We start from the raw sequence: 71,112 nt of genomic DNA, 5'->3' as shown, positions 1-71,112 counted from the left end.
AGGAGAGCTGTTCCTGCCCCATGCCAGCTGCAACACTAGGGACAGCAGGCCCTGCACCTCCAGTGGGCAGCTCAATAAAGCCAACCTCATTGGCAGAGGTGGGGGTGAGCCAGCCTCAATATTGTGAGCACGGAAGAGCTGTCCCCATCACTTACCTGTCATGTGGTACCACGGGCAGGGAAGAGCTGCACTCCCCCATCAATGCCTGAGGCAGGTGGGAGAGCTGGCCCTCAAGTCCTAAGAACGGGAGAACTAGCCCTGCCCTCACCAGCTGCAGCACTAGGGAGAGCGGCCCCTACACCTCCACTGGGCAACAGAGGAGAGCTGGCCCTGAAGGTGTGAGTGTGGGAGATCCCACCCCAAAGACGTAAAAGCAGCTAAACTTGTCCTGTCCCTTGCACGTAGCTTCAAGGGGTGTTTCACCAGAGCAATGCAGAACTCAAGGGGTGTTTCACCAGGGCAATGCAGAACCCACCCTAGTGGTGAGGACAAGGGGGAGCTGACAGGCTGACCAACCCTGCAACTACCCAGACCCAGGGTTATGTGTAGGCCCACCCCAACAGTGATATACCGGAACATATAAAGGGACCAGTTCTGCAGACCCAAAGCTGCAGGATTTCCACAACACAAGGCAACAGCAGGACAGCAAGGAGTTCCAGTGAGGGTCCAGCTTCAATAGTGTAGAAACCAGAGGCCTGAAACCAGACCAATGACTCTTTGCAGTGAACACTTACAAGTAAAGATAAACGGATAAAAGAGTTTACTGCATGACTCACGGTGTCAACTACAGCTTTCATGACGAGATTGCTTTTCCTTCTCTTTTTAATGATTTTTTCTCTTTAATTTAATTTAATTGGGGCGGTTGCAAGGGCAGAGAGTGGATACGAAGGGACAGGGAAATGAATGGGATGGAGATGCATGACATGAGAAACACAAATAATAAATAAAAGGGAGAAAAATTCTGATTAATGTAACTGTAGCTAAGTGGTTAAGACTATGAACTAGAAATCCGTCCCCCAGCACAAGAATAAACTTGCCAACTATGGATTGGGTATTGTGGCGCAAACATATAATCCCAACACTCAGGAGCTGAAGGCAAGAGGATCAGAAGTTCAAGGTCATCCACAAGTACTACTAAAGCAAGTTCAAGGCCACCCTGAGCTATAAAGAAAGAAAGAGAAGGGGGAAGAGGAAAAAGAAAAGGAGGAGAAGAAAGGGAGAGGGGAGGGCTAAGACTAGTGTTTAATGTACTAAAATCTCAATACATTAAGTTAAAGCACTCACAGGTTCTAAGGGAAAATCTTGCCAGAATTTTGTTTGTTTGGTTTTTGGTTTGTTGTTGTTGTTTTTTTTTTGGGGGGGGGGGGTGACAGGGTTTCTATATGTAGTTCTGGCTGTCCTTGAACTCACAGAGACCCCCACTTCTGCTTCCTAAGTGCTGGGAATTTTACTCATCCATGTCCATTAAATTTCTCACTCTCTATCCTTATGCCCAATCTCAGTCAACCTGAAATGAATCTGGAGGGTTCCAAAGTTAAAGAAGTTACCTGAGAGCGTGGCCAGGATTCGCTCAGCTGTCCCTCGCAGGGTCTCCCCGGGCTGCCACTCTACTTGAGGGAGCATCCAAAACTCCTGATCCCCAAGCTTCTCTCTGACTAGGAGGACAAGGTTTCTGTCCAGTTTACGATTCAACGAGGATCGGTCATTTTTTTTATCAGCTTCTACAAAAGAGATGATCAGAACAGAGAGGGAAAATTAAAAAATAAAAAAGACTGTGATCTAAACTCAGGATTTTTAGTTTTAGAACCTTCCTTTAGGGACAACCTCAAGCACTATCCTCTAAGAACTTATAGCCAAAGTAGAACCCTAACAAAAACTGAAAGGTAAGGACTAGAACCAGAGCTGAACTTCTCTCAAGAGAACAGAAGAGAAGCAATGCCTGTAACAATCGAGGCAGTTCACTTCCCTTACGAGCATGAGGCTCTGGGTTCCATCTTCAGCAACACATACATACAGTTCAAAACATATAAACAAGCAAAAACCTGCGCCACTGGGTTTGACACTGTTACTGAGATCTAACTAACCCCTACTGTCACTGTCCTTTAGTCATTATCCTTGAAACAAGGACAATAGGGCTCAACCCCAGCTTTCAAAGTGACTTCTAATAAAACAGGTATTAGGGAGAAAAGACTTAATTCCTCCCAGTCTCTGATCTAGAGTAGAGGTAAAACTCAAACAATAAATTGTAAGCTTTAACAGAAAGAGAAAGACACTTTAGGCCCCTCCTCCGAAAGCAGCTTAAGTCTTTTTTAAAAATTGTGTTTGGGGGGAGTAAGGAAGAGGGGTAAATGCTATTTTCCTGAAAACTGTTTCTTAAAGCTGCTTGTTATTGAATTGCAAAGCAGGAGTGAGGCAACTGTCCTTCATTTGGAAACCAGAACGCCCCACTTTCCCTTGCTTGGGGTTGGCCTAGGAGGTCACAAACCTGTAACTCGAGCTCCAGGTTTGAACTGCAGGAATGCCTGCTCCCACGCATCCTCTAAGTCTTGTACAAGTGTGATGCCCTGATCATCTTGGTCCTCATCAAAAAGGTCAGCTTTCTTCTTAGCCAGTCGCTTCGCTTCCTCCAGAGCACGAAGCTCGTGGTCTGAATACAGACTTCTCTCTGTCTCCACCTGGGGAATTTAAAAGGAAGAGGAGAGGAAAAAACAAAGCTACCACACTCTAGACAGACAGGCTTAGAAGCACATCACTTAATACACTCCGGAAATATATTCAAAACATTATACAGATGCAAAGAAGAAGAAAAAAGGCCCGCTGGACTGTAAACTTGAGTGAAATTTGCCAAAATGTCAGAATGTGATTAAAAGACCAAGACTGCCAGAGGGAGAAGAGGGTGGCAAGGCACTGCGGACCCTTTCCCACACTCTAGGTCTGCTCACGTCTCTTCAAGCACTCTCCTGCCTTGAAAACACTACAACATCCCTTCACTTACATTAACTCCCCTCACACTATTTCTCCCAGGTTTTTAGTCACCCTTCTGATTTCAACTTAAATACCACTTTCTCAGAAAGCCATCCTGGATACTTCTCATGAAAACTCTTCTAGTATTGTGTTTTCTTTTACAGCACTTAGCAAAGCCTGTACTTAGCCATATGACTGGTTACTGACTGCACCCCTAATTCCAGCGCAGGAAATTCTCTGGGAACCAGAGTTATGTGCCTGTCTTACCCGCGGCTGTATATCTATCACTTTACAAATGATACACAGTATGAGCTACCTGTAAATTGGGGGGGGGGGGGGGAGACAGATTACTAGTGGTCAAGGGGATGAATTAATTGAGCAAAAAGCACCGAAAAGAGTTCACATTAGTATTCCCAAGACAAAAGTCCCTCGGAGTCTAGGGGCAGGTAAGGTCTTTCATCACCATGTTCAGAGACTTAACACCCTGACAGAAACTACACTTGGTTTTTTTCGGTCCGTATTTCCTCATTTGCCCTTGACAGAAATTGCTCCCTGCGGGTTTTTTTTTTTTTTTTAAGTAAGCATTGCCTCGTGCATCTTAAGTATACGCCCACTGCTTCCGAGACTTTCTTCCTAACACTAATCACACCACAAAGATTTTGCTGTAATCTGTCAGCCCCTAAATTACAGGAAGTGAGTGATTACCATTCACCAACCGGTCCCTACCGTGCTGAATGTACAAGAAGGAAACTATCCACACAGAGTGCCCAAGCGAAAAGAAGCCAATTCAACTAAACTCTGGTGAACGCCTGCTACATGCCAACCCAACCCAGTAAGGTAACTTCCATCTTGCAGATGTCACTAAAGATCGAGAGGTGACATGATCTGCTCAAGGTCACACAGAGTCACCACGCAATCAAGGCCCACTTGGCACTGCGGCTTCCCTCTGCCGCACCTCGAAGCCCGCGCCCGCCTTACCTTCTGTAGCAGATCCGCCATCTCTTCCTGCAATGGGGTGAGCGGCTTGGTGATCAGCGGTGGCCGCTGCAGACACAAGGCGCCCCACAAGCGCCATGGAGACTGGCTGCCTGAGGGCGCAGCCTCAAGGGACAGGCCGCGAGAACGCGGGCTAGCTGCCCAGAGACTGCCGAGACGCCGCCAGCCTCGCGTCGCCCCTAACACAGTACGCCTCACGGGCGCCGCCATCTTTCTGCCTTCCCACAAGGTACCGCGGCCCCCGGCGGGGCCCTCAGCCAACCCTACGTTCCCATGAGGCAACGCGGGCCGGCGAGGGGGCGGGGCCACCTATGAGAACGAACCATTGCAATTGGGAGAGGGAGGTGAAATTTTCGTATTAGACCATTAAAAGGGGAGAGAGTCCCATATAGATGATTGTATAGAGCATTTAGACTTGAACAAAAATACTTAAAGAGCCCCTGAAGAGCAATCATGTGATTTCCCTTCTGTGTGCTCCCCCACGGATGCTCATGGTGCTGACTCTGGCCAGCCCGGGCTCCACCGACGGGAGCTGAATTGAGTCAATTTCAGTCATGCAGGTTGTAAGAAACACGGGAGCGTGGCTCCTGCGGTCTGGACCTGGGTTAACCAGGTAAGGGTTGCCCTTGCGAGCCCACGGCCACTCTCGAGCCTGCCCGCGTGCCTTCCAGCCCTATGTGCCACTTGAAGCCCTAAAGGATCGTTAAGTCAGTCCTTCACCGAGCTCTCCTTTGCAGGCTTGTGGCCATTACTCCGGCTCAGACTATCCACACCGGAGCCCCGAAGTTAGAAGACGCGGCTGCCAAGCAGGAAGTTGAAAAGGAAGCGGCTCCGAGCCGCTTCAGGTGAGGGCTAAGTGGGTGCAGTCCTCTGGACACTTGTATCCTGTGGCTTCTCCCCGTCACGCTCCAGAGTCATGGACAAAGTGAATTCCTGATGGCCATTCGCCATCTGTGGGAGTTTATGAAAATCAGTCTTTGAGTTGCCATGCTCTCAAAGTGCCGATAATGCTTAGAGGGGTTGTGGGTGAAGACAGGCGCGAACTGGCATAAAAGTGGCTGTTGAGTTGGCAACTGTTGGCTGAGCGGCAGACATAGAGATGTACCAGTTTTCTTGTGAGGTTGATAGGCTTTAGGTCCGACCAGCAACTTTCTCTTCCACCAACACAAAATGACTTAAGAAACGACACTAACTGCACGTCTTAGAGTTGGCCAAAGGTCCAGCATTAGTTTTGTGCCTAGCCCTGGGAAGTGGGGTCCCACTAGCATAATTACTTCATATGCAGGCTGCATGTGTGTCCACCTAACTTCACAGCTATTTAACAGTTGCTGAAAATCTGCTTACTACCTGTTGCATATCATAGGTACTGGAAATACAAAAGATTTATTTCACCCCTGAAGTAGTGCCCAAGGAAGGCATAGACGCAGATGTTTTAACCATAATCTGATGAGGAAAAATAGTGGTAAGAATGCTGGACATTTAAAAGAGTAAGGCACTCCTAGGGAAGTCAGATAAGACTTAAGGTACCCTGGAGTGCAGAAGTGAAGTGAATAGAAATTCAGCTGGGTAAGATCAGAGAGGCATCATTACAGGCAAAGGCAACAGGCTGGAGAGGCAGGCTGTCAGAGAGAACATGGTATGCGATGCTTCTAGAAGGATATGAGTGGTGAAGGACTTCCCTGTGGCCCAGGAGCTTTTACACTTTACCAGCTGCAGGCAGTGAGGAGCAGCTGATGGAATTTAATCCATGACTGTTATCGTCATTGGCTTGGCAATGCCAGGCACTATTGGGATTGTTAGCCTTACATCCCTGTTCCAATAGTAAAGGCTCTATCCAAGCAGGCAACCTTTGGGAGGAGCTGATGCCATTTGATTTATTCTCTTTAAATGGTCTTGCTGTGCAGCCCGGGTTAGCCTCAGATTCATAATCCTCTTACCTTGGCCTCATGAGTGGATTACAAAAGTATACCCCAGTCCCTGCAATCTTGCTTACTCTTCAGAGAGTCTTTGCCCACTGCACTGATGTTAAGCTACAGGGAGCAAGGATGGAAGCTGAGAGAAGACTTGAAAGCAGTTGCAAAGCAATAAAACTAGTCTAGGTAAAAATGATGGTGTCTGGACCCAGGTGGAATTTGATCCATTTTGCTGGAGTAGCCGTTGGTTTGGGTGTTTTGAGACAGAGTCTTGCTGTGTAACCTAGGCTGGCCTGGAATGTGCAGCAGTTCCCCCTACCTTAGTCTCCGGAGTGCTTGGGATTACAGGCCTTCGTCAACACCCAGCGAAGGGTCTTATATGTAAAATGTGAGAAGAGAGGTATGAAGGCTTAAGTCTGGGCACTAAACAACAAGCAACTGAAAATACGAAGTTGTTATATAGTGAGATGGCAGAGGCTGATGGAGTTTGCATCTGTGTGGTTAAGTTTGAGATGCCTTATACTTGCTTTAAAATGGCTTTGTGCAGCTGTATGTAATAAAAGAAGAAAATGCGAGGCGTCTAGCATCGGAGTAGAAGTGTAATATAGACAGATTTGAGGAAGGAAGAACCAGCGGGGGAAAAAAAAGAGAGCCTCCCCAGGACAGGTGGCAAGAAAGCCAGACAAGATGTTCTTCCTAGTGTGGTACAAAGTAAGGAATTCAGCTGTGTTCAGCACTGCAGAAAAGATGGGTTCACAGAAAGAGAGCATGATTGCTCATTGGGTATAACAGTGTGGAGTGGTTGGTGACCTTGACCACAGCTTTTCTGACGGAGAGGTCGGAAATAACTTCTAATTGGAGTGGGTTGGTTTCAAAGCGGATAAACAAGTATTGTCATTCCTGTAAGGGGGCTTTGCTGGAAGGGAGAATAGAGAAGCTCCTTGGGAGCTTGGGGTATAAAAGGTGGGGGTTATTCTTTGTTGTTGTTCTTCTTGTTTTGATTTATGTTTATGACATGACAGTATGTTTTGCTCCTGGGAACCAGGGGGAAGACCGAATCTGAAGTGGGAACACTGCAGGAACAGTGTCCTTGTGGGGCTAATATACAACTGGAACATTGTGACAGAGTCCTCTAAGGCCATGGGCACAGGTGCTTGATGGTAGAAGCTGGAAGAAAGTCTAATTGATTCTATTTCTCCGTAGCGGTCCTCAGCTGGCCCCGAGGAAACAGGAAGGGGTTGGATGCTTATGGAGACAAAGGGAAAGGTAGAAGAGGCATCCTGGAGAATGGAAGGATAATTGAACTGAGAATGGCTGTCAGGCATCTTGAGAGCCTGCTTGAGGCTGGAAAGTCATTAAAATGAAACAGTGGTCCTTGGTAGAGACTTTTAGCAGTGTCTAAAACCTCTAGTGGTCATAAATTAGGAGATAGAACCTAGTGAATTAAAGCCAGGAATGCTACCAAGCTCCCTGCTGTTCACAGGACAGCCTCCTACAGCAGCATTTTATCCCAAAGGGCAGTCAAAGGTCCTGGTCGGCCATGCAGTGTTCGCACAGCCTCAGATTGTCCAGAGAGGTGGATTTAATAAAGGCCAGGAGAAAGTGATGAAGTAAGAGGGTAATCGACAGTAGGCTTTAGTCCAGGTAAAGTGCCTGAGGTATGTGGAGTGACAGAGATCTGATGGGCTCATCAGAGTGCTCGCCCTGAAGATATCGAGACAAACATGGGGGTGGTAGCCAAGGGATGCTTGAAGTCAAGGTTACAATGCATGTGCTGTCAATGGTAATGGCTGACTGTGACCCCAAGAAGTACAGAGGCAAGGAAGGACAGAGGACAGATGATGATTGAAGGAGACAAGGTTAGAAATTAAAGTGAAGAACTTTTGGAGCTCTTGCTGAAATCAACAGCAGTTATATAGAAGTAGTGCCGGATGGGGGGATGGCTCAGTGGTGAAGAACACTAGCTGGTCTTTCAGAGGTCCTGAGTTCAATTCCCAACAGCCACATGTTGTAATGAGATCTGGTACCCTCCTCTAGCTTGCAGGCAGAATAAATAAATAAATCTTAGAAAAGAAGAAGTAGTAGTAGTGCCAGAGGACACTGAACCCCACCTATGGATTTTGCAGTTTATTTCCATTTTTAAACAACTTTTTTCTAAAGATTTATTTATTTATTATGAATACAACATTCTGATGTATTTCTGCACATCAGAAGAGGACACCAGATCTCATCATAGATGACTGTGAGCCACCATGTGGTTGCTGGGAATTGAACTCAGGACCTCTGGAAAAACAAGCCAGTGCTCTTAACCTCTGAGCCATCTCTCCAGCCCCTAAACAACTTCTTTTTTAATTAAAAACAGTTATATCGTCCCTCCCATTTCCTCCTTCTAACCCCTCCCTTATGTCCCCATTTTTCTCTCTCAAATTTATGGCCTGTTGTTGTTGGGGGAGATATTCCTCGTAAAGATAACCTGATCAATTATGGAATGTGACTTCAGGCCTGACCACTGGGTATTGGATTACCCATCGGATGCTGGTTCTTCCATTCTCAGCATTCTGTAGTTGCTTGTATTTGCATTTTTAAAGATCATGCCATTAAGCCAGGCATGGTGGTGTACACCTTTGATCCCAGTACAGTATAGACAGAGGCAGGCAGATCCCTGTGGTTGAGGACAGCCTGGTCTGCATTATAAATCAGGTCAGCCAGAACTATGTATTGAGACCCAGTTTCAAAAAAAAAAAACACCAATTAGGGAATGAACTGCCACCCCAGACTAGTTCTAGAAAGCTCTGTCTCTGTGTTGTAGGGCCTTCCTCAGATGAGCCATTGCTCATTATACCTTCTACCTGGGACAGTATTGCTTTGTTTTGTTTTGAAACTGACTCTTGCTATGTATCCCAGGATGACCAAGAACTCTGTCATCATAGCTGGTCTTATGGTGACAGACCCTCCTGACTGGGATTATGGGCATGCACTACCATGCCCAACTGAACCGGAGAAGTGTAGAAGCCTGATCTTGGCCATGCCCTAGATTAAATGGCTGGAGCTCCTGGTTTCAGAATCTTGCTATATAAAGGGGATTGTATCAGTTTTACTCAGACTTGTATTTGCTCACTTCCAAGTCAACATAGGGAACAAAAAAAAAAAAGAGTGGGGAAATGGTCATTGAAACAGTAATGTTGTCCACAGGACTAAGACACTTTCCCTGTTAGTACAGAAACTGGTAGGCCAGCCACCTACAGAGGCTGCACGTCATCGCTAAATCAGGCCCACAGGAAAGAATGCACTGTGCTGAGCTTTTGAAAACATCCCTAGAGAAGCAGATGGGGCTGGGGGTGCTTGAATGGTAGCGTATTTTCTAAAAACGATTTCAGCATTGTAGAAATATGGCGTGGGTGTGTGGGTACAAATCTGAGTCTGGTTTAGGTGTGTAGGCATAATGAAACAGCAGGTTTACTCCCATCGGAAATGCTGAATGGCAGTCACGTGTGTGTTCTAATTGTTAAAAAGCAAAGCTCAGGCCCAAGACCAATCTCCTCAGTCTAAAACCTGACCTCCATTGCTGGCCCTGTGTCTAAATGAAGAATATGGTCCCAGGGAAACTCAACAAGCAAATCAGACTAAGACTAAAAGACCCTGAACGCAGCACAGCGACAAGGCTAGTGTTCCCAGCCCTGAAACACTGGGTGTCCAGAAGGGATGGGAAGGAACAGTGCAGAGAGCCCTCTCCAGAGCCCGAGGCTCTTAGTTTTCATTCTGGTTTATCTTAGTTAGGGTTTTTATTGTCGTGAAGAGAGAAGTCCTTTAAGGAACTCTGAGAAGGAAAACATTTAATTGTGGGGACTCACTACTAGTTTCAGAGGCTCAGTCTATTATCGTCATGGTGAGGAGCATGGGGGCATGTAAGCAGATCCGGTGCTGGAGGAATAGCTGAGACTTACATCTTGCAGGCAGCAGGAAGTCCACTAAGACAATGGGCGCTATTCTGAGCATAGGAAGCCTCAAAGTACAACCCCACAGTGACACACTTCCTCCAACAAAACCACACCTAATAGTGCTCCTCCCTGTGAGATTATGGGGACCTTTTACATTCAAACTACCACAGGGTTTGTCTGAGCTATTTGATTTGGTGTGTGGGGTGGGTGTTTGGGAGGTTTGAGACCTTTGGGGCAGGGGGTGTTGCAGGGACTGAGTATTACAGTATATCCTAAGCTGCATGTATGTATCTCTGGTTGGCCCAGGTGGGTTCGGTTTTTCATCCTGTCCTCCCTCCCACTTGAACGCTTCCCCCACAACCACCACGCCATGCTTGGATCACAAACATACATCGCTATACTCAACTTTTTTATTTCATTTTTAAGCATGTATGTATTTCTTTTGATTTAAAGAACAATCGGGAAATTAAACCAAATGTTTCTTCTGATTGCAGCATTTACCCTCCAGCTCCTGGACAGGAAAGCTCTCTGCGGTGGGCAGGGATGAGATTTGAGGAGGTCCCAGTTGCACACATTAAAGCAACCCACAACAAGTAAGAAAGGGGTTGCGTGCATGCGTGCGTGAGTGCCCTGTCAGCTGCTTCTGCCTTAGCCGTTCTTAGAGTAGAAGTCGGGGTGTCAGATGCTAGCTTCATCTTCTTTCTTTATAATGTTTACTTAAGTTTCATAAAAATATCAAATGAATTTAGTACATTGTAATTTTAAGATTTTTCTGCCTTCCTTGGGATTCCTATGCAAGCATTAGAAGGACTGTATTATTAGGAAATGGTCCTGTTGTGAGAGATACATTATTGATTGGTAAACTAACCAGAATATAAACTTTCGACAAACACAGGCCCTTGCCTAAGGTCCTGTGCACTGCCCCTTCCCTTGCAGGGAAGTATAATGGTGAACGATGGCAACTCAACTAGAGCCCTTGTATGCTGTACACACGCGTGTCAAGCAGGCTCCCAGCTACAAAAGCATGGGGGCGTTGGTGACAACAGGCCACACCCCACTTGGAAGTGTGATCTGTGTTTGGTCACAGCCTGCCTGCCACACAGCTGGAGTACAGCACCAGAGGTGCTACAGGGTCCACAGCAGTGTTTCCCTTCTCCTCCTGAGCTAATGCAGACATGAACTCTATGCTTTCTTTTTGTTGTTGTGTCTGTGACCTTTTCAATCCTCACTGCATCAGAATGTTTCTGTCCAGTGTATATAAGAAGCCTTTGGAGCGGATGACAGCCATGACGAAACCACAAGCCGTCAGGGCTAACCCAGCAGGTCTCCTGTACGCATCTCCACTTCCCCCTCCCATGAGCACCCAGAAAGCTCTGCAGAAAGTGGGGTGATGGTAACCAAGGGGAGACAGGAAGCACCCCTTAGGATTTTCTTAAAGTCATTCTTAATTACAATTTAACCCTTACAGAGCAAATTAGAAAAAAACAAAATAGAGTGTCATAAGCATTTAAATTATCCAGTGTAATAATATTGTCATGACAGATGGTTTTGTGGGGTTTTTTTAATGTGTCTTCGTGTTTTAGAGATAGACACTGAAATGATAGATCTTAGATTCTCTTCAAAACAGTCCACTGATGCTGGGTTGGGGACAGGGTTTAGAGGTGACACTGTATTGGATGTGAGTTGGTTATTGTTGGAGCAGAGAGAGGTGACAGGTCTCTGGACATCCATTCATATACTTTTAAGATTTATTTATTATTTATACACTGTTTTGCCTGCATGTGTGCCTGCATGCCAGAAAAGGGCTCCAGATTTCATTACTATGGTTGTGAGTGTGGTTGCTGGGAATTGAACCTCTGGAAGACCAGCTAGTGTTCTGAACTACTGAGCCGTCTCTCCAGCCTTCATATACTTTTTAAAACAACTTTATTATATTTTTACTTATTTGTTGGGGGTAGAGCTCAGAGAACATTTTGCACAAATTAGTTCTCTCCTGTTGCCATGTGGGTACACCTGTAACCATTAAGCCATCCCTCACATACTGTTCTTTTCTTTGTTATAGTGGAAGATACTTGGGACTTTCCAATGCTGTCTTTTTTTTTTTAACAATTGCCTAATGTGAAACATCTAGGTTTTTATAAAACACCAGACAAGGATGTTAACCTCCAACATGACCTCTGCCTTGGGGAAGGCTTAAGGCAGAAGTGTGTTCTTATTTGTTGGTCTCCCTTTAACATAGGGGAGGGAGCTGGTGTCCTCCTTTTCTTTCTCAGTTGGACTCCTAAGGACTGTAGCAAGCTCCCTCCTTTCCCTGAGCAGTAAGTAATAAAGCTATATGCCTCTTTTTCCAAGCACACAGATCCAGGTAGTGTCTGCCACTAACGTGTCCCTGGCCCGGGCCTCCTGTGGCACAGAAGGCTTTCGCAATGCTAAGAAGGGCACCGGCATCGCAGCACAGACAGCAGGCATCGCGGCAGCGGCAGTAAGTACCTGACCACATTGTTGGGTGTTCCCTGTGGCTGATGGTGGAGAGTTATCATTAAACCAGATTCAGAAGTAGGGAGCTCTTTGAAAGAGTTGTGGGTATTTTCCAGGACCCATAATGAATGTGTTTACAATCTGGATGCATACTTAACTCTAAAGATACTAAATCCCACTTTAGAAGAGGGCATTCAGGTTCCGCCTCCTTAAGTCTGCATTTGGAGAAAGATCGGGCAATATCTAGAAGTGTCCATTAGGTGGCAGTGCAGTTCTGCCACCTTAGTTCCTTGGCTCGGTGTTTGCCAGACTTTTCCCATGTCTATCTCCACTACCAGCATCAGTGCTTTGCTTTTTCTGTGTCTTCTGCCTCCGTGTTCACTTCTGTTGTTGCCATCACCCCACGTCTCCCGGAGACCATAACCAGAGATTGGGATGCAGCCCTCCTTTTCAGGGCCACTGACCACTTGTTTCTCTCCAGAAAGCCACAGGAAAGGGAGTGACCCACATCAGAGTTGTAGTGAAAGGCATGGGACCAGGACGCTGGGTAAGTAACTAGGGTTCTCCACAGCGTGTGTGCACGTTCTTTAGAGCCAGAGAGTTTAATGTCCTCTTAGTGAATGTCCCTTAGTTCCTCTCTGTTCCTACAATCAGCCAAGACCCTCAGAGCAAGCCTAGATCGTGTTGTTTATCTCCACTTCTTGAGTGCCTGTGGTCGCTGGGGGACCATCACAGACACCCTCAGCACAGACTAGCGGGGGCAATGGAGAAGAGCAGACCAGGGTGCTGGGGGCCGTCGGGGATCCGGCGACAGTGGGGCTAGGAGGCGACATCTCTCCGACTTTACAAGAATGAGGCATTGGGGTGTGAGTGTGTGTATCCGGGAGAGGAAGATGCTTGTGTAAGGCTGCTGGAGAGCAGGGGTCAAGCCTCTTCTCAGATGGTAAAGCACAACGTGGAGAGCAGGGGCTGGAATTGTAGATTATCAGCCGGTGACCTGCCCTCCCTCTTGGACCCCTATCCGGAGATGCTGGGTCATCATCATTTTGGAGACCGTGCCATTCGCCTGTTCTGATCCTTCCAGTCTGCCATCAAAGGACTGACCATGGGGGGTCTGGAAGTGATCTCAGTCACCGACAACACCCCTGTCCCACACAACGGCTGCCGGCCCCGGAAGGCTCGAAGACTGTGATGGGAAGGAAGCTTGCACTTGAGCCTGACCTAAAGTCCGGACTCCAGATGGATCCTGAGGACGCCCACTGTAGGAGCTGCTGGAGCTGGCAGCGCTCAACCCTCTGCAGGGGACATTGCGTCTGCTTGCACCTGGAGCTGGAAGTGCCCTTGAGGCTCGCCTCTCTTGGACAGGAGGGAGTGGGAGCTGCCAGCACAGCTGCCGCTCTGCTCTGAGAATAAAAGGCTATTCTCTGTGGTGGCTGTCAGTTTTTGTTCCCAGTGTTAGACTTGCGAAAGATTGTGAGTGTGCTTGTAACCCGGGCTGGAAGGGCTACAGTGTAAAAGGGGCTGCAGTCCACTGTGCCCCCTCTTTTCACACTGCCTTTATAGCCTCTTAACCAAGGTGCCCAGATCTTGTCACAGCCAACAACTGAGCGTGTAACCCAGGTGAGTGAGAGGTCTCCCCGCTCTGGAGTCTGTTAGATTTCACAGGTGGTAGGGAAGCTTGAGGTTAGCCCTAGCAGTATGGGGAGCATGGGGGGGGGGCTCTGAAGTTCAGATTTCCTGGGAGTGTCTATCCTTTATACTTCATGGACTTTGGCAGTCCCCAACCCTAGAGGAGGTTATCTCAAAAGCAGGCTGGTATAGAGTGGCATAAAACAGGATTTGCCGGAATGAAGTGTGGATAATGGGGGTCCTGAGAACTGTTCTGGTGTAAAACCTAGATGGTGCAGACAGATTGTCACAGCTCAGAACCCCAGGCTGCCACTCAGCCAGTCATGCACCAGTGCCGGGGATCAGGGCTCTAGAAACAGCAGTATCCCAAGGGAGACACATCTTCCTCAGCCCCTCTGCTGAGAGAGAGGTCACAGAAACTTAAAGGAAGTGCCCACATCCAGTGCCCCTTCTCCCAGAAGAGGCTGCAGCCCAGCTGGTGAGACCCACGGGTGGGCAGGAGACACTGTTGAAGCTGGACGTAGGAAAAGGCTACCATCATAGAGAAAATTAAGGAAAAATGTCTCCCTAGTCCCAACCTTTAGCAGGACCTGTGAGGAGTGTCCTGAGACCAAGCCTGCAGGAGGCTTCTTGTGTTAAAACCACTGTGGGAGGGAGCACCAGCATTTTGATATAAAAGTATCCAAACAATACATTAGAAAAGAGTTTGTTTTTTTATTTAGAGAATCCCACTGTGTAGCTCAGACTGACCTTGAACATTCTGAGTGCTCAATTTACAGTCACCATGCCGTGTGTGTGTGTGTGTGTGTGTGTGTGTGTGTGTGTGTGTGTGTGTGTGTGTGTGTGTTGGGTAAAACATGTGCAAACTGCAGCAGTTTCTTTATTGATGACAATAAAAATAAGATTTCGAATAAAATAGACTTGAAGGAGGCTTTTGAAACTATTCTTTGTGGTTTGCTATGGTTTGGCCTTTATTCAAGTGGGGAAGGGGCCTGAAGCAACCGGCTGTGGCTCAGGCAGAAGCTGCTTAGGAAGGTTCTCCACGGAGGACTGGGCAGGCTCAGGAGAAGAAAAAGGGAAAGCGGGGAGGAGGGGGTGGGGGATGCTAGATACTGACCAGTGCGAACACTAAGCCTGAGGGCAGGAAAGATCTGACCTCACAGGAGTGGCCACACAGACAGGGCCCCTCCCCAGTGAAGAGGAAATTCCCCGACTACTTTGCTCCACACGCTGGCTGGGCTCCTGGTTGAACCCAAGGGTTAGCCAAAGGTAGTAGTGTCATCCTTCGTAACTCAGGATAGATCCAGAAGGGCCCAGGGTGAAAAGCCCAGCTACAAGTGAAATCATCTGCTATACCCCACTGCTTGGGAAAGTGCCTCGCTTGTCTGGGTGAGGCGGCACATGTCTGTAATAGCGCAAGAAGTAGAGGCAGGAAGTATAAGACCTTTGTCAGATACATGGTGAGTTTGAAGCCAGCCAGGGCTACCTGAGACATTCTATCAAAACAACAAAAGTTGTCCTGTAAAAGGGCTTGAAAAAGATCAGGCCCACAGTGCAAAAATGCACCCCTGGCACAGACCTGGCCTCAGGAATCAGCCTTGTGTGCAACATTTTTTTCAAAGCTTCCCTAGGAAATAAATTGGCTTTATTGTGGCAAACTGCCCAGTAGCCACCGCCCTCTTCTTTTTCTGGTTTTATCTCAGCCTTTGGATATGGCTTCTCAAAGGCTGCCGTGTACCCCCTGGCAGAAACCAAGGCCTCCTCCGTGGAGGCTGGCCTGTCCAGGCAACTTCTGCTTCCTCAGATACTGGGCTGTTGCTACAGGCCCTTCTCAGCATCACGGTCTACCCAGAGAAACTGAGATGTGAACTCCCACATGGAGAAGAGGCATAAGCTGTGTTGACCTCCGCCCAGCAGACATTCTGTTACAGCATGTAGAGCACTGATGGCTTTACTCCTAAAGCCAGTGCCACAGGACTGGTGGTGAAAGGATGCCTTTCCTCTCCTGTGCACACAAAAACAATGCAGTCTCTGCTTTCTGCACAGAGCATTTTCATTTCTCAGCCAAGGTACGGTCGCTGCCAAGGGAAGCCTGTTTAACAGTGTGTCCCTGGATGCTAGCAGAATATCCCTCTGGCTTTCCAGAAACCATGTGCACCCAACCTGACTCTGACATGCACACTTGAAAGAAGAAAAGAGAAAAGAAAACAGAAGAGTGTAAGAAAATGTATACCTTTCCCCTCCCCCCTCACTATTCTTTGTTTTGCTTTTTTGAGATAGGATCTCACACACACACACACACACACACACACACACACACACACACACACACACAGAGTCCAGGCTGGCTTTGAACTTGCTGTGCAGCTGAAGACAACACTGAATTCCTGATCCTCCTGTTTTAGAAGCATCCCAAGTACTGGTTACTGATTTGTGCCACCATGCCCTGTCTTTGTTTCCTCTTTTCTTACTATGTGCTATTTAAAATTTGAATACTGTCAGCCCAAAGAGATGAGTGATGTTCTAGTTTGCTTTCTGTTACTGTGATAAACACCATGAGCAAAACAGTCTAGGGGTGGAATGTAAAAAATAAATTAATTAAAACCAGTCTGGGATTTATTCTATCTTACAGGTTAGCCCATCAGTGAGGGAAGTCAGGGAAGGAACTCAAGCAGGGTAGGAACCTGAAGAAATGCTGCTTACTGGCTTTCTCCCAGGTTCTTATACAACCCAGGCCCATCTGCCTAAGAATGCCACTTTCCACAGTGGTCTAGGCCCTCTTATATCAATTAGTAGTCAAGAAAATGCCTTGACAGGCTTGACCACAGGCCAATTTGATGGAAATTTCTCATTAAGGATCCCTCATCCCAAGAGTGTCAAATTGACAACAAATACTAGCTATCACAAGTGAACACCTGTCTTAAGAGTTTTTATTGCTGTGAAGAGATACCATGACGATGGCAACTCTTATAAAGGAAATATTTCATTAGGGTGTCTCACCGTATCAGAGGTTCTGTCCATTATCATCATGACAGGTGTGGGGACAACAGACCTTGGCCAGAGACCCACTTCCCCATCAGCCTGGGACCAGGCAGCTGTAACACAATGTTTACTAAAAACATGTTTACTAAAAACAATATAATGCCCAAGGCAATAAGATCCTGAAAAGGGCTTGCCCACGGGAATCCCCCTGACCTCGACCTTTTCCAAAGACTAACCGCCTCTTCTGACACACCCAACGGCCTTTGGTGTCAGGGTATATAATAGCCAGCCAGAGTAGGAATAAAGGAGAGCCTTCTTGAGAAGCCTTCGGGTCTTTGTATTGTCAATCCCCAATACCCTCCGCACATTCTCGGACTGGGCGCAGCAACAGGGAGCATGGTGACAGGCAGATGTCGTGGCAGATGGAGGAATACCTGAGAGTTCTACATTTGCAGGCAACAGGAAGTTGCCTGACTGTCACAGTGAGGGAAGCTTGAGCAATAGAGACCTCAAAGCCCGCCCTCACAGTGACACACTTCCTCCAGCAAGGCCACACCTCCTACTACTGCCACTCCCTTTGGGGGCCATTTTCTTTCACACCACAACACCCAATTTCCTTTTATCAAAAGCAAAAACTGTCCACTCACCCGATCTGAGCTGTGATGGGCACGGAGGCTAGACATGGGGAGCACAGAGGTCTAGTGTGGACACTGCTCTCCTGGGGATAAGTCTGAGGCTAGACAGGCATGTAACAAAACTATGAAGATGTTCATTACAGGAGGCATAAATGTTAGCAGTGTTTTTGAGAGTGGTGCCTTTAAGAGGACAGAAGGGGAGGGGCTAAGGAAGAAGTGGCACTGGAGACAGGGTCAGATGGATCAGTGCATGTCACTTGAAATTTGATTCACAGCCAGGGCAGGAATGAGAGGTCATCAGTTTACTGTTACAACTTATTTGTCATGGAGGCTCTTGGAATTGAGACTGAGAGGGAGGCATGGAGGTCAAGGCTTACCAAGGGATCAGAAGGAAAGCATGGGGTGAAAAAACCTGATAGTTCCACCAAGGCTAAAGACAGCTCAACTAATGTGATGGAGAAAGGATGTGCATGTAGAAGGCTGTGGCCAGGAAAGAACTTGAGTGTCAGGTCTTACAGAAAACTCTATCAGGATGTAAATGTCATTGCATGGTGTCTTAGTTAATTTTTGATTACTGTGACAAAACGCCATGACCAAGTGTAGTGATAATATTATTTATTATTTATTAAAGCTTGACTGAGGATTCAGAAAAGCAAAATCAGCCTCAAGTTAATAGAGATCAGGCAATGGTGGCACACACCTTTAATCCCAGCAGCCAGAAGCTAGGAGGTGGTAGTACATGCCTTTAATCCTAGGACTCAGGATTAAGAGACAGACGATCTCTGTGAGTTCAAGGCCGCCCAGATCTACACAAGAGTGAATCAATCAAAAAGAGAATTATAGCTCACACCTTTAATCCCAGGAATCATGAGCATTATATAAATCAGTATCAGGAGTCAATATGAGTCATTCATTCTCCACACTGAGGAGAGGTTACAGTCGGAGACTTGGTGAGATAGGATTATCCCTTTCAGTCTGAGGAGAGGTAAGAAGCTAGTGGCCAGCTGCTTTGCTTTTCTGATATTCAGCTTGAAGCCTGAACACCAATATCAGCAATATCAGTCTCTGGATCATTTATTAATTCATGTTATAACCAAGGCAACTTATACATGCAAGTGTTCAGTTAGGTTTACAGTTTCAGAGAGTTAAAAGCCATGATGGGGGAACAAAGTCATAGCTGCAGGGAGAGCTCACATCTTGGTCTGAAAGCAGCAGGCAGAGAGGACAGTGGGAAGCCTCAAAGGCCATCCCCATCACAAACCTCCAACAAGGCCACACCTCCCAATCCTTCCCAAACAGTTCCACCAACTGCAGACCAAGTATTCAGACATATGAACTCTGTCACTGGGGTTTACACAAAGCAGTTATGAGACGTGAACCAAAAAACTATGGCTTTAGATTTAAATGGAACAAGGAGCAAGAGACATAAGCAAGTCTCATCAAGCAGTAGTTCCACCCATTGTTTTCTCAATCGCAGTCTTCATCCATTTGTCAATTCTGAAGACATCCTTGTCCAACACATCCCTCTCAGCTGCCATTTGTTTGAGATCAGCCTGGGTCCTTCAAGATGATTCCTTTGTTCCAGGGCTGTAGGAGCTGTCCCGTGAGCTTTTATTCTTCCTGTGACCCAAGGTGGCTTGTGAGCCCAAGTGGAGAGAGTCAATGCTTTTTAGCGAAAGCACCTTCTGTATGGCTGTTTCCACAGTGGGGATGAGACTGCCCAGGGAAAAGTACAGAAAGAAGATGGCCTGGTCTACCACTGTAGGGGAGTCAGCCAGGGGGTGGGAATAGAGTGGCGAGACACAGGGGAGCATCGCCTCAGGGGCCACCGGGGCCCCGTATATCCTGTGTAGAATGCTGCGGGGGGGGGGGGCACGACTAGCTGCTGTGTGGGGTGAGCTCTAGCAGCCTGGAAGAGCAAAGGAAGGGAGAGCGTGGGAGCCATGGAGGAAGGAGGAAGTGAAGACCTGAGCCAGATGCTGAGTTTGGTAAGAGATGTCTGCTGTCACAGGATCTCTGAGGGTCCAGCACTTTCTCTCTGAAGTAGTGCCCAGAGAGGTCACGATGGTTACAGGTAAGAAGCAGATCTCAGCAAGGTGGCAGAAGACCGGGCTTCTGGGGCAGACAGTCGTGTGAGACACCCCCCCCCCCGGGGGAAGGGGGGAGCAGGTGTGCCCATTGTAAGCCAGGAACAGCCACTCTGATGGGAGCTGCATGGACAAATCAGAGGCAAAATGTCCTTGGAATCAGTACACAGGGACCGTTCCTTGTTCTGTCTAAGATTTCATATGATTGTCCTGAAATAAAAGAGGGCGCCTTCTCCCCAAGCTCTCACCAAGGCAGCGCAAATAGCTCGAGCTGCTTCAGGAGGAGGGAGGACCGGCTGTGTCTGGCGCTGCATCTTAGTGGGGCCTTTGGCTTCATAATTGCTTGTAGGAGCACTCCATCCAGCGGGCAGTTCTAGTCCCTGAACTCTGCCAGATGGCAGCGCTCTGAATCTGCTGGGCCAGCCCAAAAGCAGATGGCCCCACATGGCTCTTACATGTGGCCCGCATGGTTAGAGAACTACATCTTAAATTTCATCAGTCTGAATCAGTTGAAAAGGAGACAGCTACGTGCAGCTGATGCCACTGTGTCGGGACAGTGTGGCCTTGGGTGTCCTCCCTGTGCACCCACTAGGCAAAGACGTCATTAAGGCCTGCGAGTCAGGGCGAAGAGTGGGACTTAAATGGTCATCAGTAGGGAGCTAGTAAAAGGACCTGCAGAACGTCCACGGGGTATGTTAGCCGGGAAACGAGCCAGGATGTGTGGCTAAGTGACAAGTGGAGAGGTGGGCGGCGGCATGAGGTGTGCGGTGCAGTTGCAGGTTTTGGTAGGGAGAGAGCATGTGGTGCATACAGTGTGTGTGCATTGACCTGTGACGGTGACACAGAGGCAAGGAGCATAACACAGACTCACCTTTTTGTCTTCCTCTCATTTAGATCAGGTGCCCTGAAGAGCTACTTACTCAGATTAACTACTGAGCCAATAAAATAATAGGAATAAAGACCTGGTTTTACCCTGTATATTCAATGTGTAGAAAAACATACATACATACATACATACATACATACATACATACATACTGCAGTTAGCTGGGCAGTGTGTAAATTACCTGCTGAAGTGTGTACAGAACATTTTTTAAGTATAATTTGACACACATGGACCCTGTAACACTGCCTGTCCTCCTGGTGGTCCTGTAAAAGATACTGGCTTCAGCTCTGAAGCTTGTTCTGCTAATTAATCTGATTTCTCCCCTCTGCCAAGCAGGTTCAAATCGAATTGTGCCCTTGCTCTCAAATTAGCATAACAGAGAAAAGTCACCTCAGTGTCATTATTGCCTGGCTGGAAGGAGGGGGTAGGTGGAGCAGGTGCTGTTTCCATAGTGCCCTGTGGCAGCTTAGCCACCTAGGATTTGTGTAATCCCCTTGAACGAGAAAGAAATGTCAACTGAGGGGCAGCACTGTGTCACAGGGGACCCTGGCTGGGAAGACACCTGCTGCCTAGACTCAGGTTGAGCCCACACTGCCCTTCCCCATCAGACATCAGTGTCCCCCTCACGACAGTGGAGGAGAGCAAAGGATCAGTGCTGATCCAAAGTCCCTAAAGCCATTTATGGGGGATTGCTTGCAGGAGAACCCTGGGCGTGCCGCAAAGACCAAACTGGAAGTCCTCGGGACCTGGTTAGGGCTCCATCCACTGGGCTCTGGATGCTGCTCCCTGTAGCCTCCTATTCCCTGACATGTTGGGATGGGAAGAGCCTGGGAGTTAGAGTCCATCTGTATTCTTGGAACCTCAGCTACTCTCTTCTAATTAGTCACCAATAACTGCCTTACTCTGCTTGTGCTTAACTGGGATCATCCAGCATGGCTGTCTCCACTCCTTGGGCACCTTAGATGGAGAGACCTTCAGCTCTACTGCCTGGGAACCTTGTAGCAAATGCAGCTGTTAGCCCATCTGGCCCTGGCCATACTGTTGTTGGTACTATTATTATTCCCAAGTATTTACCCTGAGATTGTAAAAAGTGTTGTATAAGAGCCAATTTCCCATTTTCCTTTTTCCTTTAACCTACTCAACTGTGGAATAAGCCAGGTTATTAAAAATATGCAACCAAAAACTAAAATGAAATTTAAAAGCCAAATGATTCAGGACTATCCCTCAGAAGACTTCCTTCCCTCCCTCATTCCTCAGCGTCTCTCAGAAGCCAGATGCAGGATTGCGATGCCATCCCTGGTAACCACCCTGAACAGATAAGAGGCCAGTGCAGGAGAGACATTCCAAAGCCTATGGTGATTTCACAGGACAGGATGTGAGTGTAAGTGTGTGTGTGTGTGTGTGGTGTGGTGTGTGTGGTAGCAGTAGTGCTGATAAGAAGGAAGATCAAAGAGCAGAGAACACTGGTACTCAAATCCTACTGAGAGGCTGTGAAGGCAGGTGACGGGTCCGGTGATTTTCAGAGAGACTACTGGGTGGGGGTTACAATGAGTTACTTACTTTCTTCAATGATGTGACCAAAATACCTGGCAAGAATCCTCTGACAAGTGAGGGAAATCCAGTCTTGGGGAAGGCATGGTGGCAGGAGCGTGAATCGACTGGTCACATGGCAGCCACAGTCAGGAAGCAGAGAGAGATGGACGCTGGTGCTCAGCTCACTTTCCCCTTTTGATTCAGTCTGAGACTCCAGCCCACCAGTGGTCCTACCCACTTAGGGTCTTCTCTCTTCAGTTAAACCCTCCTGGAAACACCCTCATAGACAAACCGAGAGATGCATCTCCATGGAGGTTGTAACTCCGATCTGGTTGACGATGATTAACCATGGTGTGTCAGGTGACAACACAGTGTGAGGGAGAAAACGTGCAGCCCACTCTGAAGGCTTCAGATCCCAGCCAGGAACCTCTGGATGCTGCCTCACAGAAAAGCAGTCTCTGCAGATGCAGTTCAGTTAAGGATTCTGAGGCTGGGTGCAGGAGTGCAGGGATTGTGCAGGGATTGCCTGTGTGGGTCCTACATGCAAACGTAGGGAGGTTTGGTCATAGATAAGAAAAAAGGCATGCAACTCAGAGGGAGCCTGGAGAGAAGCATCCCAGAAAACCACAGATCACAAAGAAGCAGAGATTCTTTCTGGAGCCTCTGAGAGCTCACAGACCCAGGAACAACTCAGCTGGTGTCCGCCGCTGCCTGACTTCAGAGCTTCGAACAACAAAGCTGTTTGCTTGTCCTCCTTCTTTTCACTGTCCTGGAACTCAAACTTACAGCCTCAAATGTGCCAGGCAAGCACTCTACCTCTGAGTCCCAGCTGCAGGTCCAGCACACCCCGACTTTTTATTTTCAGACAGATCTCAATGTCAGCGGGCCTTGAACTTCATCTGTAGCCCAGACAGGCCTTGAACTCGTGTAGCTGGGATTACAGACCTGTGCTACCAGGGTTTGTTGTTCTGTTGCCTTGCAGCCTCCGGTATGTACGCATTTGTTCTTGCAGCCTCAGGCATCATGTGTGCAGAGGGGCAGGAGAGAACGCTGGGGAAGTCTGTGAGGACGGAGAGTCATGTGGGAGGCAGCTATACTGGCTTGGGTAGACTCTGGGTGGTGAAAGGAATGGAAGGTGGAATTTCTATAGGGTTGTTTGTGGTCAGCAAGCAGCAGGTGCCCTTGGCAGTTGCCAGGGTCACAGCATAGGAGGAAAGTATTTGAGGAAGGCCTTTCTGGAGCCCGGTGGAGGTAGGGAGACCTAGGAGCCCTGCTTTAACCAGGCGGAAAGTGAAGATGCTGCTGACAAACATTGGCAAACAGGAGCATGGTGCAGTGCCCATTCCAGACAGGCTTGGGAGGGGCAGAGATGGGAGAAACACTAAGGATGCTGCCAGAGCATCACCGTGGGACCTCTGGTCCTCTCCAGCGCCTCAGCCTCTGCGAGATGGGGTGCTTTTACCACACCTGCATCCTGGGGCCCCCTCAGAAGGGGAAAGTGCTCCTGAGCACAAAGCTTCACAGACAGGACAGGCAGGGATGCTGAGGACAGGCAGGGATGCTGAGGACAAGCAGGGATCCTGAGGACAGGCAGGGATGCTGAGGATAGGCAAGGATCCTGATCACTGCATCCCTGGGAGCAGGCAAAAGCACATTTTTTGTCCTGTTGGGACTGGGATAATTGGGGCATTAAGGAAAATGCATTTCTCACCTATTTTCTGTCTGATTGAATCGTACTTTGCAGTCATTTAGAGCCCTCACACCTCCTGTAATCAGAGTGCAGTTCACTCAGATGGAGGCAGAAAACTGGGACATCACATGACTCTTGAGGCTCCCAGGATTCAACAAGCAAAATGTAACTTCACCCACTTCCCTGTCATCTGAAGACATGTCTGCCTGCCAGGCCACTCCACAAACAAGGTGGAAGTCCAGGGCTCCCAAAAGAGAACTGCATTTCCCTCCCATCACAGCCTCAGGACAACTCTGTGTCTTGTCTTTTCTAGATCCCAAGGGCACCATTTCAGGAAGAGTCCTTGCTTTGCGGTTATTCCTGATTGTAAGACTAAGTCCCATGTGGTGCTGAAACAGGGAGTGCAACTCAGTGATACAGTGCTTGCCTAGCGTATGCAAGGTTCTAGGCTCAATCCTCAGACACACACACACACACACACACACACACACACACACACCAATATACAAACATTCACACACCCACATATACACACATATACTCTCACACACATATATCCACATACACACACATACGTACATATACACACACACTCACACACCCATACGTACACACACCCATACACACACAATCACACACACCAATATACAAACACTCACACACCCATACATACACACCCATACATACACACACACTCACACACCCATACATACACACACCACATGCACACACACACATACACATACAAATATACATACACACACAGAGGAAGTCTGGAGGTCTTTTTCTTAACTAAAAGAAAAAGAGAGAGCGTGTGTATGTGGCTGGGAGAGGATAGGGAAACTTGCTTGGTTTCTGCTTCCGACCCTAGTACTCACTCACACTACCTGTCCTCCTTAGTAGAGCACAGCCACATGAGAGTTAAGAGAAAGAAGTTAGTCTTTCAAAGAATGTTTTTCCCACAGCACTGTATAAAACCGGGTGTGGTGGCTCACACCTGTAATCCCAGCTCACAGGAAGTGAAGGCAAGAAGATCAGACTTTCAAGGTCATCCTCTTGGGATAAGTGAGAGCCTGTTTCGAAAGAAGAGGTCCAATATGAAAGTTCTTTCAGTGATCTGAAAATTTGCCTAAATAGTTAACAAAATGTAAGCCTCACAGACTGCCCAAAGCTTCTCTCTTCCCCTGGCTCCCTGCTCCATTTCCAGGCTGAATAATGGAAGATGGAGCCAAGATGCTATGCTGCCTTGGATCAGTGGGTCACGTGGAAATGTGCCTCTTTCCCTAACAGCTAGCCTGTATGCAGCATGAGCCCAGATATGCCAACTGCCTCCCTCCATCCAAGGGAGAGGGAGCTAGGATTAACATGTGAAACAAGTTTGTTCCTAATTTAAATAATGACTCAAAGAATTCCTGTGTATCTCAAAACAACCTACCTGGTAACTTTTTTCCCAAGAAGAAACCATTCTTGAGAGACTGAAATCCCTTTTCTTTTTAAAGATACAGTTGTTTGGTTCACATCCACACGTGTGCATGCGTGTAAATCCACGTAGAGGTCAGAGGTCAGAGGGCAACCTGTGCAGCGGTTCTCTTCCACCATGTGGGTTCCAGGACTAGAACTCAGGTTGTTGGGCTTGCCCTCACAGTTTTCTTTTAAGCTGCAAAAATCTACATGCTCTGTTACTGTTTAAGAACACACAAATACAGGATTGAAAAAAAAAAACAGACAAGGGCTGGAGTTAAAAGCACTTTCTGCTCTTACAAAAGGACTGGACTTGGTTCCCAGCACCCACATGGTGGCTCACAACTGTCTGTAACTCCAGTTCCAAAGGATCTGAAGCCCTCTTCTGACCTCTATGGACACTGCATGGTACCCATACATACATGCAGGACACTAATACATATAAAATAAAACAAATAAAATATTTAAGAAGGAGAAAGACAGTTGGTTAACCCTACCTAATTGCTGTGATGTAGAATCCAGACATATTTTAGTGCTTCTGGAACTTTCTTGACCCATAGATAATCAGAGTACAATAATTCTCTGTATTTGCTGGTAGTGTGCTGCATGTTGTAATCGTACTGCTTGGGAGTCAGAAACAGGATGAGAATTCAAATCACTCTCAACTAAATATCAAGTTTGAGACCAACATGAGATCCTGTCTTTAAAAAAAAGAGAGAGAGAGCTACCTTTGCCCCCAGCTAGACGGAATGCACTAGAGTCCCACCCTTCTTTCTTGAAAAGAGGAGGTGGGGGCGCTCTGGGGGGGTGCTATGGAAATATGCCATTCTCTTATATCTTCAAACTAGGAGACATTTGCTGGTGAACAGTTTGGCCCTTGAGAAGTAGGAGATTTGAGTGTCTTAGAGATGGCTCTGGCACCTTCTGCTGCCGTGGGGACAGAGATTAGCAAACAGCATGCACCCAGGATTTGGAGTTGTGGGAAGGGCATCCAGAAGGGCCCCAAGTGCATTACTATCCAATAGTCACTGAGGCTCCAGGGTACACCTAATCCCACAAGTCACCCTGCACTTGCCACCAGGGCCTTTTCCTCCAAACAGCAGCTGGTCCCAGCTAGGTTCCATGGCTGCCCATCTGCCACCTACTCTTCTAGGCCAGGGATTCACAGGTGTCTGTCTCTAAGACAGCCCTTGTCCTTAGGGCGCATCATCCTATTCCACCTGCCTTGGATCAGTGGGTCACGTGGAAATTTGCATCTTTCCCTAACGGCTAGCCTTCTACATGCAGCATGAGCCCAGATATGCCAACTGCCTCCCTCCAGCCAAGTCTTTGCTAATGCCCCTCACCAGCTGTCAGGTGTAGCTGAAAGGCATACTCTAATGTTAGAATTCTGGCCCCAGGGACTTACTTAACATCTCTTTGCCTGAGTTCCTCATCCAGAAGATAAAAACCACTCCAAAAAACACCTCAAGAACTGAGCAGATTATGTTAGTATAAACACACACACACACTCATCTACATTCACACACATACACATACTCACACACACACACACACACACACACACACACACACACACACACACACACACACACACACAAAATCTTAGCACTGCCTCTGCCTTAAGTACACAGGAAATGATTATTCTTCTAAGCTCCCCTGTAGTCCCCTGGGGACTTGTAACCACAGCCCTGAGAATGCCCTTGGCCTATACCAGGACTTCTGTCCCATCTGCTTTAAGAAGCCTCTTCAGAAGGTGTCCCAAAACAAGTGGACCCTATGCACCTACCGGAAAGACTGTTAACGCAAAGAAAGGCCTGCGTGCGAGCATGCTCCCCCAGTCCTCCCTGACTCCTTTTTTCTCTTGCTGCTCTCCCACACTGGATGATGAGTCTCAACACCTTTGTATGCTGTTTCCAAACATGAGCTGAAAAATACTACTTTGATACTAAATTATGGTCTTACTCTAAGGGGCCCACTGCCACAGCCGGGGGATCCCGGTACCAGCACACACACACACACCGGCCCCACACACACGCATACAGCTGGTTCCAGAAGTCTGGCATGGGAGGACCTATTGAAAGAGCCTCAGCAGCAATGGTCCTGTTGGGAAATCCGGTCTCTGCTCACACAAAAGAAAGTGGTTCAAATGCTGGGATATCAAACTGACAAGTGACAGTGTCACTCAAAAGTAGAACTGTAAAGGTGAGCTGGCTAAGGTCATGGTGGAACAGAGGCCTTGAACTTGAGGCTGTTGAGAGCTTCTGAATGAGGTAGCCTCTGCCCCGATTTCCAGCTCTGCCTCACTGTCAGAGTGCAGGACAGGACTTCTACTCCATGACACTCGTGGCACCATGGGCAGAGCCCAATCACTCTTCGGTGTTCAGCAGGGCGGGGTGAGGAGGATGAGCAGCCTCCCCTGGTCTTGTGAGCTCCCTCCTCAAGCCAGGCCTCCTATTGTTCCTCGACTCACACGATATAAGATGGTACACACCTACAAGGTGTCTACAGGCTGGGACAGGCCGATCTTGCCTGCACAGTGGGGAATGGCGAGGTGGTGGCTTCCTATTTTCACTTCATCAATAGGAAAGCAGCTGGATGGGAAGGCTGACCAGGGTTGTCATCTCCCACTGTCTCTCCAGAAATGGAAAAGCCCTCGCCTTTTCTTGGGTGGAGTGACACTTGAGCATTCGAGGTTAACCCTTCAAATGCTTACTCCCTTGCTCCCACCTTAGCCTAATAAGAGGCTGCGTGCTCGCTAGATGGGAACACAAAGACCCGTGCTTGGCAAGTATTTTCTATTATCACTGTTATTATTGGGCTTGTATGTGCGTGGATGAGGTGGGGGACAGGCCACCACGGATGTTCGGAGGCAGAGGACAACTTTGTAGAGCCAATTCTTTCCTTTTACCTTTATGTGGGTTCTGGGGATCAAACAGAGTTAGGAGGCAAGGGCCTCTATCCACTGAGCCATCTTGCCATTCCAGCAAGCACTTTCTTCTATGTGTTGAGAACTGTGTGTCGCAGCCAGACAAGATATGCAGTCTCTTAATCTGTACACACACAACCCTGGGCTGTCAGTATTGTCATCTAGTTATAAGTTAAATAAAGACTAAGAGGTGACGTAAGAGAGTGCAGGGAGTTGGGGTTCCAGAGCCCGAACTGTAGTCATTCACGAGACTGCCCTCCCTCAGTGAGTCTGATGCTTTCCCTCTAGTTGTAGTTTGAGATGTTCTCCACCAGCTAGAGTGGAAAGTTTGATCCTCAGCCAGCAGTGTTAAAGAAGCTGGGAAAGCTTTAAAAGGTGGAGCACAGCTGGCAAAAGCAGGCTATGAAAGAGTAAGCAGGATGCTAGTCCTATCCTCTCCTTCCCTCTCTGCTTCCTAACGGCAGCTTTACTCCCCCACATGGCCCCTGCCATGATGCTCTGCCTCACGGCGATCCCCAAAACAAGGGAGGGGTGAACTGGAGCCTCTGAGGCTGTGAGCCAAGATAGATCTAGCTCCCTGTAAGTTGATGTCCTTGGGGGTTTTGTCACAGCAATGGGAAACTGACTAACACAGGTCCCTTCTTTCTTCCCTCCTACTGACGCTTCTATGTGCACTGTCTTAGTCAGAACTACTATTGCTGCAAGAGACACCATGACCAAAAGCAACGTGGAGAGGAAAGGGTTTATTTGGCTTACTGTGCCTCTTTGTTGTCCATCCCTGAAGGGAGTCAGGACAGGAGCTCAAGCAGGGTAGGAAACTGGAGGCAGGAGCTGGTGCAGGGGCCATGCAGGGTGCTGCTTACTGGCTTACACTCCATGGCTTGCTCAACCTGCTTTCTTATAGAACCTATGACTACCAGTCCAGGGATGGCACCACCCACAATGGGCTGACCCCTCCCCCATCAATCACTAATTAAGCAACCTCCTCAGCCAGATTTTATGGAGGCTTTTTCTCAGTTGAGGTTCCCTCCTTTCATTAATTCTAGCTTATGTCAAGTTGACATAAAATTGGCCAGCACATGCGTTGTTTGGCCCTTGAGCTGACCAGTTAGTTCCATGTGAACTTCACCTAAGCTAGAGCCATCTGAGAGGAGGGGGTTGAAATTGCTGCTATAAGATTAAGCTGTAGGCAGACAAACCTGAAGGGTATTTTCTTTTTTGTTGTTTTGTTTTTGTTTTTGCTTTTGCTTTTCAAGAGAGGGTTTCTCTGTGTAGCCCTGTCTGTCCTAGACCTCACTGTGTAGACCAGGGTGTGCTTGAATTTACAGAGATCTACCGCCTCTGCCCCTCCCCCCTTGTGCTGGGATTAAAGGTGTGCAGGAGTCACCACTGCTCAGCTTGAGAACACTTTCTTAATTAGTGATTGATGGGGGAGGGCCCAGCCCATTGTGTGTGTTTGGGGGCGGGGAATACCCCTGGGCAGGTGGTCTGGGTTCTGTAAGAAATCAGGCTGAGCAAGCTATGAGGAGCAAGCCAGTGAGCAGTACTCCTCCATGCTCCCTGCATCAGCTCCTGCCTCCATGTTCCTGCCTAGGTTGAGTTCCTGTCTTGGCTTCCCTCAGTGGACTAAGATTCAGGACATATAAGCTTTTGGTCATGGTGTTTCGTCACAGCAATATGAACCCTAACTAAGAGAGCCTTCTGCTCACCCAACCCTTTGGATTCGGGTCTGCATCAAGTCTTCACAACCATCATGATCTAGTCTGGATGTAAAGACAGCATCTGTGAGCAGCTTGGCATCTGAACCAGGCAGAACTAGATTCAAATCCTGAATTTTTTGTCCAATGTGTGTCACCCAGTACATTGTTCCCACCTGAAAAACAGGAATATCGTCAACTCACTCACAGAGCCCTCATTTTGACTACTACACCTGTCTGATAACCCTTTAGGACAGAAGCTCAGAGATGCAACAATGGAGGCCCGTGACCATGTGATAGGTCTCCATGTAAACTCGGGAGACAGACCACTTGCTTTCAACCCAGACTCTTCTACTCATGACCAAGAAAAGCTGAGGGTCTAGAAACATCTAGTCCCTATTTGGTCATTTTCAAAGTGACAGCTCACAGTTTCTGCCTCCCTGGGTTTACATTAGTTACTTTGTCATAGCTGTGCCAGAAACAGACCCCCAAGGAGGAGATTTATTTGGGCTCATTGTTTCAGGAAGCTCAGGCCATCATGGCGGAGAGGAGATGGAGGAGCAGACCCTTTTGAATCCACAGCAAGCAGAGAAGGGGAATACAAGGCACTTTGCTGGCTTTTGTCTTTGTCTCCTCTTACTCCACCCAGGCCCCCTGTCTACAGAATGGGACCACCCACATTCAAAGATGAGTTTTCATCCTTCAATTAATTCTCTCTGGAAGTATCCTCATAGACATGCCTAGAGGTGTGCTTCAATTTCCCTAGTGATTCTAATATTTTTTATGTGTGTGAATGTTTTATATGCCTGTTTGTGCACCGTGTGTATGCCTGGGGCCCAAAGAGACCAGAAGAGGGCATCAGATCTCTCAGAACTAGATGATTGTGAGCTATCATGTGGGTGTTGGGAATTGAACCGGGGTCTTCTGCAAGAGCAGCCAGTGCTCTTAACTCCCAAGCCATCTCTCCAGCCCTCCTAAGGGATTCCAAATCAGTCATGTTGTTCACCATCACAAGGTGATTGTTGGATTTAGGAATTAATAAAGGCTAATAAACTTAGAAATCACTGTTTTCCTCTCAAACAAAACACTTCCCTAGGTAAGCCCAGTCACTGGCTCATAGAGGTCAACACATGCTTTGCCCCCGACTCCTCCATGACCTCCAGTCAAGAGCTCTGTCCCTCTGGGTTCATGCCACCCTGATGTCTCGAGCATGGCCAGCCTCTTGTATCCGGCATCTTCCCCTCACTCTATCCTTCCCTCATTCTCCACATGCAACTGCTTCCTCCTCTCGAGCCGTCCGTCCGCCAGTCCTCTCCACCTCTCAGCCACTGCCAGCCCATTGGTGCACACGCCCTTCCCATTCAGGCCACAGGACACTGAAGTCTGATAAGGGGTCGGAGGGGCAATGCCCTGGGCCACATGCCCAGAGATGACCGTTGGTGAGAGCTGACGCTGACTGATGCTGACTCCATGAGTCTCCACTGAAATTACAGCCTGACACCTGTTCTGAGCATCAAATCAGGGTGAGGCATGGCGGGAACAAAGTGGGCAGGGCAGTGTGATGGCTACCATTGGTTGTCAACTTGACTACATCTGGAATGAACTACAATGCAGAAATGGAGGGCACACCTGTGACAGTTTTTTGTTTGTTTTTTGTTTGTTTTTGTTTTTTGTTTGTTTGTTTTGTTTTGTTTTTTTCTTGGTTTGGAGTGAATCCACTTCTGTTCTGGATCTTGAGGCAGGAAGACACATGCCTTTGATCTGGATCTGGAAACGTGAAGACACGCCTCTAATCTGGGCCACACCTTCTGCTGCGAATCTCTGTAAGTGCATAGAAGGAAGCTTGTGCTCTTTGCCTGTTTGCCTTTGTCTTGCTAGCAAGTCCATTTCTTCACTGCCATTGGAGCCTACTTCTTCGGGATTCCGGCATACACTTAAGACTAGCTGAGACTCCCAGACTTGAGGAGTGAGCAGCTCCTGGATTCTTGAACTTTCCATTCACAGCCAGCCATTGTTGGACTGCAGTCTGTAAGTCATTCCTATAAATACCATGGATGGATGGATGGGTGGATGGATGGACAGGCGGACGGATGGACAGACAGATGATAGATTCCATAGGTTGTTATTCTAAAGAACCTTAACTAATGCAAGCAGTCACAAAAGTGCAATTGATCCTCTGAAAGCAGATCTGCTCCTCCCTGCTGTGGATCCAGCCTCCTAATAGGAGGGAAGGAGTCAGGAGACCCCATGCCGTGCTTATTCTTTTCTTGAATACTATAACAGCCTCTTTTCTCACCTCCCTGCTCCCTGGCTGTTACTCCCTGAACAAATCTATTTTGTAGACAGTGTTATCTTTCTTTTTATGTTTTACCCTTTCACATCCCCCCCAAAAAACCTATATTTGTCCTTTTAAGATAATGTTAATGCTTACTAACCATGCATTACAGTGGGCTCCATGATACTTCCAATCATTAGTTGAACTAATCATGCAAACACAAATCTGACAATGGCTTCCCAGATTAAACTCCTCAAGGGCTCTGTAAGCACAGAGCTTCAGTAAGACAGCAAGGCTCCTCACATTTGGGTTGGCCCCCACGCTCCCTGCTCTCCCCACCCCACCTGCCTATCTACTTCCGCAGGTGCACTTAGTTTTAGGCTACTGAATGTCTTGTTTGCTGGCCCCCACATATGCCAGCTCTCTCCTGCCTCCATTCCTCTGTACCCCATCCTTCCTGTCTTGTTCCCCTACTTTCCTCCTCTGTCATCAGGTGAATATTCTAATCTTGCAGAATTTTCAGCTCAGGTAACATCATCACTGAATTTTCTATGCCCTCCCGCTCTGTTTGGATCTCTGCACTCCCCTGGGGTACCCTTCTGCCTCCTGACAGTTCATGCCCACTGTTTACTTATCTATCACCCATGCTGCCCTTAAGTTTATAGAATGCAAGGACTGTATCTTATTGGACTTTCCAACCCGGTTCCTGGCTCAAGGTAAGATACTCGAAGACAACTTAGGAAATATCCACAGGATGAGTAAAAGAGGGAACCCAAGGTAACCTCTGCAGAGGCGGCCATGCCATGATGGGGGTTGCCAAGGAACGCAGCAAGGGTCACATACTCACACAGAACTGATTCAGGAGAGCACAAGCCCAGTCTAGATGGCCCCAAATGGTTGGCACGCTGGACTGGAGGCCCCCTGATGGCAGGATGAAAAGGCAGGATATTAAGTTGGAAAAAGACCAAACATGGCAAATGAAGTACAGCAGCGGGCAGCAGCGTCTTAGCTCAAAGCCTCTAGCACTGGGAGGAACCAGCCACAGCTCAGCCGTAGAGTGCATCTCTCAGGCACCCAGGAAAGGCACGGGCAGCCTCAGAGTAATGGCCTCTGCCTCCATACTCCCTCTCTCCAAGCCCTACAAACTCAAAGCAGCTAGCTGGCCATGCAGTGTGAGGCATCCCTGTTAGCGACACACAGATGGTGTGCCTCGGGGACCTAAAACAGCCCTCATTGCCTCCCAAAAGCTATAATGTTCTCTCTTCCCAAGTTCCTCATTTCAGTTGCACTTTGGAATCCCAGTGGCCTTAATTTGTTAACATGTATTTATTGTGTGTGTGCACCCACATATCTATATGTATATACATATACATTCGTATGTGTATATATACATATATATATGTATATATGCATATAAACTCATGCACTGTGACACATGTGTGGAGAGCTGAGGACAACTTGGAGTCACTTCTCTCCTTCTTCCAAGGATGTCTTGTTCTGTAGATCAGTTTCAGGTCAGCAGTCTTGACAGCACATATCCTTACCCTTTGAGCCCCCTTACTGTCTCCCCGTGGACTTTGTGTGGCCGTGGCTGTTTTACAGTTGCAGTGTTCTGTCTGTCTGCTTCAATCATGAACGTGGAAGGAGGGGGCTGGTAAAGCACCCACTGGGAGTAGGTCATTCAAGAGTCAACGGGTTTAGTACCATAGCTGGCAGAAATAACAGGTTCAGCTCACTCACACCTCTGGAAAATTAGCCCGAGGCCCAGGGCTCCCTACCCCCCACCCAGACATGACAGCAGGTGGACGGCCATGGACAGAAAGTGCCTTAGAGCAATCTGCTGTACAGGCTGCATGTTGCTAGGAAGCAACTGGTAACAGCTGGCTGGGAAATAAGTCCTGTCCTTGGCAAAGCATGTTCCCGGCTGCTAATTAAATGCTGCTACAGCCTCTCTTCCTTCAGGGAGCCATAGAAATGTGCTGAATTAATGCAGACGGGAGTAGCTGGGTTCACAAACAGGCTAAGCCTCCTCCTGCCTCTGTACAAAGACTCTGGGGGCTAAAATGAAGTTGCTAACCCCCCCCCAGGAAGCTGGTAAAGAAAATTCTGGCCTCAGAATACTTGGTTCAACTCACTCAGAGTATCTCCCTGATATCTGCACTGCCAACCCAGATGAACTCATGGGTTAACTACTTCTTAGCAATCCCATTAAGCTCTGTATCTGGGTGTGTGTGTGTAAAATAACGGAAAGCAGATTTCCAAGAGATGTACTCCCATAATTCATAGCAGGCAGCACTGTGATTAAGACAAGAGTTCCCAACCCAAGTGTTCATCAGTGAATGAGTAGGTAAATAGATGCATGTTACATTCAATGCTGTTCAGCCTTAAAGGGGAAGGGAATTCTAAAATGTGTTGCAACATGAATGAACCTTATACACATGGTGCTGACACAAGCCAGGACAAACCCCGTAGAATTCTATTCATATGAGATGTCTAGAGTAAGCAAATTCACAGGCAGAGCAAATTCACCAGGGACTTGGGGAGAGGAAAACGGGCAGTTACTATTTAATGAAAACACAGTTTTAAAGGTATTTTCAGGGGCTGGGATCAGTGATTGGGTAGAGGCTTAGCAATCCCAAGCACTAAAAACTAGTTCTAGAGACTGACTGCAAAAGATACGTATAATAATGTGAATAGGGCTTGCAGATACGGCTCAGTTGGTTAGAGTGCTTGTTTAGCATACAGGAAGCCCTGGGCTCCACCCCCAGCCCCACATAAACCAGACATGATGGTGCACACCCCTAAGCTAGGTGAGGACAGGATGCCTAGAAGTGCAAGATCACCCCCAGCTACACAGCGAGTTTTAGGATAGCCTGGGAATACATGAGACCCTGCTCAAAAAAAAAATCAATATACTTAATACTGTTGAACTCTGTGTATACTTAGACATAAGTCAGATGATTTTTGATTTTTTAATTATAATTGTTCTACCAATAACCCATACATTATAATTTTTCACATTTTCTTTATTTTTGAGTTTTATAGATGTATGATCGTATTTTCAACATTTACCCTTACCCACATTCCACCAACCCACCTTTCTTCCAACTTCATCTTCTCAGGGTTTCTTTTTTTTGATAACCCACTAAGTCCAGTTAGTGATGCTCACATGACATGCACTGTCAGGGAGCCATCCAATGGAACATGTGAAACTGACCAGAGGCCACGCCCTCAGTAGAGAATGAAATTCTCTCCCCAGCACCGCCAACCACCAGTAGCTTCTCAGTAAGAGGCGGGCCTGGAGATCACCTATCCCATTTATACTGGGATTTTAGCTGTCTTCATCTTGTACAAATCTTGTGAAGGTAACCACAGCTGGCTGTGTGTTCATTCACAAATGCAAAAGCCACGTCAGACCCAGAAGCCAGCCTTTTTAGCTCTTCTCCTCATCCTCCAGCTCTGACGCTCTTTGCACTTCCTGGATGTTGTAAAAAGGTTTTATTGTTGTTTTTAAGAAATACTAGTTCAGCTGAATGTGGTAGCTTATGAAATTCTAGCACTCAAGAAGCAGAGACAGGAGGATTACTGCCAGTTTGAGGCCAGCCTGGCCTACATAGTGAGTTCCAGATCTTGAGTCAAAAGAAAAAAGAGAAAAGAAAATTTAAATCTTAAGAAGGAAGAAAGGGGCAGAGGGAAGGAGGGAGAGAAGGAGAAAAAGAAATGTTTAGCGCTGGGCATGAATTCTAGTGTTTAGGAGCCTAAGGCAGGAGGATCCCTGCTAGCTCAAGGCCAGCCTTGGCAATACAGTGCGTGAGTTATAGGCCAGCCTTGGCAATACAGTGCGTGAGTTATAGGCCAGCCTTGGCAATACAGTGCGTGAGTTATAGGCCAGCCTTGGCAATACAGTGAGTGAGTTATAGGCCAGCCTTGGCAATACAGTGCGTGAGTTATAGGCCAGCCTTGGCAATACAGTGCGTGAGTTATAGGCCAGCCTTGGCAATACAGTGAGTGAGTTATAGGCCAGCCTTGGCAATACAGTGCGTGAGTTATAGGCCAGCCTTGGCAATACAGTGAGTGAGTTATAGGCCAGCCTTGGCAATACAGTGAGTGAGTTATAGGCCAGCCTTGGCAATACAGTGAGTGAGTTATAGGCCAGCCTTGGCAATACAGTGAGTGAGTTATAGGCCAGCCTTGGCAATATAGTGAGTGAGTTATAGGCCAGCCTGAGGTGCATAATGAACCAAAATCTCAAAATCAAAACCAAACAAAGCAAAAAGAGAGAGAGAGAGAGAGAGAGAAATTTGAGTTCATCATAAAGCAAATCACAAACATAAAAGGAATAAGCAAAATAGTAAATGTCTGCCTCGCCCACACCCAGGCCCACCTTCCAGGCGTTCGCAGTAGCCTGTGTCCTCTCAGAATCCCTCCCTGGTTCAACATGCATGCACCACTGATATCCATATTGACTTCAAATGCAGTAAACAGCTTAGATCTTAGTTATTTGTTTGCTTTTCCTTTTGCCAAAACAAAACAAAGCAAAAAACAAAAAAGCTAGCACCACACTAAACACAGTTCTTTTGTTGGTGTGTCTGGGAGAGCTTTCAATAGACAACATATTTTCCTGCTATCTCTCATAGCTGTATCAGATCTCTTCGGTTTATGGATGTTGCACAATTTAGCCTGTCGGCTTCTAGTTTTTATAATGAAAAAGTTGCAGCGAACATACATCTTGTTAACACACGTAAATATTTTCCCATGATACATGTTAGAGTCAAAATTTACCTGGTTAAAATGTATGTGTATTTATTAAAGTATTCCTTTGTCTTAAAGGAAATTTCAATCAATCTATTCTCTCACCATCACTGTGCAAGAGCAGCCTATGCCCTTGTAAATACAGGTCCAGCAAATATTTTTAATCTTTGCCAATCTACTAGATAGAAATAAATACTACAAGTGTTTTTTGTTGTTGTTGTTGTTTATAATGTAGCTGCTTACTTTGTGCTAATTTTTTTTCCTCTGAACACCCTACTGGTAATAGCTTTTGCTTAGTTTTACTTCTATATTGTTTGTGTTTTCAATTATAGATTTTATAAAATGCTACTAACTGCCCTTTGGTAAAGGTATGTCATTAGACTTTTCTCTGGCATATTTCACCAGATGTTTATTCTCATTTGTAGGGATTCTATTTCATAGCTTCTTTCTCACTGTAAAATTACAAGTGGCATCTTGGTTAGTCAGGTCTAGTCTGCAGACCCAGCTTCCTCTGACCACGACACTGGCTGGTCTTTCCTAATGGTCTCTTCCTGAATCTCAAGGGAAGTTCACAGCCTGTTCCAGCTCTGCCCCTTATCCCACCAGGAAAATTGGTGGTTTTCTTTTTCCTTCGCCTGTTCCTTCATTTTCTTTTCCAATAGGAGACCTGCCCTCAAATGTGTGATCTTCCAGCTTCAGCTGGTGCAAACAAGGGTGCATTGAAACGACCAAACTCGAACTGCTCAGTGGTTGTGAAGAAAGGTTCATTCCGGTGAGTTCAAAACTGCCATGGCTACCTCTCCGGGGCAGAGAGAAGAGCAAAAATGGTGGAAGAATCTTGCCAATTATACAGGGTTATACGGCAGTGGGAGGAGGGTGAGTTAGCAGGAACAGCCTGGGAATGAACTAGCCGGGGGAACTAGCCGGGGTATCTGATTTGTCGAAGGCTTGTATGAGTTAGTGGATAACTAGCTGCCTTTTCCAGAAGCTGGGGAACTGTGAGTGGCAGATAAGAAAGTATTGGGTTTTCGTGGCTAACAGAAACTCACTTTATAATGTTTCTGAGGAATGTTGATTTTTAGTAGCTGTCCTGTTTACCAATCAGAGTCCAGCCTGAGCTGAGCCCAGACTACAACCACGACATGTTGGGGGGCTGGGATGCCAGGCATGTGCCACCATTCAGAAACTACATTTTCCTAATACATCTCTCACTATTTTAAAACTTTTGTGTTGCCCTACCAACTGGATAATTAGGAAAAATCTCATGTCCTCCCAAGCCTTTGAAAGGATGTATTTCAACTACTAATTACTGTGTCCTCTACATGACCTCATTGGGAAATTGCCTTCTCAAACCCTTAAGTTTCTAACATGAAAATTTATCCAGTTTTCATTCCTCCCCAAAGTGATACTGATGGGTCTTTTTCTTTTCTAGCTGCCTTCAAGAGCCTCAAAGGTCCACTACCCCAATCTTACCTGTAACCCACCCTAATTTGAAAATGGTGTATGTGTGTGTGTGTGTGTGTGTGTGTGTGTGTTTTAGCCAAAACAACATCAGAAAAACAAACTGTGACCTCAATAGAACAAGGTAGAGGCAGTAGTTGTGAGTAATACATTCCTCTTGAGGACAGATTCCAAGCCTCAGAGTCTGCAGCAAAGTCTCTCAGGCATGCTCAGCCTTTTGACATAGCGACATGACATCACTGTCTACAGGGAACAACTCATTCAGAGCACCATGAAATAGAAATACAAGGAAACTTTCAGGTTTTAAGTAAAGTTTGCAGTTTTGTGTTGGGTGGTGTTCAAGGCATGTTGAAGAACATCTAATTTCACCAGGGTTCTGTATTCAACTTAGACTTGCTTGGTGTTTTCCTCTATTGGATCACCTATCTCAAGAGCTAATCAGCCCCTGTTCAATCAGCAGGGAGCCTCTGACAGATGTACTCTCACCTTAACAATTAGCCCTGTGCTGGCCACGAAAGCTTTTTCGATCTATTTCAAGGGGTGAGATGGTCTCTCCTTTGTTCACCTGACTTCTTGATGTGACAGGTGATACTACATCAATTCATCAGGTCAGTAAAATGTCACTTTCTGGTGGCGCCTTCTCTATCAGTTATAAAGAGCGCTCGCTGTTCTGCAAAGAGCCATGGCGTGGTGACAAAGCTGCGCTTCACTGGTTTGGTCACTGCCCCCATGGCTCTGCATCTGTGCCAAGTGCAACAGCCTCGCACTAGGAAACCTGCGATCTTTCTGACAATTCCGTACGAAGTGCTTCTGTGGAATACCTATGACACCAACAGTACACGTTACAAAAGTGGCGACAACAGGGACAAACACAGCCAGTTTGCATGTGCACAGGTGAGGACAAGGGCAGCATGCACTGACACTGACAAGGAACCAGTCATAAGGCAACCTCCAATTTTTTTTTTTTTTTTTTTTTTTTGGTTTTTCGAGACAGGGTTTCTCTGTGGCTTTGGAGGCTGCCCTGGAACTCGCTTGGTAGTCCAGGCTGGTCTCGAACTCACAGAGATCCGCCTGCCTCTGCCTCCCGAGTGCTGGGATTAAAGGCGTGTGCCACCAACACCCGGCGCAACCTCCAATCTTTAAGAAAGCACAGCAATATATATTACAGAACTGACGGGATGAATTCTGTTCCTTACTATACAAGGCACTCGGTGTGACTTCTGGCTCTTGACAATGACAATCAACAGCACAACAGAAACAAGCCCTCAGGAAACCAAACTCCCTCTAATCAATGAGCTCCCCTGCTGCAAGGAGCATAGGGATGCTTGGGTCCTCTCAGACACAGGAATGCTAGAAACAGAGACTGTGGCAGCAGAATGACACCCCTTGAGATGCTACCAGTTTTCATTCAGTGACTAAGGGTTGAAACTGGAGAAGGATCAAGTCACCAGGGCTGGGAGCAGTCTCTGAGGTGCTGAAGAAACAAGAAACTCCCCTTCAGACCAAAATATCTAAAGGGAAGACAGAAGGTAACAGACATGTATGGAGTCCTTAGCATCGTAAGAGCTTTAACTGACACCTCCTGTGTCCTTGCATCAGTCCTGTGAAGTAGGAAAGTGGTCCTCAATTTATAGAAGGAAAACGGACACTTGGTAAAGTTCTGATGATCAAGCCCAGGGTTGTCAGCTAGGTGACAGGGCCAAGGCTGGTACTAGCATCCATGCCAGCCAGAGCTGATGCCACAACTGGATAAGGGCACCATGCATGAAGGATGAAGAATCTTGGTCTTAGAATGCATCTCTCAGCTCCCTACAAGCATAATCAAATGTTGTCTGATGCAGAAACCCTTTTAAATGTTTTCTCTGAAACAACAGAGGGCTACTGTGATCAAGAATATGGAGACGGGAAATTAATGTTGTAAACAAAATTGCCCCTTGGAACATCCAAGTCAGTTAATATGCTCAATTGCTTTCAAAGCACGTGTTTCGGGGAACTGTTATGCTGATTAGCAATAATTATAATCTACTCATTAAGAAATGTCCCTAAGAGCTGCTACAACAGAACACTTCATTGCTGAGTTTAAGCTACTCTGTGTGCTTGAAAATAATGAAACTACTGTCCTTTTAAAAATTATCCAATTTAGGCTTTTCACTCACTTATGCTTCTCTGCAAGGGCTGCAAATGAAATAGGCAGTGCTAAATTAAACGGTAGCATTCTCCAAGGTCCAGAGCAGCAGCTCTGAGGCCAACATGCCAGCTTTGCCAAGGGGGATGGGGGAAGGGAGGGGGCTCAGGGGGGATTTGGATCTGAAAGATTCCCTGCAGTCCACTCCCACTCTTCCTAAACATTTGAGTTTCAAAGAACTTGTTTCTCCAAAGAGTCTTGAGACTCCTTGGACATTTACTGAGTGGCAATGCTAGAATTTACTGAGAGCCATCTTAAATCCTTTAGGAACAAAGCCAATATAAACAATACACGAAGACTGAGAACTTAATATCAGCAAGCACTCAACGGGCTGAGTGCTTTAGCTCCTGTTTTAGTTAAATCTTCTTAGTTATCAGAAACACACAGAGAAACCCAAGGATGGCTGCAGGGAAGCCACGGGGACACCAGAAACTGTCACAGAGCCCTGAGAACAGGAACCCCAGCAGCTGGCTTCATGGAAACCATAACTGGATCCATTAAGCTCCAGCCTTCACAAATCCCATGAATCTAAGACTGGCACATGGAGCTGTACACTCTGATAGACTCTGGAGCTGTAAGCTACCCCGGAGGTCAAGGCAAGAAAATCTCCTGAGTCCAGGGACTGAAGGCCAGCCTGAGTATTATAGCAAGACCCTGCCCTGTCCCTGCCCCCCCCAAAAAAAAGAAAAGGAAGAAAGGAAGAGAAAAAAGGAAAGGAAAAAAGAAAGAAGGGATGATGGTTGAACCTTCCCACAAGGACCTTTCTCTTTACATCTATTACTTGGCTCTCAACTGCAAGAAACAGACCACCCAATTCAAAGAACTTTAAGCCATAAGGCCATTGTCTCACAGAACTGGAAATGCAGACACAGGATGGCTTTCAAGGCCAACAAACTAGTCATGTCACCAATAAGTAGAGCTTGTTTCTGCTCTTTGTTTTATACCAGGTCAACTTTATCCTAAGGCTGATTCTTTTGAATTTGGATGTGGAGCCTTGGACTATGGGAAAGCAGCCTTACACATTATCTCACTGCCACTATCAGGGAGATATTACTCAGGAGCCTATACCTCGGCATGCCATTGACCTGAATTAAGTCACACTAGCACGCTTTGATCTAGGCTCCTGTTTTAGTCAGTGGCAATGAATGTAGGGATGCCAAAATTGATTTAGACTGCAAATGGCAACCCCCTAGAATGAAGTCAGGTATCGGGGTAGGGCAGGTCAATGGGTATAGATTTTGAAGCCATATGGGAAATCATTCTGTTTGTTTGGATGGTTGGTTGGTTAGATGGTTTTTTTAAAAAACAGGTTCTCATTTAATCCAGGCTGATCACAAACTCACTATGAGCTGAGGTTGGCCTTGAACTCCTGATCTTCCTGCCTCAGCCTCCCAAGTGCTGGATTACAGGCGTGTGCCACCACACCTGGTTCCATGTGGGGAATCTTGAAGGAAAAATAGATTGGAGGTACGACAAGAATGGTACCAGGCACACACTAGTTTTAAGAAGTCCACTTGATATCTGAATGAAGACTCCATGTAAGTCATGGGCTACATGAATTAGAGGCTCAAGGTGGGGGCAGCTAGAATTACAACTTTGAGGGCCATCGATCTATAAGTAGAATTTAAAACCATAGGAAAAAAGAGAAATCAACTAAAGAAAGGTGAGGGGAAGAGGTAAGAATCCAACATCTAGAGATAGAGCTTAGAGAAGCCAGGAGGAGGGTCAACAAAGAGCAACGGCGAAGGCAAGAAAACTAGAACTTGTTGCTCTAGAAACCAGAACCAAGTGTTTCCCTGTTGATGCACTAGGGGTCCTGCGAGACAGCGTGTAGAAGACACTGCAGTGATGTGGGGAGTAGAAGACTCTGCCAAGACTCTAGAAGATGAAGAGAAGACTTACCGAAATGACTGAGTGGGGACTGTGTCACTGTGTGTGTGTGTGGGGGGGGGGCTTTTGTAGCAGTTAACTCTTCTTATCACACCACAGATGAGATGGTTAGCTCTAATTGTCACCCTGACACAGCCTAGGGAAGAGTCTCAGTGAAGGACTGTCTGGATCAGGTTGGCCTGTGTGAAGGGGATTATGAGCTAAGTGATGCAGGAGGACCTGCCCACTGTGGGTAGCACCATCCCTTGTGCTTGGGGCCCAGGATTGTTTAAGAATAGAGAAAGTGAGTTTAACAATAAGCATGCCTGCATTTGTTCACTCTGTTCTGAACTGTGAATGTTACTAGCGACATCAAGTTCCTGCAAGGAACAAGACCAGACATGTCTCCTGGTTGGCATGATAAAGGAAAGGGAGAGAAATCCCTACCTGATGCTGAGAAATACAGAAGGAACTCTAAAGACAGAAGCAGGCAAAGGTGAAAAATAGCAGCCTCCAGAGCTGGAACATGGGACAAGGAGCACATACAAGACTAACTCTGCAATGCTGAGAGCCCATCTCAGGGCTGTGATTATGAACTCAAGAGCAAACACAGTTTCCAGCCATTCAAACATGGGCACAGAGCTGAGGTTGTTCTAACACATCACTAAGGAAGCAAAACAGCAAAGAAAGAAAGGCAGGCAGGCAGGCAAGAAGGAAGGGTCTATATTACACCAAGCCACCTGAGTTGAGTAAGGAGAGTATTCCAAGGGGAGGTGACAGCTAACAAAGAAGCTCATATCCCAGCGATGGCTATTTGTCTATCAAAACTCAGTTTCCCTCCTTTTGAATACAAGAAAAACCATGACAGTTCTCACTCTCTTGCTTATGGGTGTCCACTTGGCTAGGTCCACTACAAGGGGATGTGTATGGAAGGGATGTCTGCCACTCATAGGCAGGGGCCTATGACCAAGCAGAGCATTCTCCACACTCTTTCACCATTGCCCCAATTCCATGCAGGCTGATGCCACAGGGGACAGCAGGAAACCAGATGCAAGACTTCTGGGCCCTGGACTAACCACGGAGCAGAACCACTCAGCAACTGAACATTGCACGATCAGAGTTTGCAACCAAGGTGAGAGTAAAGTAAGACTCTCCTCCGGCCCCATGAACATCACTATCCCTTCTTCACCAGGCAACTGTGAACTAAGTAAAACCAACCCTTCTTGCCCTAAGTTGCTTCAGTCACGTTATTTGGTCATAGTGACAAAAAAAGAAATGTAGGGGTGTGTAGTTAATCCTGTCAACTAGACAGGAACTAGAATAATCTGGGAGACAAAGCTCTGGGCATGTCAGTGACAGCTCCAAGACTGGGTTACTGAAGTGGGACGACCCATCTAAAGGTGGGTGGCACCGTTCTGGGTCACAGCACACATGGTGATGCAGTCTCAGTAGCTCTTCCCCAGGATTCCTCCCTTGCTTCTCCATCACCTCCCTCCACTGTCCTCAGGGAAACTCTACAAAAGGTTTTCTCTGTTGAATTAACAGCCACATCTTTCTTTCTAGTTCTCCTCATTCTTAGTACACAATCAACCTGATTCACAGTAGGCACTCACATCTTGACAGCAGAGAAGAAGTTTAGCTATTCAATACTGAGGATGATGACATTAACAGAACTGGCTTGGGTGTGGCCCGGGATCTCCTATCACTTTTCTTACGCTTCCCAGAAGTCTGACTAGCAGAAGGAGTATAGGACCCAGCTGCTTGCATCCATGGCTCCTTCTACAGATTGCTTTGGTACAAAATATTTCAAAGGTATCTTCTGAGACAGATGTTTCTAAACAAGCTGACTACATTATTACTGGGGGAAACATTATGCAAATGAAATATAAACAGGCTGACAAGCCCTCTGGAGGAGACTGATTGACAATGTGACAGAAGGGTACAGTCTAGGGCCAGCAGGGGTCTACAGGAGAGCTATGAGAGCTCAGCCACCCAGGGACAACCAGTTTGATCTGTTTAGGGACACCTGGAGCTTTCCAGCTCCTGCTACTCAAAGGACAGAACGTGCTACACATTGTTTGTTTCTGCCAAGACTCCCAGGGCTGCATGCTCTCCCACCAGCATGACACGGGCAGCAGATGTGAGCATGCTTCCACATGAGGATGTGTGATTACCCCCGCTTCTCCGGTGCTGACAATTACCAGCAGAAAGCCCTCGGGAAGGAAACAATGCTGGCAAATGACTGCCTTTCATGCGGGCACTAGCCACTTAGCACACGCAGGGGTGGCTGCTGCATCCAGGGTTGTTCCTTTCTCTCCCAGTTCCCCCTCTCGACCCACGTACCCAAAAAGCACTGGTGTAGAGAATCACCAAGCAAGAGAGAGCTTCGTAAGAAAATACCAAGGCTTTATTTTCTCCTATAAAAAGCCCTGCCCATTTGAGAAATGGGAAGGAGTACATAATTTTCAGGAGTAAACATGATTTACCTGCTGCAGGTTTCAGACCATAATGCCAAAGCATGGCATCCAGGGGGAAAGGTGTAATGCTTCTGTCTTCACAGCCATAAAATGCTAAGTAAACAAAATAGAATGGACTTAATGCTGGGTGTCCCCACAGGGAAACTCGAGAAAACTGTGAGAACGATAGGCTGGGTAACCTGAAAACCAAGTCCCACTCGGTGGCACCCCATCCTCCACTCCTCCCAGGCTCTGTCTGAGGTGGAGGAGGGGTTCCAGTGTGGAATCCCCAAAGCTGGGCAGCCAGCAGCTTCTGCTCTGGAGTCCACTGAGTCAAGCAGGGGCAAAATCCTGGGCGGCGCGGCCGTGGTGAGGCACGGAGGTGCAGCAGTGTCGCATGTGGAAGTTGACGACATACTCTGCGTTAGTCCTCTGCACAGAGATTGCAAAGGGCTCAAAGGGGTGGAAGGTGAAGGCGACGAGACGTCGCACTGTGTGGTTGATAGGGCGGCCCAGCAAGCCTGCCTGGATCTCAAACTTCAGCAAGCCAGAGTCCCGGGCATAGAACCTAAACAGAAAAGACACGGTGTTGCTATCATGGCCATCTTGAAGTCTGGACAGCAGGGGATGCAGACACTCCCAAGTTCATCTGATAAACGAACCACGAAACCACCTTATCTGATCGGCTCGGCTTAGAGGCAGTGACTGTAAAGTTAACTCCTGTCCTTAGTCGGTGATCACGATGACCCTGAGCCAGACTCTAAATTACAACCTTCCTGCTTCCAGAAGCTCCTGTCTAAAGCCTGTCTAAGCGTTAGAAATGAAGCAAACAGCAAATCTAAGCTTCATGTGTAACTTTAAATCTTTGAATAGCCACATTAAAAAAAGAGTAAAACAAAAAAGTGAAACGTACCTTGTAATATATTTAATTTAGTCCAGTATGTCCAGAATACTACCATTACAACCCAGTCATTCTAAAAAAATTTTTTTAAAGCATGAGATAACACACTCTTTCAATTCATCTTTGAAATCTGAAATTGACTTGACACTTGCACACATCTCAGCTTGGCCTCGTCTGACATAAATGGCTAGTGGCTACTGTATAGAACAGTGCCTTCTGGGTGAATCTTTATGATTTCCAGTTTTAAGAACAAGTTCTTGCACCAGTTACAGTGGCACATGCTTGTAATCCTAGCACTCTGGAAGGCAGAGGTAGGAGGATATGGAGTTCAAAGCCAGCCTAGGCTATGTAACAAGTTTGAGGCTTGGCTGGGCTATACAAGAGCATCTCAACAAAAAGATGAAATAAAATACATTCTCTCTGAAGGATGTCATTTTTCACATACAGAAATTAAATCACATATTAGGGATGCAGTTCAGCAGTAGGGCACTTGCCTACAAACAAAATGGTTAGTGGTTTTGGTTAGGATTTTCCATCTAACACAATTAAACAAAAGATGTTTCTGAGTGACTTGAGATTTGGGAAACTAAAGATGATGAACAGGTTGGAGGATAATTCCAGAAAATGGAGAGTTCTGAACCAAAAGGCTCTATGATTTCCTTTTCTGGAAATCTAAATATGTTCATACTTTTTTTTCAGGAAAGTCTAAAGATGTTCATACTTTTAATTATTACTACTGCTTTATTATTATTATTTCGTAGAGCTGAGTCTCAAATCCAGGGCCTTGCACATACTAGGGAAATATGCCCTCCTCCCAGAGCTCAAAGATATTCATACTTTTTGATAAAATAATCCCATCCCCAAGAATTCATATCCTCAGAATTTAATTTAAATGATTAATGATGGCATTATCTGATTTGCTCTAATGTAAAAATGCATAAAAAGATGGGCAGAAGGCTAGTTAAATGATGATGTGTCTACTTAATGGAACAGTGTGTCAGTGTGAGAAGCGCAATTGTGAGGACTGTGTAACACAATGGAAAACATCCCTAAAGCGAAACAGTCAACAAAACACGATGGCTGTGGTGATTAAAGCCACAAATGAAAACATGAGCAAACACACGTACTGACAAAGCCCAGGATGAATACAGAGTGAAGGCGGCTGACAGCATGGCCTCTTCAGAAGCCATTAATACCCTTCCCATTCTCATTTTAAGTAAAAACCCGGAGGAATTATAAAAGAAGCCTCCTCAGTCAGAGCAGGGGCATTGCAGGTGTGTTACCTAGGCTCATCTTTTCAAATTGAAAAAGCAGGGAAATCAGCAAGGACAGAAATGTATCTATTTGACTATATCAAATGAGACCCATTATGTGCATTTATGCATAAAAAGCACATTAACCTACCCACATAGTTCCCAACACACACAGGGTTTATAATTTAAAGTGAGTTGTTTGTGCTTCTAAGTCTAACTACCAATTTGTAGGAAAGCAGAGGGAATGAGAAATGTAGTAAACACTACTCCCAGCATGCAATGAACAGAGCCCAGATGTGAGGAAGACTACAGGATGAACAAGTTGGTGATAAACAATGATGTCATTGCAAGAAAAGTAAAGAGAAACGTAAACCTATGGACTACGATTTAAGGGTAGCAGCCACATGCATATGAACCTTGTTTAGAACACGAGTCAAACAAAGGAACTGTACAAAAAGAATAGTCACAGGCACTACAGGGAAAACAATTAGATGCTTGGTGACATTACCAAGTGTTTGTCTGATCTGAGGCAGGGTCTCACGTATCCCGGGCTGGCCTCAAACCTGCTACACAGTGAGAGATGGTCTTGAACTCCTAACCTTGCCTCCACCTCCCAAGTGCACCACCAGGTGTGCACCACCACTCCGGGTTTATGTGGTGCTGGAATTTAACCTAGGGCTTTTGTGCATGCTAGGTAAGCATTCTACCTTCTGAGTGACATTCCCAGCCCCATTAATAAGTTTTTGTTAACCTGTTTAGAAAGGATGATATCAAGGCTTTTGTTGTTGGTTAAAGTTTGTTATCTTCCAGAAATCCACACCAAAATGTTTATGGGTAAAATTCTAGGGAAACTGAGATTTACTGCAAAATAATCCAGAGCAGCAGGGACATGGGAAGAGGAAATGGCTGGTCAAGAGCTGACAACCTCTGAAGCTAGGAGATACAGAGGGGTAGCACAGATAAAATTTGCCAAGATAAAACAAAAAGTTTTAATTGAGTTTCAGAATTTGACTGCAATTTCCCAAGGGAAGTACTATGAATAGTGAGTAACTATTCAGAATATGTTACACAGACCCATTTAATATATGGGCAGATGACAAAACATACTTACTACAGCTGGGTGTGATAAGGCATTATCTATAATACAGTGTGTGTGTGTGTGTGTGTGTGTGTGTGTGTGTGTGTGTGTGTGGTTCAAGGTCATCCTTGACTGCACATTAAGTTCAAAGCCTAGAGAATAAGGAAAGGAGGAAGAGAGGGAGCAATGGCAGGAGAAAAGAAAGAACAAAACTGTAAACTCAGTGCTCCTGTCTCCACGTGAAAAGACCGTGCAAGCTCCAGTGCAGGGCTGCAGGGCCCTGGCCAGGCAGTTCTTCACGGCATCTGACACCCTCTTGTGACTTCTGTGGGGACCAGATACACACATGGTATACATACACACTCATACACATGAAATAATCTTAAACAAACAAAAACACCCCAAAAGTAAAAAAATTATTTCTGCCTTTTCTACTTAGTGACATGGATAAAATAATTTCAGTGAGCTATACTGGATACACAATCTGTTATGGAACGCCACTAGGTTATTAAAAATAGAAAACATAGCTCCTTTCCTTGGATGCTTTTATTTTTTGTTTTGTTTTGTTTCTTAAGATAGGATTTCTCTGTGCAGCCCTGGCTGTCCTGGAACTTGCTCTGTAGAACAGGCTAGACTCAAACTCAGAGATCCTCCTGCCTCTGCCTCCTAAGTGCTGGGATTAAAGGTGTGTGCCATCACTGCCTGGCTTCCTTGGACACGTTTAAAAGCAGATAGCATTTATCTGAACAAAATGTTAGCAGCAGTAGTTAACGTCTGAGAATACGACCTAGGTGATCCAAGCCCTCACCACTCAATAGGAACAGCCTGCCTTTTCCTTGCAGCTGAAGCACAAGAGACTGTCAGTAACTGACCCATGTTATAGAAGGGGAGAGAGAGGAAGCACAGTGCCCTTTGCTTCAAGCAGTTTGGAGCTGTGGTGGTGACAAAGTACCTGATTGGGTGATCTCCACAAGTCTTGGGTCGCTCCATGACTGACACCCACTTGTCATCGTAGCTGAAGAGAGACAAATCCAGGTAGGGGCTCCCACTGTATGACTGGGCACTGATGGGGAGCTGGCCCAGCAGCCGGCGCACAGCCTCTGTGTGCCCTCCATACTTGGCATTTATAATCGTGTCTTTGAACCTAAAACAAAACACCAGTGAGGAAGGCTTTCTCAGCAGCTACCTGAGTTTAAAACTCACATACACGTGTCTAAACTCCAGGTGAAAGCACCTTGCAAGCCTGAAGACCTGACCTGAGCTCAATCACAGATCCCACAGTGGAAGGAGATAAACGACTCCCAACGGTTGTCCTCTGACAGCCTATATGTGCACAGGAACCCGTATTCACAAACACAATCTTAACTTCCCCTGCAGTTCTTGTGAACTAGGGCTTTCATCTGCTGTACTCCTTCCTATTCAGTGCCTCTCTGAAACCATCCTAAATCTCATTTGCCAGAAAAGAAAAGGTTCGTTAGCAACAACCCTTTTAGATATAACCAAGAAGCCACCAAAACTAGTACATATAGCTACTGTAAAGACATTGAGCCACGTGGGTATGGCTCACCCTTTCCTGCATGCCTCTCTATTAACCTTGTTCCTAACACTCTTCTTAGATCTGTTGAAAAACTGCCATGTCCTGGCTCATCCTGAGATTCTTTTCCGCCATGTTATTGATCTGGTTGCGCACCAGTGAAGATCCCCAAACAATAAGGGAACTCCTCAGGCTACTGCAGGTGACACCACAGAGCTGTGTCTCTGTCCTTGTCACCACTGACAGCAGCATGATGGGAGCTGGCCCGTGGCTTTGGGATGGCCATAAAGCATCTAGGATGACCTACAGGATCTGTACATTGAAGCATCTAGGATGACCTACAGGATCTGTACATTGAAGCATCTAGGATGACCTACAGGATCTGTACATTGAAGCATCTAGGATGACCTACAGGATCTGTACATTGAAGCATCTAGGATGACCTACAGGATCTGTACATAAAGCATCTAGGATGACCTACAGGATCTGTACATTGAAGCATCTAGGATGACCTACAGGATCTGTACATTGAAGCATCTAGGATGACCTACAGGATCTGTACATAAAGCATCTAGGATGACCTACAGGATCTGTACATTGAAGCATCTAGGATGACCTACAGGATCTGTACATAAAGCATCTAGGATGACCTACAGCATCTGTACATAAAGCATCTAGGATGACCTACAGGATCTGTACATAAAGCATCTAGGATGACCTACAGGATCTGTACATTGAAGCATCTAGGATGACCTACAGGATCTGTACATTGAAGCAGTACTTGTTCTTCAACAACACCCACCATATCTCCATTCTCCCAGCTCCCCACTGTTTGAAACATGAGAAGCCATCCCTCTGGTATCTGAAGCTGTGTCACTGTCCAACTAACGTCTCTTAATTCTAGGTGACTTAAAAGTTCACAGTAACCATCCTTCTAACAGTATGGCCCCCCAATCCCTAACTCCCCTCAGCCGCACCCCTACATTCCTATAGCCTCACTCTCACCCTGCAGCCACTGAACCCCAGGCGGACCGCCCCATGTTCCAGCAATCCCCTATCATCTCCCCAGCCCCAGCCTTCTGTACTTCAACAATCTTCCAAAACCCACCGGCCCCACCAACATTTCCCTTCCCTCTCACACACCCAGTACGTCCTCTCTTTCTTCTTTACCGTCTTACAAGAGAAAGTTAATCATGAAACAGCTCCACTGCATGCATGCTCTAAACTTCGAACCGTGCCTTCGAGTAGGGCTCTAGTGAAGTTCAGCTCTGCTCATTCTATGCCTGTGCCTGCTCAACTTTCTGCAGCTGGAGAAGCCACACAGGCCTTCAATGTGGAGGGATACTCCTCTGCTCGACACAGTCCAGCCTGCCTCCTACTCTCTCCACAGCTACCTCATCTCCACCTGGTTTGTTCCTGACAAACACAGGGAAGCAGAAGAGAAATTTTTAAGGTCTCCACAGGGCATCTGGCCTTGCATGGCACTCCAATCTCTCTTTGGGGGCAGTAGATCTATCTCATCCCCTCTTACGTACTAGGCAGAATTTTTTAACACATAAATATGCCATTTTTACTTCTCAGTTTAAAATAAGGAAAGCCATCTGGTTAGTGACAGAGGTCTGTAATCCCAGTTATTTGGGACACTGAGGCAGGACTGAAATTCAAGAACAATATCTAGACCAGGCTCAGCAACTAGTGAGACCCCTTAAAATAAAAAATGTAGAAAGATGGCTGGGATATAGGTCAGCGACACAGAACTTTCCAATCATACCAGAGGCTCCTAGGGTCAATCCTCAGTGGGCAGAGGGAGGGAGGGTTGGAGGGAGTCAACACCATTTGTCACTACTCTAGGCAAACATGTACCATCTGAAGTTGTAGAACAGTCATTTGTGTCTCTGACCCCATCTCCAACTACTATCCCTTGCTCATCCCAATCCAGCCATCTGCCCTCCTTGGCATTCTTCAAAGACCTCAGAAATACCTCAGCCTGTGGGCCTGCTGTTGCCTCCACTGAGTGTTAACCTGTCTTCCTGACTAACACGGGTAGCTCCTGGTCTCCTTCACAGCTCTGCTCACACACCACTGATGACCCTACCAGAAGAACAGTGATGATATACATACTCAGGCCCTCCAGACAGCGTCCCAGCTGTCTTTTCCTGAAACCCTTCCTTCCAGGATCCTTCACTCTCTCATGCTCTTCAGGCCTGACCTGTGAACTAAGATCCTGCAGCTTCCCTTTCAGAGCCCTCAGAACTCTGACTCTGTTGCCTACAAACCATCCCTTGTGGCTTACTGATGGCATGTATTTTCCAAAGACTTCCTCAGAAAGACACATAAAAGATGACTTTGAATCTCACAGACCTGAAAATAATTTTGTTCTTCTCTATTTGAATATAGGGTTCTAAGGAAAAGAAAATAGCCATTTTTGGTGGCACCAGGGTAGGGCAGGATTGAACCCAGAACCTTGTGAGTAGCCAACTCTATCATTGAACTACATTCCCAGGCCCTCGAAATCACCCTTCACAAAATTTCTGAAGACAAGATCTTCACGTCTGTGAGCTCTTAGCGCCGTCACTGCCACCACTCTGATAAAATCTTTGCATGTACAATGTATGTTCTTGCTCAAAGCTTTTGTGACTTAACCATCATCTCCAGTGTTTCAAAACTTCATGGCGTGCCTCCATGTGGGCCTCTTCTCACTGACTACACTAAGTACTTGACTAAGCAGAACACTGGTAAAGCAGGTGATTTTCTTTGGCAGCGTAAGGGGGAGTAGGGCATGATTTGTAGCATTTGCCAGTTTCTGTGGTGTAAGCTTCCTGCTGTGGCCAATTTCAAGGAACCAACGCGGCATCATCAAACACTGTTGGAGATGAGCCACAGCACTCCACTATGTAGCTTCCACCAGCCAGATAAAGATAACCTCAAAAGATGGATAACACCAAAGTAAGGGAGTAATTACAATTTAGTAATGGCTATGTTTAACCATCAGCTGAAAAAAAATCCTGAAAGCTGACCAGTTGGCTCCAATAGCCATGGATGGTCCTGCCAATCTAGAAAGTTCTATCCATCAGAGTTAGAAAGGGCTCACATTGTTTCTACCCCTTTGGTCCTTGATTTCTCTTTTTTGGGAACAGCCAGGTATAACTCTAGGCAAATGCACTCAACTTTTTCTTTAAATCTTTCTTTCCCATTTCCCTATCCCTAACCCCCCCCCTTTTTTTCTCTCTCTCTCTCTCTCTTGGAGAGTTCTTCAGCTAAATCTAAGAAATTTTAAGTCTCCTAGAGCATGGGTGTTCTAGGCTACCCTGGTATTCCCACCTTCAGTTGTTTCCGTGACTGCAGCTCTGCCTCTTCCTCTCCTGGTCTGTCTCGGTCTCTTTTAGGGTAATGGCATTTAATCATTCAGGACTTCAGAGTCCATTTTATATGTTTGAGTGCTTTATGCTAACCCATAAGCTCCTCATGTTTTTTTGTTTTTACATAAAGACTACTAAAGAACACTCACTACACAACTTTCCATTAAGAGCCACGTATTTACAAGAAATAAAAAAGGTAATTTCTGTTTACATATACATTCTATATTCATTAAAGTGAACTATAACAGGGTAGCTAACAAAGTCTACTCAAAATACATTTTGTGGCAGATGTATGAGGGCATCTGTAACTTGGTATGAAACAAACTTTTTCGATTCACTGAATGGGAGGGAGCACGAGGTGCCTGCGGCACTCCTTATTCCAGAGGAGTTCTGACAAACTTTCCAGAGAGTGCTCTGAATCCTCAATGACTCCATTCATTCAACAGGCCTCTCTGCACTCCTGTCAGCCTGGGTGTGGACATGGCAGGGAACAGAATCAAAGCTCCTGACTGCATGGAGCTTACCTCTTTGATGTTGTGACTGCGTATCCCCATGGTACTAGTTTCAAAGAGGGAAACTTAACTGAGGAATGGCCTAGGTCTGGCTGTGGCCATATCTGTGGTGAACTGTCTCAGTCACTGGTGGATGAAGGAGGGCCCAGCCCACTGTATAAGGTGCTCCCAGACTAAATCAAAACGCTAGCTAGGGAAGAAGCAGGAGCCCAAGAGGAAGCGGCGTTGGTCTGTGGCTGTACATCAGTTCCTGCCTCCAGGTTCCTGCCTCCAGGCTCTGCCCTGATTTTCCTCAGTGTTGTAGTGTGACCAAGAAAGTGTTATGCTGAAATAAACCCCTTCCTTCCCAGGGTGCTTTTGGTCACGGCGTTTATCAAAGCAACAGAAAGAAACTAAGACGCCGGCCGTCTGTAACGTGTTAACGATATGATTAACGTAAAAGTTAATTTTGAAAGAAGATTCCTGGGTTCCGTCCCTAGCGCTGCCACCGAAAAGGGAGGGGAGTAGTATCCCACACCTGTAATCCCGGCACGAGGAAGGCTGAGGAAGGTGAACCACCGTGTGAACAAGACCAGCCGAGGCTGCACAGAGAGACTGAAAAGAAGAAAATCGTGCTACTGAGGCAGAAGATGAGCACACTGGAGAGAAGACACCGGCAATGAGGGGTCAGAATCACTCTGTCTAACCACAACTGTCCCTGGACACAACAGAGCCACTGCATTAAGTTACCTTTGAGTTCATCTCTCCCAGAAGCAGTGATGCTGGCTCTGATTCATCTGCTCAATGTGATCTAGCCTATTTGGGAGCCAAAATCAGATTATTTTCCATACCTCGTTAAGGTTAGGGCAATTTAGGTATGAAAGCTGATGAGGCCTTGCATGACTACACCAGATTTAGCAGGGGCTCTTAGCCCAAAGGAACTACTCCTTTCCTGCTCGTATACTAAGATGGTTCTTAGACAACATGGACTTTCTGGTTTGTCTTTTCTTCTGTTCTTACAATCCACCCCTCTATCCCTTCACTTTACTTTTAGAGGGATTTACCATGGAACAGAGATAAATGGATGTGTTCAACATGCCATATTTAACCACAGGTTCTAAAATGATCTCCATCACTCTTTGCACAAATATTTAAGGGCTTGGCAGTGCACCACTGAGAATATAGCAATAAACAGATGTAGTTCCTATCTTTCTGCAATTCACATATGGTACAGAAGATGTATAAATAATTACACGTCCTCAGAGATAGCAACGAGGATAACACAGGAGTGGATTCCAAAAGGCAGACCTACCAAGGCCAGCTAGACAAACAGAATACATAGCTCCTGAAACAAATGGCTACCAGCGTAACGCCAGCCATTTAAAGTTAAGAATGGGAGGCCTGGCAGAAGAGCTTACCGGCGCTGGATCTGCCGTGCAAAGTTGTTGCTAGAAGCCGAGCAAGGAAACTGGACTTCACTGTGCAGGGTGGCATTGCGGAAGAGGTCACAGAAGTTCTCAAAGAGCTCCAGAAGTTCATCTGATGTGTTCTCAAACACAGCGATCACCTCTGTTGTCACCATGTTGTAGACCACAAAGAAGGACGCCTGCAGAAGAGAGGCAGCCATGCACTGTCACGCCTAGGAAACTGACTAAAGATTCACACCCCACAACAACCCACTCAGGGACCCCAGCCTTGGCACCAGAGAGGCCGCATGGCGCCAGAGGTTCTGGAAACGGAAGGAGCGGTATGGGCTCTATTGGTTGAGAGCCTCGATGCCACCAGATCTCCCACTGCCAGCGCACTGCTAGGATTACCGAGCTAGCCAGCATGTATATATAAAAAGGCTTTCAGTCTTTCATTTCAAACTGTGCAAATTCAATATTTCTCCTTCTGAGTGTTTATTCCCTATTTGTTCCCCAACCCACCCTAAGATTTAAAAGAAAAAAAAAGTTTTTAAAATGCCAGATTTAATTTTCTTTCCTGCTGAGAAAGTGATTTGCAGCCCAGGGCTGCCTGTTGGTAAATGATTTCCTCTTCTATGTTGTACAGTTGAAAGTTCAATTCAGGGGCATTTATTTTTCCCTCTTAATATTTCTAGCACACAGAGAGACACCTTAAGTACATTGTGTGCTAAAACTGCCCAGGCAAGTTGTATCCACGCAGGATACTGCAGATGAACAAATGAAAAATCAGACAGGCATTTTCCATTTCTTTCTACATAAATGTTCTTTCAGCCAAGAGCTTTTGTAAGGTACCTTTGAGATTTCTGGCAATTAAGATAAGAGGGGGAACCTGAAAGGCATTCAAATGCCATGGGTGGCATGCTTTTTCTGAATGGGGCCCTGGGTGACTGGGCCTCTCCCTTGGCACCTCCAGTGCTCTGCGTACCTTCCCTAACAGAAGCTCCGAGTACCCTGAGTTTTTGTCACAGTGAACGCAGCCGTGTGAAGTAAGTCTGCAAGCTTCCAGCAGAATTCAAAGACGTCTTCGGGACACAAGGATTAGGGTTTCACCCTCCTCTGATTGAGTCTAAATCTCTATTACCCATCTCTGGAGCCATTTGGCCCACCTGTCTCACTAGTAATTAGTCCTTCCCAGAGCTCCTCTTACATGACTTTGCAGTCACCTGGAAATTAAATTTGGCTGCAAATTAAAGAGGCTGGAGGGCAACCTGAGAATAATACCCATAATATTACCAAGGCTTTGTCTATGGATGCCGTTTTCACTCATTAACCTTATTGGAACTTATCAAATTAAACTGGAGGGGGGAAGGACAACTGGGGCACAGTGACTAGGTTTCAAGTTTCGAGCTCATGAGCAGAGGACACAGACTCAGCAACATGTCTTGCTTTCACTGACTGTAACTACCAGAAAAAAAAAAAATAGGTCACCTTTTAGCAAAGGAAAAAAAAAAAAAGGATAATCTCAGTGCAGTGATAACAGACAACTTATTCCTTCCAAAATAGAAAGGTAATTATAGCTGAAACCTAAATAAAAGACTGACTCATGTCCCATCTATAGACTAGGACACCACTTTGATCATATCAGGGTTTTAGCAGGATCTTTCATAATTATGTGAATATAAAATTACACAAACACTTGTCAGCTTTCCCTCTTCAGCAGACTGGGAAATTAAGGACAGGACGGGAAAGAAGTCAAGGACTCTACCACCCCTCTTCCATGACGCGTAAGATGAACTAGATGCTCACCTGTGGTGGCTCAGCGACACTTCTCATCATTAACAAAAAAGAAAGAGAATTCTAAAAATAAAAGCTGACCTAATCACCTCCCCGTTTTAGAATGCACAAGCTCTGATGGGGAGGGGGGGACAGATGGAAGACAGCTTACCACAGGTTGAGTGGGGACTTAGAAATCATTTCCTGTATAGTATGTATCTCTCTCTTTTTTTAAATTTGTTTCTCATGCATCTGTGGTGCACTGTGTGTGTCTGTACCAAACCCGGGCACACAGAGGCCTAAGGCTGATGCTGGGAGCCTTCCTCAATCACTGTTCATCCTATTCATTAAGGCGGTGTCTGTCTTGAACCCAGAGCTTGCTGACTAGCCAGCTTGCTCTTGGGACTGTCTCCACCTTCTGAACACTGGAAGTACAAACAGGCCACCACACCCACCTGCGTTTACATTGCTTCTGAGAGTCTAAACTCCCCTCATGATACTTTATCCACTGAGTCAACCCTCAGCAATGTATATGATCTCTCAGAGACAGAACTGGCTGACATCCTAGTTTACTGTTTGCCTAACTGTTTTCTATTTCCAGAAGAGGGAATTCCGAACGGGAGAACTGGGTTGGGGTAAGGGAGCCAAATGTACAGAAAGGTAGGCCTCTTTCTCAGTCAGCACTAAAGTGGAGACTTCTCAAAGACCACTGTCCGGGGCTCCCTGGACGGCCAGAGGTACTTTAACTTCTCGGTACGGGCTCTGTTATTCCCCCTCATCACCACTTCTCCTCCTGTGGTTTTCTAGGTCAAGGGCTCATAGCTCTTGAACCAAAGATCTCTTTGCCTCCGCCTTCCCACTGCTGGGATTACTGGAATTATAGGAGTGCTCCATCTGCACAACCTGACTGCAATGTAGGACTTTTTTTTCAGTTCCAGGGACCCAGAGCCTCATTTGCTAGACGAGCTTTCTACCACTTAGCCCCCAAATGATTTCCATTTTTGCATGGAGTGTTCATTCTCACTGCCAGAACCCGTTTGGTTGAATAAGCATATTATAAAATTCTAGGTAGGATTTGGGTTCCTGTCTGACAGATACTGAAAATGCCCTGTGGAACAACTGAGATAATAAACCAGAGAGGTGGCTGTGTACATGGCAGTGGCTTCACATTTACCCTCCATTTGTCAATTTCAGTATGCAGAACTTGACACTGCACTGAGGTGTGTATTTACTCCTGGGGTGGAGACTGACAGGCAGGCGCAGGCAGGAGGGCTCACCCGTACCTGAGATGGGTCTGTGACCCGCAGTGTCACTACATCCTCACTGGTGTATTTGATGAACAGGTGGTTTTCATCCAGAAGCTGCATCTTCCACATGCGCAGCTGCCGCAGCTGGTCAAAGTACTGGAAGAAGCGCCTCTTGGCCATCGCGCTGCCGTCCTGTTCTGCCCTGCGCCAGAGATAAACCAGCAGCCGGTGCTTCAGGGAGTTGATGAAAGGGTCCCTAAAGGGATTGGCCATGCCTGTCTGGCTGTCCCGCTGCACCTCAGGGAAAACAGCAGACACAGTGAGCAGGTCATCCTCATAGCAGAAGCGGCCAATGGTCCGAACGTCAATGAAAGTGCCTTCCGGGGTCACCTGGAAGACATGAATGGTCTGCTGCTGCACAGACAATATGGCCAGGATGTTTTTGTACAGGTACAGGCCTTGGTTGTGGGACAAGACCACTTTGTCACACTTGAATGTGCGTGTGTCACACAAACGGCCAGTGTGAAGGTCAATGATGTGGAGGGAATAGTCCTCTAGAGGGGACCGTGGATTGGGGGTCACTGACTCACTGTTCCGATAGACCTCATAGAAAGGAGGGTGAGGTTCATCTGGGAGGTAGGCAGCGGAACCCACGATGACACACCGGCAGTCATCGGTGAAGAGGCTACACTCCCGGTTCAAGTGCTCGCCGTTGGCCGCCACACTGGTAATGTGCAACAGGACAAAAAAGCGCTCAAAGAGCCGGCCTCGGATACTGACTGACCGCTGGTCGTTGCCATTGGACAAGATCTCCCCTTCGTATCCCTGCAAGAGGTCCTCTGCTGCCTGACAGCCCTGGTACTCATAGATTTCAAGAGATGTCTGGTCGGAAGAAAAAGCAATAAAGTAGCGCCCATCGGGTGAGAATTTACGCAGGAAGCAAGGAGGCTTTTCAACGTTGACGACCGTGAAGTTCGGGAAGACGTTCTGGTGGAACACTCTGACCTGATGCCAGTGGGTTCCCGCCTTGCCTGAACTGATGCGCCGGCGTTCTAAGCGGTGAATGACATTCTGATTTTGGATTCTTCGGGGTTTAATGGTGGAAACATGCTGATCCATTATAACATCTCTGCAGAGGAAAAAAAAAATCAGAAACCAAGAAAACAGGAAAACTCACTAATACAAAAGTACATGCAAATGAAACATTACTTTCATTTGACTGAACCCAGGGTGTCCCGGGACAACAGTGATCAGTGTGTCTCCTTCCGAGATTGGAGTTACAGCGATCCTGACATATCTAAAAGACGGATACAGTACTGAGAGAATACCTTCTAAGTATATGCTAACAGGAATTTTCAAAAAATAGACTGACAAGTATATCAAATGTGAGAAGCACAAAAACCACACTCCCATGGCATGGTGGCACCCAAGTAAAAACACTACCACCACTCAGGAGGCCGAGGCAGGAATACTAGTTCAAGTCCAAGGCCAGACAAGGATATGGGCTGCAATCTTGTCTTTGTTTATTTCTGAAACAGAATATCATATATCCCAGGCAGGCTTTGATCCTGCTATGCAGTCATAGATGACCTTCAACTGCTGATCCTTCTGCTCAACCCTCCAGTGTTGGGATCACAGGCTTGTGCACCCATACCTGGTTTACAGGGTGCTAAGAATCAGCCAGGGCCTTGCATATGATATGCTAGGTAAGCACTCTAAACCAACTTTGCTATTTTCTCCAGCCCCAAGACTCTGTCTTTAAGGAAAAAAAAAGTAACATTGAATGTACATATATACACTTTCTGGGCTGTTATGTTACAGTGATCTATACATTAAAACAATCTCTATCAAAATTCCAATGGCATTTTTCACCCTAAAAATAATATGAAATCTCAAAGAATACCAAATAGCTAAGATGACATGGAAAAATAACACAACTGGAGTGCTCATATTTCCTGATTTCAGAACCTATTACAAAGCAACAATAGCAACAATAATAATAGCATAACCCTTACATAACCAGGTCAATGGAAAAGAAGGAGTCTCAGAATAAACCATGATTAATCCTATCAACAGGACTGGATTAGAAACCTCTAGGTTCTTAACCTTCGGGCCACAACTCCTTTGGTAGCTAAACAACCCTTTCACAGGGGTTGCCTAAAATCATCAGACAGCACAGACATTTTTATTATAATATGTAACAGTAGCAAAATTATAGTTATGAAGGAGCAATGAGAAAAAATTGTTATGGTTTGGGGTCACCATAACATGAGGAGCTGTATTAAAGGGTTGCATTAGGGAGATTGAGACCCACTGCTTCAGGAATCGGTGAAGCACACCTCTGGGTTCCAGAGACTACTAGATTATAAGGGCTCTGATCTAATCAATGGATTAATATCTTGTAGATTCATAATGGCAGCATTAGTGGAGGTGACGATGGGTAGGAGGAGGGCTGAGTGGAAGAAGGAGAGGAAAAGGGACATGGACACTGACTCTGGAGGCTAAATCTTGTTCTGACCCTTTCCTGTACCCCCCTTTCTCTGCTTCCTGTTTGCCACACGCTCCTCCAAAATGACAGACTGAGCCCTCTGTAACTAAGACTCAGCAAATCTCTCCTCCTTTAAGTTGCATATGGAGTCAAAGCCTAAAAAGCTCACACATGGGCAAACACCATCTGGTATTCAGTAAGGCCAAGGCCACACAACAGGAAAGGGGAGTTTCTCATATACATGGCTTCTGGACAAATGGATATCATAAGCAAAAAGAATCTTGGAAATAAAATTACACCCTTATCTTGCACCATTTACAAAACTTAACTCAAAATGAATTAAAAACTAGCCGGGCGTTGGTGGCGCACGCCTTTAATCCCAGCACTCGGGAGGCAGAGGCAGGCGGATCTCTGTGAGTTCGAGGCCAGCCTGATCTACAAGAGCTAGTTCCAGGACAGCCTCTAAAGCCACAGAGAAACCCTGTCTTGAAAAACCAAAAAAAAAAAAAAAAAAAAAAACAAAACCAAAAAAAAAAAAGAATTAAAAACTAAGTGGAAGACCTTTATCTATAAAACTCCAAAGGAAACCACAGGGAGAAACTTGATGAAAATGGACCTAACGTCTTCTTATGATGTGAAACCAACAGCATGGGTAACACATCTAAAAATGGTTAAACCTGAAAACATAAAAACATCTATACACTAGAAGTTGCAATTAGAAAGTGGAAGGGTGCCAGGCTTGGTGACGCACGTCTTCAATCCCAGCACTGGAGAGGCAGAAGCAGGCGGATCTCTGTGAGTTTGGGGCCAGCCTGGTCTACAGATCAAGTTCAGGACAGACAGAGCTATACAATGAAACTCTTTCTCAAAAAAAACAAACAACCACCACAAAAAAAAAAAAAAAGTGAAATGGCAACCTACAGAATGAACAGAAATATTTGCTGGCCAAGTATCTGATAAGGAGTTAATACTTGACCTATTAAAGAAAAAAAAAAAAAAACTCTCAGGACCCAACAAATAGCCACAAAACCCAATTCTTAAAGATAAAACCAGATAAAATACTTGAAAGACATTTCCCCCAAAGACATACAAATGGCCAACAAAGAAAGTATGTGCATCGATAATCATCAGAAAGGAATCAAAGCTGGGGGAGGGGTGATTCTGGCAAAGGCTTTGCTAACAAGTAGCCCGGATCCCCGGCACCATAAAACAAAAAAGCCATCACAACATATAGTAAGGGTATTGTTTTGGAATCCTTTTGTTTCAAACTTATCCCAGGACTAGCTACATCCACAGGATAAGGATCTAAACCGCATGCTGAGCTAGACCCGAGGGAGTCAGGCTCTAAACTACTACTCTGGTTGATTTTGGAAAGAACCTTTCCCTGGAACACAACCACACTCATTCATTTACATATTGCCTATGGCCACCTTAGCCCTAGGAAAGAAGCGCTGAGTGTCCGTAACATATCACAGACTGAAATATACTATCTGGTCTTTTGTGGAAACCAAACTCTTCACCTTAAAGAACTATATGGGTGGGGTATCAGCTCCAACATCTTGTCTTCGAAGGCCTTCTTTCACTTCTTGAGACCCGATATCCCAAAACAGTAGCCACACTCTGCATTTTACGTATGTGTATACTTATGGTGATCTCTCTGGGTCAGTTACACACCTCTTCCGTGCGTCCACCACAGTGCTGGACACATAGCAAGCTCCCTTCTGAAACACTGGGCTTACCTCAAGCCATATTCTCGACCATCGTGGGAAAACACAGGGGTACTTTCCTTTTCAGAAATGCATTCTCCCTGGTCCTTGCCTTAACTTGTCCTATTGCAACTTTGGTGTTAATTTTTGGGAAGTTTTTTTTTTTCCCCATCCTCCCTAAATTAGGATTCATCTTTTTCTTGTTCTTTCTCTAGTATTCAGCACAACTTTTATTTACATGTTCGATTGCATGATTGTGTTTAATGTTTAATTTTCCTCGCTGAACTATACTCTTTCTACTGGAAGTAACCAGGTTTACTTCGGTCACCACGATATATTCTTTATCTAGCTTTAGGGCTAGCACATGGTGGACGCTTTGGTACGTTCTGAAACGAAAAGAAAGCCTGGCTAAATCGGGTCACTAAATGTGTAAAAGCAAAGAGATGGTTTGTTTGTTTGTTTGTTTCCTCGTTAGAGCAAGTGCACATGTCTCCTCACTTGGCGACTGCTTCCAAAACAAGAAAAGGATGCCAAGAGGCAGACACACATGCCCAAGGGGCGCCCCCGGAAAGAAAAGCCCAGGGCGGAGCCTTCCCGGGCAAAGCCTGGCGCCGGGGCTCGTGGCGCCCGAGTATCATGCGGAGAGGAGCCCGCCGCGGAGCTCCCACCGGCCGAAAAGGGCAAGTCCTCACCTGTCGGGTCCTGGCTCATGGGGCCGGGGCAAGGGTCGCCCTAGCCAGCTCGGTGCACACCTCCCCCGGCCCCGCCCACGCCATGCCTCCGGACCCCGGCGTCGGCAGCCACGGACCCCCTTGCTTCCGCCCGCTACCGGAAGTGCTGCGCAGCGAGAAGGGAAGTACGGAGAAACGAGACGTCACCCAGCTGAGGAACGGCGCAGCGCACCCTGGCGCCCGGAGGAGGGATCGAGGCCGAAGAGGCTGGGTGGAAAACCCTGAGCCTAAGTGATGATCTAAGGCACGATTGTAATAAAGTGAATAGGCATTAAGTTTTCACCTGCTTCTCCTGTAATGGTGGAAGATGGCATTATATACACATCGTGTCTTTCTCCGCGCCCACTGCTATTGGTGGGCACGGAATATACAATAAAATCTGTACTAAATGGATCCCATAACATTTACTGGTCTTTCGCTAACACATGACTTCTTTCAATTTCTTGCAAGCTATTTCTTTCCTGTGAGCCTGTGGCTTCTCCTAGGCTGTCTAACCCAAAATTGTCCCTCTTTTGGATCAGTCAAGTCTTTACATATATGTATGTCTTCTCTGTGTGTGTGTGTGTGTGATGTTTATTTTTTGTGATGCTTTGTGACATTTGACACTACATACCAACTCTTAAGGCTCCCGCGTCACCACCATCACTAAGTCTTCACTCTTCAGTCTAATATCTGTTTCTGTTGCTTTGCATTGCTTTTTTTGTTTCTCTGCCCTCTGGTAGAACATAAACTGGGGACAGGGGTTTTTGTCTTATTTTCTGTTCCAGCCCCACCTACAACAAGGTTTGCCATCTTACAGGAGCTCAATAAGGAGTCCATTTGAGGGCCATGAGTGGTGGTCCATACCTACATCCCCAGCTCTTCTGAGGCATAGGATCTAGAACTGGAGGTCAGGCTGAACTTTGCTGTCCCCACCCCCAGCTCCCCAAAAAGACTGCACACAACACCACAAGGAAAGGATATTGGTTGGCTTTTATGAGGTGGGGGAGGGGCAAGGGACTGAAGTTAAAGAAGAAAGGAGACTTAAAGATATAGGTTGGTTGTAAAGAGAAAGATAGATTTCTGTCCCAGTCCTAACATTTCCAAGCTGAATGTTCTCAGGTGGTAGCTTCAGAGCATCCTTTTCTTGGAAACGATTATACCTGCCCCTTAAGGTGGAACAAAGTATTAAATCTGCTATCCTCAAACACTTGAAGTCTTGATAAAATATTACTGAAGTTGTCCGGTCACAACTCCCTTCTCCATGATAAAACTAAGACCCAAAGAGAGGCATGCACCACTTGCACAAGTTCACACAAGAATAAGTGTCTGTAGGGGTGGTGGCACAGATCTTATAGTCCCAGCACTTATGAAGTGAAGGTAGGGGAATCAGGAGCTCAAGGCCAGCCTTGGATACATGACACTTTCTCCCAAAGCTAAGCTCAACAAACATGTGGCAGGACTGTGGTTAACACCCAAGACACCCATCTCCTTCTCAACAAAGTTGCCTCCTCCAGATCAAATTCCGACTCAGTCAAGTGGGTGCCTGTGTGATTTCAAGATACACATTTGCTTCTCTAAGTCTGTTTATCCATCTCTAATGTGCACAATGTTCTGATTTGGTTATTGAAAGATCAGATAGAAGACTAAATTTAAACTAGCAAATACTTTGAACATGGAAATTGTTCAAGCCAACTGCTTCAGTTCGGGACCTAAGAGTTTGGAAGCAGAAGCTCCTTAACGGCAGCTATTTAGGATTGGAAAGCAAACTATCACTTCTCTGCGGTTGTGGTGGGGACAGGGTGAGGTCAACCTTCAGAGGAACTACTCTTAATTCACATCACATAGAAATAACTAAAAATCAATCTAATTTACATGTATGGGCTAAAGCCTTAGAAGACATCTTAAGTTTAATTCTTGTAACCTTGGGTTAGTCAATGGCTTAGAAGAAGACAAAGAGGAAGCATATATCAGTGAAACTTCCTTAAAACAGTGGTTTGCTTCAAAGGACACTTATGACAAACTGGGAAGTCAAAGCTATGTGTGGCAAATGCAGGAGGATTGTGAGTGAGGCCAGACTGGCCTACTTAGAAAGTTTAGGACCAGCCTGGGCTACATGAGACTTTGCCTCAAAGCAAGCAAAAGAGTGAAATACTGATTCATGCTACAACATGGATGGAACTTGAAAGCATACCGTGAAGGAAGCCTGCCAGTTTGACACACACCGTTTGACTCCATCATATGAAATATCCAGAACATATAAATCTGTAGAAATAGGAAGCAGAGATTTGGGGTACTAAGAAGGGAATAATACAGTATTGCTAATATGGGGTTTCATTAGGAGAGATGGAAATATATTACAATTAGGTAATGGTGAAAGCTACACTTCTGAATAGCTACACTTCAAACCATTGAACTTAACATTTTTAAATAGTGAATTTTGTAATCTTCAGGTAGCTTGAAAAGAATTTTATAGTCTTCAGGTGTCTCCAGCTTTGTGGCTGGGACCACATATCCATTTTTCTGCAAACAAAGAAATTTAGTTTTTCTTTATGGCAAAAAATTCCCTAGTACACACATGGCATGTTTTCTTTATCTAGTCCTCTATTGTTGAACACCCAGGTTAGCTTCATAATTTAGTGAATATGGATCCTGCTAAAAATAAATCAGTGTACAAGTAAAAGATAAATCAGTGGGGTTGGGGACGTATTTGGGTAGCATGTGGGAAACATTAGGTTCAACTCCAAGTACCACAAGGAGGACAGAAGAGGAAGGAGAGAAGGAGCTGTGTGGAAGAGGGAAGGGCAGAAAAAAGGGAATTCCATCTCTCTAGATATAGAGCCAGGGTGCCAGGGTCTCTGGCTGCAGGGGGACAACAGAAAGATAGACAGTAGACCTTCTCTTACCCAGTGATATCCTTGGCTTCTAAACTTCTTTAGGAGCCCATTCCTCGAGCTCAAAATGTGATTGAGAATGACCTGGGACTTCTGATCCTTCTTCCAGTACCTTCCTGGTTCTAGGATAACAGGTGTGTACCGCCATGCCTTGTTAATGTGTTGGGAATCAAAACCAGGAACTCCAGAAGACGGGACACTACATTAACCAAACTATAACTTTAGACCCATTTCTTTTTTTTTCTTTTTTCTTTTTTTTTTAATTTTATTTTATTTTCCAGTTTAAATTTAGATAAGAATCAAGGTTGCTTCACAAGTCAGTTCCAGGTCCCTCTCCCATTCCCTCCCTTCCTCCCGTGCCCTCCCCCCACCCCCCGTTATCCCCTCATTTCTCCAGGGAGGGTGAGGCCCTCCATGGGGGTGTCCATAGTGTGTCATTTCATATAGGGCAGGGCCTAGACCCTTTCCCAAGAGTTCAGGGTGAGAGTGCACCTCACATTGTTCTATTGGAGTCCAAAGTCCGTGTGTATACTTGGGATGGGTACTGATCTGCTGCCCAAGGCTCAATAGAATCCCTAGGCCTCTTCACTGACACCCGGATTCAGGGGGTCTTGATCAGTCCCATGCTGGCTTCCCAGGCTAATGCCTGGGATTCAAGAGTTAACCTTTGTCTGGTCAGCTGTTTCTGGGGGTTAGACCAGCCCAGTTTTAATCCCTTTGATCATCAGTCCTCCCTCTCTGTTACTGGCTTTCTTGAGTTCAGCTCAGTACTTAACCAAGGGAGTCTGCTTCTTCTTCGATCAGCCACTAAATAAAGTTTCTGTTTCCCAGACTCTCTGGCCATAGGATTGTAGGCTGGCACTCCCCAGATCTATGTCTAAAATCCATATATGAGAGAGTACATGCCATGTTTCTCTTTTTGTGACTGGGTTACCTCACTCAGGATGGTTTCTTCTAGTGTCATCCATTTGCCTGCGAATCTCATGATTCCATTATTTTTTTCTGCTGAATAGTACTCCATTGTGTAGATGTACCACATTTTCTCTATCCACTCTTCAGGTGAGGGACATCTAGGTTGCTTCCACGTTCTGGCAATTACAAATAAAGCTGCTATGAACATAGTGGAACAGACATCTTTGTTGTATGAATGGGCATCTTTTGGATATATGCCTAAGAGTGGAGTTGCTGGAAGACCCATTTCTTTTTAAAGATATTTGAAAGGAGCGGGGCTTGAAGTGAGCCTAGCTCACTTCTTCCAAAACTCCTGCCTGTAAATTCCTTAACTAGCCTACATCTTGTCTTTCCCACCTAGACAATTCGAGCAGTAAAACTACAGTACATGTATCACAGGGTTGGAGGCAAGGGGATAAAATTAGTTATATTAATAGTAGTGTGGAAATTAGGATGTGAGGTTCTTAGCACTCAGCCTGATATATCTTATCACATTGCAAAAGCCAGCCTCAAACTCATGGTCTTCCTGCCTCAGCCTCCCTAGTGTGGGGATTATAGGTGAATGCTACCTCAGTGGGCTTGTTGACTCTTATTTGGTTGTTGCCAGTGTAGACCACGTTGCCATGGAATAATGAAGATTTGTTACCCCAGTGAAGTTACCTACTTCTCAAAGGTCAGAACTGATTCATACCTTACTCAGCACCCCAGACCAAATACTCTGACTTCTCTGTGGATATTGGCTTCTTCTCTGTATCCCCAGATATGGAACCTCACTAAAGTACTTTACTCTAGTTCCATGGGAATACTGGGGGGCTAGGTATGGGAGAGCCATTGTATTTCTGAAAGACCTAAATTTTTTGAGGTTTTTTTTTTTTTTTTTTTTTTTTTTTGGTTTTACGAGACAGGGTTTCTCTGTTTTGGAGGCTGTCGGTCCAGCCTGGCCTCGAACTCACAGAGATCTGCCTGCCTCTGCCTCCCAAGTGCTGGGATTAAAGGCGTGCGCCACCAACACCCGGCGATTTTTTTTTTGGTTGAGTTTTTAAATTAGTCATATATGAGTATGCTTACTTTTTATAGTGGGGATTGAACTCAGGGCTTTGTACTTATGGGAGAATGTGTTTTTACTTTCTATTTTGAGATAGAGTCTCATTGTGCTGCCTAGGCTGGCCTTGAACACACTCTGTGGACCTGGAAATTCTTGAATTTGTGATCCTCAGCCTCTTGTGTAGCTGAGATTACAGATTTGTGCCAATAGGCCCAGTCTGTAGTTTTTTTGGAGTTTTTTGTTTGTTCATTTTGTTTTTGCTGTTTATTTGTTTTGTTTTGTTTTTAAGATTTATTTATTTTGTATGTATGCCTGCACTCCAGAAGAGGGCACCAGGTCTCATTACGGATAGTTGTGAGTCACCACATGGTTTCTGGGAACTGAACTCAGGACCTTTGGAAGAGCAGCCTGTGCTCTTAACCTCTGAGCCATCTCTCTAGTCCCAAGGTGTGTATGTATGTGTTTGTGTTTGTTTCTTTCTTTCTTGAAACTGGATTTTATGTAGTTCAGGCTGGTCTCAACACACTGTGTGTGATCCTAGATGGTTTTCAACTTCTGATTCATTTTCAACCATCTCCCAAGGGCTGAGATTACAGACATGAGCCACCAGACTTAGCTCCCACCTAAATTTTTAGCTACACAAATATACAAAAGCACATCACTCTTGTAAAGTGTAAGTAGTAAAGAAACAGTACAGACAGTAGAACACTCCCCCTTGAGGCAGGCCTGTTCTTCCCACTATAGTCTGTCTCTCCAGACCTTTCTACGAATTATCCACAAAAATGTATGAGCACACATAGTTCTATTAATAGTTTTGTTTCACTGTTGTCCTTAAATATGAAAAGACCAGAATCTTTTCATATATGTTGTTTTGCAACCAGTCTTTTCCATTTATTTATCAGTGTGTTTCTAAGATTGTTCTATGCTGGCACATACAGACTTAACTCAGGCATCCTGCTACATCTAAGCAAAGCTCATGACTGAATAGTACTCCCTGTGACTCAGTGGATAAAGGCACCTGCCACACAACCCTGAGGACCCAAGTTCATCACCTGGACTAAAGGTTGAGGAAGAAAACTGACTTCCTGAAAATTGTAATTTGACATTTACACACATGACTGGCAAGCAAGGGCCCAACACCCACTCCTACCTGCCACACACAAGCAACATGTTTTTCTAAAAAAAACCAAACAAACAAAAACAGTAGCTGAGAAAGAAATCAAAGAAACATCACCCTTTATAATAGCCACAAACAACATAAAATATCTTGGGGTAACTCTAACCAAACAAGTGAAAGACCTGTATGCCAAAAACTTTAAGTCTTTGGAGAAAGAAATCAAAGAATGTATCAGAAAATGGAATGATCTCCCATGCTCTTGAATAGGTAGGATCAACATAGTAAAAATGACAATATTGCCAAAAGCAATCTACAGATTCAATGTATTTTTCATCAAAATCCCAGTACAATTCTTCACAGACCTCAAAAGAACAATACTCAACTTCATATGGAAAAAGAAAAATCTCAGGATAGTCAAAACAACCTGTACAACAAAGGAACTTCAGGAGACATCACCATACCTAACTTCAAACTCTACTATAGAACTATAGTAATGATAACAGCTTGGTATTGGCATAAAAACAGACAGGTGAACCAAAGGAATCGAACTGAAGACCCTGACATTAATCCACACTTATGAACACCTGATTTTTGACAAAAAAGCTAAAGTTATACAAAGGAAAAAAGAAAGCATCTTCAACAAATGGTGCTGGCATAACTGGATGTCCACATGAAGAAGAACACAAATAGATCCATATCTATTCCCATGCACAAAACTTAAGTCCAAATGGATCAAAGACCTCAACATAAATGCAGCCACACTGAACCTCTTAGAAGAGAAAGTGGGAAGTAACCTTGAATGAATTGGTACAGGAGACCACTTCCTGAATATAACACCAGTAGCATAGACACTGAGATTGACAACTAATAAATGGGACCTCCTGAAACTGAAAAGTTTCTGTAAGGCAAAAAACACAATCAATAAGACAAAACAGCAGCCTGCAGAATGGGAAAAGGTCTTCACCAACCCCACATCTGACAGAGGGCTGATATCCAAAATATACAAAGAACTCAAGAAACTAGACATCAAAATACCAAATAATCCAATTTAAAATGGGGTACAGATCTAAACAGGAAATTTTCAACACTGGAATCTCAAATGGCCTAAAGGCACTTAAGGGATTCTCAACATCCTTAGCCACCAGGGAAAAGCAAATCAAAACAATTCTTACACCTATCAGAATGGCTAAGATAAAAAACACTAATGAAAGCTTATGCTGGAGAGAATGTGGAGTAAGGGGAACACTTCTCCATTGTTGGTGGGAGTGCAAACTTGTACAGCTGCTTTGGAAATCAGTATGGCAGTTTCTCAGAAAATTGAGAATCAATCTACCTCAAGACCCAGCAATACCACTCTTGGGCATATACTCAAAGGAAGCACACTCACACTCATACCACACAAACATTTGCCCAACTATGTTCATAGCAGCATTATTTGTAATAGCCAGAGCCTGGAAACAACCTAGATGCGCCTCAACCGAAGAATAGATAAAGAAAATGTGGTACATTTACACAAAGGAGTGGTAAAAAACAATGACATCTTGAAATTTGCAAGCAAATGGATGGAACTAGAAAAACCCATCCTGAATGAGGTAACCCAGACACAGAAAGACAAACATGGTGTGTACTCATTTATAAGTGGATATTAGACATAAAACAAAGGATAACCAGCCTACAATTCACACCTCCAGAGAAGCTAGGAAACAAGGAGGATCTTAAGAGAAACATACATGGATCCCCATCTCCACCCCCATGCTAGGGAAGGGGAAATAGTCAAGATCTCCTGAGTAAATTGGGAGCATGGGGGAAGGAGGAAGGGGGGAGGGTGGTAGGAGAGTGGGGAGGGGAGAAGGGGAGAGAGGAGGAGAACATGAAGGATCTGGAAAGTTGAGCTGGAGGAAGGCCAGAGAGGGAGAGCAAGGAAAGAGGGAGAGCCATTATGCAGTTATCAAGAAACCTGACACTAGGGAAATTCCCAGGAATCTACAAGGATGACCCAGCTAAGAATCTAAGCAATAGTGGAGAGGGTACCTTAACTGTCCCTGCCCTGTAATCAAATTGATGACTACCTTAATTGTCATCATAGAATCTTCATCCAGTACCTGATGGAAGCAGATTCAGAGATCCACAGCTAAGCATCTTAGGGTCAGAGGTCCATTGATATACTAGTGGTATCGATGCAACGAGACTTGATTGCAGTGATACCAGCTGAATGAGGGTCGAAGTACGAGTGATGGAGAAACCCACGAGAAACAGCTGACCCGAGCTCAGTAGGAGCTCTGATCTCGCAGGACTGATCACCTGGGAGCCTGCATAAGACCTAAACTGTAAGGTCCTCATGCT

The 71,112-nt window shown here is 46.0% G+C and overlaps 3 protein-coding genes across 4 annotated transcripts in view; 1 reads left to right on the top strand and 2 right to left on the bottom strand.

Annotated features, from left to right (window-relative positions):
* The window catches only part of Mrpl46 (mitochondrial ribosomal protein L46), an 8,400-nt gene extending 4,207 nt beyond the window's left edge, over positions 1–4,193 (bottom strand). The window contains exons 1-3 of the mRNA XM_005139324.4: positions 3,943–4,193; positions 2,486–2,675; positions 1,548–1,721 (exon numbers count right to left, since the gene is read on the bottom strand). Coding sequence (XP_005139381.2) covers positions 1,548–1,721; positions 2,486–2,675; positions 3,943–4,170 — 592 coding nt within the window. The 5' untranslated portion in view covers positions 4,171–4,193. The remainder of the gene's footprint in view (positions 1–1,547; positions 1,722–2,485; positions 2,676–3,942) is intronic.
* A 158-nt stretch (positions 4,194–4,351) lies between these two features.
* Mrps11 (mitochondrial ribosomal protein S11) lies at positions 4,352–13,718 on the top strand. The gene is made up of 6 exons (XM_005077778.4): positions 4,352–4,573; positions 4,698–4,805; positions 10,306–10,404; positions 12,164–12,293; positions 12,771–12,836; positions 13,374–13,718. Exons 1-6 carry the CDS (start codon positions 4,515–4,517, stop codon positions 13,479–13,481), a joined length of 570 nt encoding a protein of 189 aa, XP_005077835.1. The 5' UTR covers positions 4,352–4,514; the 3' UTR covers positions 13,482–13,718.
* A 31,031-nt stretch (positions 13,719–44,749) lies between these two features.
* Positions 44,750–62,873, bottom strand: Det1 (DET1 partner of COP1 E3 ubiquitin ligase). 2 transcript variants are annotated; one of them, XM_005077779.4, is made up of 5 exons: positions 62,745–62,873; positions 57,895–58,987; positions 54,851–55,038; positions 49,001–49,192; positions 44,750–45,384 (listed from the first exon to the last, which is right to left on the bottom strand). In XM_005077779.4, the coding sequence occupies exons 2-5, from the start codon at positions 58,975–58,977 to the stop codon at positions 45,150–45,152; spliced, it is 1,698 nt and encodes a 565-aa protein (XP_005077836.1). In that variant the 5' UTR covers positions 58,978–58,987; positions 62,745–62,873; the 3' UTR covers positions 44,750–45,149. The 2 variants fall into 2 exon arrangements, with proteins under 2 accessions (XP_005077836.1, XP_040586014.1); XM_040730080.1 differs by lacking the exon at positions 62,745–62,873 and adding an exon at positions 62,086–62,626.
* Positions 62,874–71,112: the final 8,239 nt, after the last annotated feature.

This window comes from Mesocricetus auratus, unplaced genomic scaffold (assembly GCF_017639785.1).
Source record: "Mesocricetus auratus isolate SY011 unplaced genomic scaffold, BCM_Maur_2.0 Super-Scaffold_4256, whole genome shotgun sequence".
Lineage (NCBI taxonomy): Eukaryota > Metazoa > Chordata > Mammalia > Rodentia > Cricetidae > Mesocricetus > Mesocricetus auratus.
The sequence above is the reverse complement of the archived record's forward strand: the minus strand, read 5'-3'. Positions and strand labels throughout refer to the sequence as shown.

Coding starts and splice junctions, on each gene's coding strand:
- Mrps11 (XM_005077778.4), top strand. CDS start 4,515: ATGCAGGTTGTAAGAAACACGGGAGCGTGGCTCCTGCGGTCTGGACCT. Junction 4,574..4,697: donor TCTGGACCTGGGTTAACCAG/GTAAGGGTTGCC, acceptor TCTCCTTTGCAG/GCTTGTGGCCATTACTCCGG. Junction 10,405..12,163: donor ATTAAAGCAACCCACAACAA/GTAAGAAAGGGG, acceptor TCTTTTTCCAAG/CACACAGATCCAGGTAGTGT.
- Det1 (XM_005077779.4), bottom strand. CDS start 58,977: ATGGATCAGCATGTTTCCACCATTAAACCCCGAAGAATCCAAAATCAG. Junction 55,039..57,894: donor GGGTCACAGACCCATCTCAG/GTACGGGTGAGC, acceptor TCTCTTCTGCAG/GCGTCCTTCTTTGTGGTCTA. Junction 49,193..54,850: donor GCACGGCAGATCCAGCGCCG/GTAAGCTCTTCT, acceptor GTTTTGTTTTAG/GTTCAAAGACACGATTATAA.